The sequence below is a fragment of the Rhinolophus hipposideros genome (genome assembly GCF_964194185.1).
Source record: "Rhinolophus hipposideros genome assembly, chromosome: 3".
NCBI classification, from domain to species: domain Eukaryota; kingdom Metazoa; phylum Chordata; class Mammalia; order Chiroptera; family Rhinolophidae; genus Rhinolophus; species Rhinolophus hipposideros.
Window position 1 is genome coordinate 24,574,067 of NC_138049.1, and position 72,089 is coordinate 24,646,155.

At 40.2% G+C, this 72,089-nt stretch overlaps 1 protein-coding gene across 2 annotated transcripts; it reads right to left on the reverse strand.

The window, feature by feature from the left end:
* Positions 1-21,413: 21,413 nt before the first annotated feature.
* On the reverse strand, positions 21,414-36,939 carry TNFAIP3 (TNF alpha induced protein 3). 2 transcript variants are annotated; one of them, XM_081043060.1, is made up of 9 exons: positions 36,549-36,939; positions 33,163-33,472; positions 29,482-29,672; positions 28,680-28,827; positions 28,342-28,512; positions 27,317-27,497; positions 25,313-26,217; positions 24,210-24,391; positions 21,414-23,488 (listed from the first exon to the last, which is right to left on the reverse strand). In XM_081043060.1, the coding sequence occupies exons 2-9, from the start codon at positions 33,455-33,457 to the stop codon at positions 23,234-23,236; spliced, it is 2,328 nt and encodes a 775-aa protein (XP_080899186.1). In that variant the 5' UTR covers positions 33,458-33,472; positions 36,549-36,939; the 3' UTR covers positions 21,414-23,233. The 2 variants fall into 2 exon arrangements, with proteins under 2 accessions (XP_080899186.1, XP_080899187.1); XM_081043061.1 differs by having other exon boundaries at positions 25,664-26,217; positions 36,549-36,740.
* Positions 36,940-72,089: the final 35,150 nt, after the last annotated feature.

The following is a 72,089-nucleotide window of genomic DNA, read 5'->3' on the forward strand; positions in this document are numbered from 1 at the left end:
CATCCAAGACATCATCATCAAAGACATCATCATCAAAGACACTAGCTCTTTCTAGCTTTGAGTTCCATAATTTTTAGTGGGATGCCCTTTGGTCCTCATGCTTGTTGGCTCATGACAGATACATGGCCTGGTCAGCCACCACATCTACACTCTAGAAAGAGAGAAGGGAGAGAGTATGGCACTTGCCACGTTTATTCTTTTAATATTAGCAAAGGTGCAGAGGCCCTCATACAAACTTCCCTTTACAGCTCATTGACTAGGGCTATGTTAGTTGGCTATTCTTCTATGTTCCAGCTTCTACAGTGGAGGGATGACAATGGAGAAGGGGCCTGGGAAAGCGTTATGACTATATCCATTCAAAAGTTGTCTGTCTTAGGAACCTCATAAAGACATCATCTTATCTTAGCTCCGCCTCTTCCTGTATGTAAAACTTTCAGCATAGTGACTACTTAACCTCCCATCTCTAACTCTGGCTCTTCTGATCATTAAATACCTTTTTCTCGGGACTATATATGTTATAGTCCTGAGAGCACTTAGGAGGGCACTGGAACTGTCCACAGGACTCAAATAAAAAAGTTAGATTGGTGAAATGGGTACTGATACTTTGTAGAAAGAAGCCCTGCCACTTTGCTTCTCAAATTCTGGTATATTCACTTAGTCCAACAAATTCATAAGCACTGCATTGATGACACATCAAGAACAGAAAAGGGAAGATGGATCCAATTATGACATTAAATCTCAAATAAAGCTTTACATTTCTCTGTGGTCATCCTCATTACCCAATAAAGTGCACACACAAGAAATTCATTTCACAATTGTCTGACCTGATAGACACGCTTTCTGTATTCTAACAGGCAGTTCATAGCACTGTTTACGACATGTGTATCATCATATGAATTCACTAAGAATACAAGTGTCTTTACACTGAATGAGTGTCATTACAGGTAAGGATTGGTCTTTGACTAAATCAGGTTAAATCCATTTCAAGGCCATAACTTGCGTGTATGAATAGAATGGTGAGCACATTAGTGGGGGAATGATACTGCCAAGTAGAAGAATTTTGAAAAATTGCAGAACACAACACAGTCCATTTTTCCAAGAAGCCTATTTTCTAACTAGGGAGATTGCTCACTCACACTAAATAACGAGTTGAAGAGGGACACTGGGAATGTAAATGCCAAAAAGATACATTGCGAGGTGATCATAAAGTTGAGTTGGATTAATTAAATAAGTCTCTTAACAAGAAGCACATCTTCAATTATACTGACAAACACAAAACTTCTTTTGGATATAGTTCAATTTGATTTCAAAGAGTTCGATTAAGAAAGAATTCAAAATGATAGAGGACAGGATAGGCTGACAGAAAAAGGAAGCAATTTTGCTTGCTGGACAAGTTCGTTAGGCCTCCCTCAGGGCCTGCCCACGAAGAATCTCTAAATAGGAAACGAATTAAAATGAAAAGAATGGCCACCAAAGAAGAAGAACTTAAGGGGCAGGAGAGAGACAATTTGGCTCCAGGATTCTGTTGTTTTCCCTAACATATTCTCTGCCTGTCCTCCTGCCAATGGACCTGTTTTGTAGCATAAAGGTGTTTCCCCAGCACAAATGAGCTGTGAAGATGCCAAAAAGGAGTACAGCTTTAGCGATCAATCCTCACTTTCATTCATTTCCTAAATCTGCTTATTTTTCTCTTTGACTTGACGGGAGGGGAGTTTTTTGATGAAGAGAGACGGTGATGAGAGACTGTGGCTGACTGAACAGACAGAGGCACTGGGCATATCAGCTTCGACCAGCTGAAAGTCACATGGCCAGAGGGGGCATTTCAGATTCTTTCCCTTCATTTCAATGCAATCAGTATTTGTCCAGTATCTAAGCAGAGGACCCACTCTAATCTGGAGGTTATGCTGGGCTCAGGAGGTTATAAGGTGAATACAGCATGCTAGCACTGTGGGATTCATGACGGCATCTATAATACACATGACTGAGCAATGCAACCATGAGAAACGATGAGAACACAGTGAGGGCCCAGGGCCCAGTTTCCAACTTCAAAGCCTTCCAGCCCTTGGAGGGTCATGGACGACTTCTTAGTGGGCATTGTGTGCCCATAATGGGTATTCTTGAAGAATAAAAACAACTGAGCTTTTGTTTATTTATAGGAAAATAAAATAGGGATAGAAAAATTCCTTGTTGCTAAAAAGGATAAGATTGTTGGGGTGGATGGAGATTTTGAAGAAATTAGAGAGTTTGTGGATACATCGCTTAACTGATGAAAGCAACAAATAATCCTCAAATGACTTGTTCCTACCTGTTGCAAGAATAGCTACAGCCATGTTATACTTGAAGCCAGGGGTTTTAAAGGTGGGAGATGCCAAACAAGAAGCAAGGGACCTCAAAAATCTATTAGGTAAGAAATAACCCCAGGGAAACATAGTATGGGAATTATTTTAAAAATAATAATATTTGAAAAATACATATAGATGTGCTGAGCTTTATTTTAATCTGTGGAAATTCCATAGGCTTGTGTTTCTATAAAAGGAACATACTTTGTAAATTGTGCTTGAAGGTGTGAAGGAGGAAAGGAGCATAGAAAGGGTCCCTAGCCAAAAGAGGGATGACGGTATGGAAGTCCCTTTGGTTTGGCTTCTCCAAACCATGCTCAGCCCCCTTCTCCCGTCCTTCTTCCCAAATGGAAGTGGAACAGCCACAGTGTTTCTTTTCCACGCTCCTTTGGAACTGAGAGTAGCCATTTGACCCATTTCTGGTGAAGAAGTCATTAAGTAAATTTGCAGAGGGACTTTTGGAAAAGATATTTCACTTTCTGCTTAAAAGGACAGAAAATTTCCCTTGCCCCGATTCCTGTCTGAGATGCTGAACTGACGACAGTATCTTATAACAATGAAACAAAACCAGAAGGACAAAGAGAACACCTTGAGTTTGGCTAAGCAGAAAGACACATGGCTGGGAGCATAATGGTTATCGAGCCATCTAATGAAGAACTACGGAAATGCTTACTCCAGACTTCCTGTAAACAATATCATGGAAAACATGGGCTTTTCTGTATATGCTATTACAAGCATTTTTAATTCATGAGAAGCAAGATTTTCTCACCTCGAACCTGCCTTTAAACACACACTTTTTACCATTTGAATTAAGGTAGATGGAAGCTATATGAAAATTGCATAAATATATGTTAATGTTGTATAAAAGGAGATTGATAATTAATGTCTCGAATTTGTGAATGCATAAACATTATTAAAGGAGAAAAGAATTAAGGAACATTGAATGGTGAGATAAATAGATCACTGAAGAAACTTACACAATCTCTACCTACCTTTGATGCTTAAGTAATTGGTAGTCTTGTTTGAGAGTTGGGGGTTGAATTACCTTCTCTTTGAGACTCACTTGCACTGTAAGAGTAGGAGTATGTGAGCAAATGGGAAGGCTGTATTCTTGGTTTCCTACATTCGGGCTTATCTTTCAGTCTGTGATAAACCTCAGGCATTAGTGTTCCATGCGCTGCCTCTTCCCTCTCCTACCAGCATTTCTCCTCTTTGACCTCCTTCTTTCCCACCACTTTTTACTTGACAAGTGTTTACTGATCATCCCTGCCTCGCCCTCACCGGGGGTCTCCTCTCTGCCACTGACGTGCTATTCCTCTGTGTCCTTTCCTGCTCTCCTGCCGGATTTTACTCATACTTTCTCTCCTTCTCTCATTTGTACCCTTCCCATTTTGTTGTGTTCTCTCTCCTTTCCCTCCTACCTTGTCTCTATTTTTTCCTCATTCCCTCCTTTCTCTGAAGGGAAATGGAAAGTAACAAACTATAAAATTATACCTGTTGAAGCTACTCATGATTTATTAAGCAGATGACTGAGCTGTAATTGATGTACCAAACATGATGATGAAAGGATGAAATTCTTACACTATCTAATTTTCATAAACCAATGTGATTTAACCTTCTTCTCCTTTAAAATCTTGTTTTACCTACAAAAAGAGACTTTCACTCTTGCTTCCTGAGTATCCTCCCTCCTGCTCAGTTCCTTTCCCTTTTCTAGCTTCATTTTTTTGGAGAAGTCATTTGAATGGATCTAGTAGTGGAGGATAGAATCCAAATTAGAACACAAACGACTAACCTGACACCTCAGAAAAATTACACCAGAATCTCAGGATAGGGTTCAGATATGGACATATTAAAAACAAACAAACAAACAAACAAACAAACAAACAAAAAACCCAATTCTCTAAGTGATTTTAACGAGTAGCCAGAGAAGAGTACCAATATTCTAGAACAGTCATTCTCAATACAGTACTGCCTATCAAAATTGCGTAAGTTAAAGTTGGCCTGGGGATACAAGGAAACCCCCCATTGATTTGAGAATGGTAAAATAAAGCAGAAAAAAATCTCCTCATGAAGGTATCAGAACTTCCCAAAAAGGTAAGAGGAGGCTGAGATGACAACGTGTAGGCGCTGCCCACGTTCAGGGGTATGCCCGAGGTTAAAATTGTTTCCAAAAACCCCTGTGTAACCACAGACAGCACTGAGTTGTCATACTTATATTTAGAAACAAAGCAATTTGTACATGCAGGATTCCACCAGACATGATCAAAATAAAATTAAAAGCTTCTCTCTACCTTAGAAAGAAAAATTAAATTTTATACTCTAGTCATCCTGTTGAAAAGTGCCCTGAGAAAACGCTTTTTTTTTTCTTTTTAACTCAGTGGTAGAAAGCATAATAATTTCTAGGGTGGGTAATTTTGCAAAAAGTTTTCCCAGGTAGTTTTAGTGAAACTTTTAGGAAGTTTTTTGTTCCATTTAATGATTCAAGCTTAGACTCCTGGGGCATGTGTGTGTGTGTGTGTGTGTGTGTGAGAGAGAGAAAGAGAGAGAGAGAGAAAGAGAGAGAGAGAGAGATTACAGAATAGATCAGACACACAGTTGGTGGAAGTTTATATTAGAACAAAATCTCTGGAAGGCAATTTGGTAATACCATTTTTAAAAAAACTTAGAATTTTGCATTCCACTAACAGAAATTTTTCCTGAGGAAATCATCATGGAATGATAGAAAGTTATAACTATTTAAAGTAGCAAAAAATTGAACAGTCTGTATGCAACAAAATAATTAATTATAGTCCACATACATCTATAATTCCACAAACAATAGACAGTGCTGTGCATTTATCAAAAATAATGTTGCAGAAGAATTTTTTCAGTAATGTGAAAAAATGTTTGCATAAATTATTTATGAAAAATATCAAGTTACATAATTGCATGTATGATAATACCTCATTTGTATTAAAATATGTGTTTATTATTAGAAAAAAGACTGAATGAGCATAAGATCAAAAAGTTTACCACAGTTATTCACTAGAAAGCAAAATATTTTAAAATAGGGAATAAATAGCTGCATTTGGATACATAGTAAGTTATTAAATACATGTTGTTGAATTTTATTAAATTGTGTGATAAAATTATTGGTGATTTTGATTTTCTTGTTATGCCTATTTTTTAAGTTTCTTGCAACTAATAGTTATTACTTAAAAATAAGAAAACACACCAAAGTTTACATTATAGAAAATTTACATATGTGGACAAAGAATGAACTAAATATACCAAAATCAAATTAATTTTTGTTTAAGTGGTAAAATAACAGAATAATGGATACCTTTTTAGTCTTTAATGTATCTGTATACACTTGTGTATGCACACACACACATACCTTGAAAATCACACTTCTGATGATATAATTGCGTTCACAGAGAACCCAGAAGAATCTATAGATAATTTGTTAAAATACACAATTTATACTTATAAGTCAATTTTATTTTTATGTAAGAGCAAACAAGTTACAAATAAGTAACCAAATTAATGACAACAAAAAGACCATAGTCACACATACAATTAAGAAAACAAAAGGTGCATAGACATACCTTTTCCAGAAGAGGAGTAAGAATGTTGTGGAGAATGTTGTAACATTTTAATTCTCGAACCCAGGTGTTCTGACTTCAGACCACATGGCTTCCCTGAATTCATGGAAAAAAATAGGATCAAATTTCTCACTATTCTCTACCTTATCTCAAAATCAATTTCTGAAACATTAAATATTTAATCAAGGAAAACAAAACTTAAAAAAATGTTTAGATGAAAATATAGGATAACATTTTTATTATCTGTGGGAAGGAAAATATTTTTTTTAAATACGATTTCTGCTTATAAAGGGAAAAAATTAAATTTGAGAACACAAAAAAATCTATACATAAAAGTCAATTTTAAGTTAATGTTTAAAGTCAAAATTAAGACTTTCTGTTTGTGAAAATCCAGCCAAAAAGTTAGAGAAGGTATTTGCAACATACATGTCTAACGAAAAAAAAAAAGTATATAAAAGCAGCCTACAAATTAGTGAGAACATGGCAAACAGAACAATAGAAAAACAATGGGAAAATGAATAAAATATATGAGCAAACTTGTCACAGTAGAGCAAATTCAAATGATCAATAGTATGTGAAAAAATTTTCAAACTCTTTATAAACCAGAGAAACTTATACTGAATTCAGAATGAGATATACTTTCATACCAGATTGGCAAAAATCAATAGCTTTTTTAACAACATCAAGTGTTGGTGAGAAAGTTGGACAATGAAACATCTAAAATACTACTATAAATCTAAGTGAAAAACTTCTTTCAAAAGATTTAAAACAATGATTGGCATCATCATGTAAGATTGAACAGTCACATACCTTTTGACCTGTCAGTTTTACTTATGGATATATACCCAGGGTAAATTTCAGTATATGTATCCAGGAGACCTGGACAAAAATGTTAATTTCCTTTTGAACAGCAAAACCCAGAAACAACACAGATGCAGATAAATGAGGGAATGGATAAATAAATGTGGTATATTCGTACCACTAAATACTATATTGTAGTAAAAATGAAGAGCTACATTCTACACTCATCAGCTTTGAATGACAAGAGCTAGTCACAGAAGAATAATTATGCCAAGTTCAAACCCAAGCAGAATAAAGCAACACATCATTCAGGGATAAATATCTATGTGATAAAGCTAGGAAGAAAACAAAAGAATCATAAACCCATAACAAAAAAACACTATCCTTTTCTCAAGAAATCAACTTTCTAACCAAGGAGATCCTGCACACCCATGTACTAAATCACAGATCTTTGGAATGATGAAGAAGAATGGGGTTGGGGAATGGTACATGGGACTTCAAAATTGTTGCTAATATCTAATTTCTTAAACCCAGTTGCAGGTATACAAGTATGCGTTTATTTATTATTCTTTAGAATTTACACAGATGCTATTATTCTTTAGACATGATACAGACCTTATAAATATTCTTTTTTACATTAAATATTTATTTACAGCTTTTTGTTAAAGAATAAAAACATTGAAAATGAGAGAAAACATTATTAAAGACATTTTGAGCAATCTAAACATTCCTCTTAGATACTGTGGCATAGGCTTGAAGTATGGATAAGTGGCATTTTTAAACTTGGCTGTGTGACATTTCTGAGCCTCGGTTTTCTCATGTGTCAAATTGGGATAATAATTCATAATATACTGTTAGGATTAAATGGGAGTTTTGGTTTGTCTTTTTTTAAAAGCCAAGCTCATGTACTGCCATATAGTAAGTATGCAATATATGTGGTTTTCTTCTTATTATTAAAATATCGTACTAAAATAGTGAAGATTTCTTTAAAAATAAACATAACAGGAATTATAGTCTTCTGAAATGAGATATACCGAGGTTATATTAAATTAGTGCTACATGACTTATGATACTGCTCCCAAATTTAAGGAATATGTTTTAATAAAATACTCAAAATAATTGCTGCACGTCATCTAAACTTTCTCACAGCTCATTTTATAGGAGACATTTACATGTCACTTGCATTTTGTCCATCACATTAGGCTTGATTACTATGGGACTTCAGGCAGCAAGCACTGAAGATCAGTCATATTAATGTTTATTTTCCATCAAAAGAAGATAAAGGAGAAAACAGAGGTCAAGTTCAAAGGCGAGACTGTTAAGCGACAGGTCTGAGCAGAGTTGGCTGAAGCGCCGCCTTAAATTACACAAGGATTTAGAGGCAGGCAGGGACCTTTCTCCTCCGGAGGTTAAGGTTTTATGTGGGCACTCCATCTGGATGACATCATTTGATAAAATTTTATCAAAGAGAATTGGTTTAACAGCCCAAGAGAGGTGGACTTGGGGTAACTATCATTGACAGAAGTCAAACTACTTTAAAAAAAAATATGTCATTGCTGAAAATTCTGAACCAAAAGAAGACAGAATTTCCTCCAATCACAAGGAACCCAGACAAATATCACATTTCCTGGCTGCCCACTCAACTTACCACACCCCTCCCCCAGCTCCCCTTTAGCAATAGAGAAAGAAATCACAGTAGTGAATTAATAATTCTGTGAGGCAGACTTTCCTGTGTGATTCAGCCAGGCAGCCGGAGGAGGGGTAGGCAGTGAGTTCTTTAACTCTGCATGCTCTGGACTGGCTTTCAATATTAGACATTCGGAGTTTTTGAAAATTAACACTGGAACAAAAGTGACTATCATACTCCATGTCCCCTTCACCCGCCTTCAGTCAAAACTTTATTTCAGATTTCTTTGGGGCACTTAAAAAAAAAAAAAAAAGAATGGGAAACACTATCTAGAAATGTAGAAATCAAACCAATACTAAAAGTGTATTGTAGCAATTACCACCACCTATGATTGATTTTACTACAAACTGAAGGAAAAATGTGTTTTACCGTAAGTGACACGCCTTCGACTCTGTACTCAGCCCCTTCCTCTCTCTTTCCAGCATATCTACTTAATCATGCATGACTGCAGCGAGGTGATGCAACCATTTCAAGGTAACTACCTTATCTAAGCCTGGAATGAGAAACCTGTGTGACTGAGGAGCTGTAGACAGCACGCCCCTTGAGCATAAGAATAGCAGTGAGAGTTTTTCCACTGCGGTCTTGCAGGTGTCTGTATCACCTGAACCCCCTGGGAAGTGCCCCCCAATAATCCACAGACCATATGGGGACTTCAGGGCACTGTGCTGACTTTCCTGCTGTACACGTTTCTAAGATAAGGGTCTAATAATAAATTCAATTTCCAGTCCCCTGGTCTACTTCCTGGATTTTCAAAACCGGAAAGATTTACCTACAGCAAAATACACATCCAGAGGAAATCCTGTTCACCTGTAGTGGGATGGAGGACTCTGAGATGTCCTATTGACTCATTTTTCAGTGCTCCACTGACATTCTCAGGATAACATCCATTGGAGATATGTTTCCAGTAGGTGGACTTCCCATGAACAGGCGGTGTGAATTTTTCCAGACCATTAGAGTAAAATCAATACCTTACCTTAAAAACCTCACAGGACTCCCTAAACTGGGATGAGTGATTTATTGTACAGACAATGCAGCTGTATCAACAATTACATAAGATTGTTGTCTACCCAGGAAGAGAAAGAGAGAATCCCCAAAACGTGACTCTCTGAGATCACTCGAAATTCACCATTATTGTTCTCCAGCACATGATAGAGAACATTCTAGAAAGTGCCCAAAGGCTGCCCACTCACAATGAAATAAGGAACCCGAGATATGACTTTGGGCTGAAAGTTGTTTAGACAACTGCTCTTCTCTGAGGAGGAGCACTTGGACCTTGTTGCCCAGACCAGCAGTGGGAGGTCATCTCTCACTTGCTTCCTACCTCCTCTGGGAAACTTCCACCTTGGATTTTGACATCACAAATCAATATGATCCTATCCATTAAATGCATTTCACAGAAGCTACATGTAAAATACTTGAATGTAGACTCTGTTTTTCAGTTACAAGTATGTTCCCACTGTGAGAAAAAAAATCAACCTTTTTAACAATGCTAACATTTACCTGAAGAAGAAACTGAGATTTAACCTTTGTGCATTTGATTCTTTCCGCAGCCTTCCCCGAAACTGGGGTAGATGGACAAAAATTCCTATGAGTTAATACTGTATTGAAAAATAGTTATTCTACTGGACTTTGTTATTTATAACTTCAATGGATTTATGAAGGATGTATGGTGGTAGCAAGGTATGTTTATTTCGTTGAACATGATGATGGAGTCTGGGTTTAGGACTTTGGAAGAAAGAGCTGGAAGGGAGTGTAATTGTTTATTAAATTTATCAATCTTTGTTTTTCCTTTCGGATAGCATATTTGGTCTTGTTTAAGAAATTCTTTTCTATCCTCAAGTGAGAAAAATATTCAACCTTGTTTTCTTCTCAGAAATTCAAAGATTTGCTTCAGACACATGAAAACTTACTCTATCTAGAATTGATTTTTGTGTGTGGTGTGAACTAAGACACCAGCTTTAATTTGGTCCATAATTATATTCAACTTCATTTATTAAAGGTTCCTTCCTTTCCGTACTACTCAGCTATGTCACCCCCATTATGCAAATACATTTCCATGTATGCATGTGTCGTCTGATGTGATACTCAGCCTCACTGGTGATCAAGGAAATGCTGATCAAGACTATTGAGACGCCCTTTCGTACCCATTTAATTGGCCTCTCTATTCTATCCCACTGAAAATCTGTTTCTGTGCCAATACCAAACTGTTATTTACTATCAATTGTTCTTCTAGGATAAATCCAGCTAGCTCATGGTATATTATCTTTCTATACATAGTTAGATAGGGTTTTCTAACAGATTGTTTCACTTTTGTGTGTCTATATTGATGGCTGTATTGGGCCTCTAATTTTCCTTTCTTATTCTATTGTTGTCTAATTTTGGTAGCAATGTCATACTGAATTCATTGAATGGGCTCTGGAGTTTTTTTTCTCTGTGAAGTATAGGGCTAATGTGAGGGATAAGTGTTAAGAACACTATTTTATTTAAGATTACAAAAGGTATACGAGTTCTGACAATTAGGTTCACAAACTCATCCTAGAAAAAGTGCTACGTGCCTCATTGCTGAGTATCTCTACAGTCACCTTCGAAGTCCTCCCCTTGGGAAGCTGTGCATCAACACCAGCACCTAGTCCACACTTCAGAGCAATTTTGGAACTCTTTTCCTGGAATGGGCATCGGAGCTGTTGTAGAATTACCACCCTTGATGTCCTGAATGTCATGGAAATGTCTTCCTTTCAATATTTACTTTATCTTCGGGTAAAGAAAGAAGTCACTGGGGGCCAGATCAGGTGAGTAGGGAGGGTGTTCCGATACAGTGATTTGCTTACTGGCTAAAAACTCCCTCACAGACAGTGCCGTGTGAGCTGGGGCGTTGTCGTGATGCAAGAGCCATGAATTGTTGGCGAAAAGTTCACGTTGTCTAACTTTTTCACGGAGCCTTTTCAGCACTTCCAAATAATAAACTTGGTTCATTGTCCAGTTGGTACAAATTCATAATGAAGAATCCTTCTGATGTCAAAAAAGGTTAGCAACATTGTTCTAAGTTTAAGTTCGTTGCGAACTTAACTGTCCGTCCTCGTATACAGCCATTATCAGAAATTCTAAAACTAACCAAAATTATAATTTATAGCATTACTATCCAGGAACTACTATGTTGGTACTTCTAGAACTTTTTGTCACTTTCTGCAGGCTATGTTCAATTCACTCATCGATCTATTTGTATATCTATGGATAAACACATACATAGAATTATGATCGTAGCAGCACATATTATTTTATTTACTTCTTTCACTATTCATTGGCAATTCCCCCATGCCATTACTCTTCAAAAACAGGAATTTTAGTAGCTAAATGTTAAAGCTAATCATTAAAAGGAATCCATATTAACCTCCTTCTGGGTTCCTACGCAAAATTTTTTGTTTTTCAGGTGAGTAGTTAATGTTTAAAAACTCAGTACAATCAAATAGTAGTGTATTTCTTCACTTCCTGTTTAGCTTCAGGCACCTGCCACCTTCATTCTTAGCTTCATCCAAGTCCAGACCCGGCTGGCCTGCCCAAGCCTTGCTCTACGTGAGGTGCCCCAACCTTACTCATAGGTGCCAACTTGCATTTGTGTTGGAGCCAAGCCATTGTGCCTAGGGTGAGCTTCAATATCTTCAGCCCACTGAGACCCATCCTCTTTCTTACTTCCGGCCTGCAGTGAGCTTGCTCAGCCCGTGTCACTGGGCAGTTTATCCTGATTAACACCAAAATAGTCCATATGGGCCTGGATAAAGTTCAGGTCATGACTTTTACTCAGCTTTCCTGGGGCCTTGATAACATGCTGTCCTATTGCCGGATATTTCTTCATTTATTTTGTTAGTCAGTTGGTCAAGTCAACAAAAACGTATTGAAGGCCTACTCCGTGCCAAGCTACTATGTGGTGAATGCTACTGCCTGGACTTTGATCTGCTGCTGAGATATCATTGCAAAACAGACAGGCAACTCTGCCAAGTGTCGGATTCTGAAAATCACCTCTTCCTGGACAGTCCTGTTTTGCCCCAAATTGTACCTCTCAAATATTGATACCATATCAAGTGTACTATATCCCTTTGGACACTTATCTTGAAAATCTGGCCACCCATCTTAGGACCCACTTTTATAGCCTGGTTGTCCTCTGTCAATTCTGCCTTCCTCTCCTATCCTCATCTCCCCTTCGACAAGGTCCAAACAGACTTTCCAGGTGAGGTTTCTTGGGTTATCTTACAATATTTATAGTTTACCAAAATGACTTTCCCATTGCAGTTTTAAATCTTAAAATAATTCTGAGATAAGCAGGAAGGTTTCTTAAATTTTTATGTCACTAAAGGGGAAATTGGCTTTAACAAGTCAAGTGACTTATTTATATTTATATAGTTAATAATTGGCCTATTTAGGACTTGAACACAGACCTTTTGTCTCTTATTTCAGTGTTCTTTCCATTTGATGGGGGCTGGAGATGACTAATCTTCATTTTGAATTGACTAATTCATCTCAGGAGGCAGCCAACTTTCCAGCATAAAAGATTAATGTATTAGGCATCTCAGGATAACACATACTTCAAATAATTACTCAAAAGGTATAAATATCAGATAGTGTTACAGTTAGTGGCATAAAAACCAGTGGATGTGAAGGACCTTTGAGAAACATTCCTTAAATGTCTCCTCATCTGTTGTATACAGAGCCAACACTCATGTGAGAATATGGTTCCTACGAGGCACAGCTCTATCAGGGGGAAAGCTCTGTATAGCATGTTGGCAGATTGAAACTGACTTGGCTACTTCAGAGGGGAGAAGCTATCCTAGTTATACACAGTGATGGGCCACGTAATGTTTCAGTTAATGATGAACTGCATATGTGACAGTGGTCCCATATGATTATAATGGAGCTGAAAAATTCCTATCGCCTAGTGACATTGTAGCACAACACGTTTCTCAGAGAGGGCTGACCCTGGGCAAGACATGAAATTCTTATCCTAATAAATATGTTAGACCTCAAACATTGCCTCAACATTTGCTTCCAGAGAAAGTCCAAACTGTGTCAAACATTGGGTTAAGCATTTGGGACACAGTAAAAGAGTTTCTCTACTTGAAGAAATTGACATTGGTGGTAAACAAATGAACCAATAATTACAAAATAGTGACAGAAAGTGCCCAGAGCTTAATGGGAACACCTAAGAAAAGCAGCTAACTCAGACTGGAGAGTGTGAGACAGGAGTTGCTTGGATTAAGGGACTCTTGAGTTGAGTCCTGAAGGCTGCATAGGATTGGCTAGGGAATAATGGTGGTATAGATGGTGGGAATGGCAGAGGCAGGCTCTGGGCTGTGGCTCATGACATACCTGGATTCTACGTGGGTCTGCAAGTATGCAGAGAGCCACAGACCCCCATCACAAAGGGTCTTGTGGGCCATGCTAAGGAGCTTGGGCTCAGCTGAAAGTCCATGGAGAGCCATTAAATCCCAATCCTATGGTTCAGTGAAATTCTGCTCAGAGTTCAGGGACCCCAAGCTTCATTCAAGTCCTTGCTCCTGAAATCCTCCAGGTCTAGGGTTTTCCATGGGTTCCCAGGGGAGAATATGATTAGATGGTCTTTTTAAAAGATCCCACTGGCTGCAATGTAGAGGATGGTTTGCAGGGGTCATAATTAAGAACAAGAAGACCAGTGGTGGTCCAGGGGAGAAGCAATGTGGCTGATGAGCATGAGAGCCGAGAAGAGCTAGATTCCAAATGGATAGACTTTAATCATTCTTTTTTTTTAATGAAAGAAAACTTTGTTAAAAATTCTGGCTCATTTTATTTTATTTTGTATTAAACAATATTTTATAGTATAGTTCTTTATTTACCTGATAGTTTCTAACAGATACCTACTATATTATTTATAACATCTGTTAGCAAATTCTCTGACAATCAGGTATTTAATGTATTTTGGGGATGGAAGAGACATTAGTGTATTTACTCAGACATGGCATACCAAGTTGTCCTTTCCTCCAAAATACAAAATCCTACCTAGACAATAAGAGAAGCATAAAGTCAGTTTAAGTAACATGTTTCTAAATTCTGTGGTTAAATAATTGTGGTATATTTTCCACAGACCCACAAACTACTCTGCTGCCTCTAAGGGCTGTGTTTAGCCTATACTAGGCCAATGGGGCTGCTCCTTTGCAGATCCAGAAGCTTCTGTGTCAACAATTTCCTTTCCACTCTTCCAAACTACATTTTCTTTTCCACAGTGAAAAAGACCATTCTTTTTAAACGTCAATTTATTAAATGCATTTTCTGTTCATTTGTTTGTTTACCAGCAGTCATTTTTGCATACTTTCCTTTCCAGTCAGTTTATGGCTATTGAAAGGCTGGAGGTTTCAGGCTCAGATAAAAAAAAAAAAAAAAAAAAAAAAAGTCAGTCTCCTATTTTGAAAATATTCTCTATTTTGAATATGGTGTTTTAAATAAAAAGTAACTTCATACATGAGCTAATAAACACCATACTTTGACAACGGAGAAAAAGATAGCCAAGAATATGACAATTATTTTCAGTTCAAAGTGCCTTGCTTTAAAAACCACAAGCCTGATGATGTCTCTAAATCTTTCGAAGGCTTACAACAACCACCAGGCTTCTAGCTAGTCATTTAAAAATTTTTCTAAACATAAGTTTAAATCATTTTCAGTTTAAGTTTTCTAAAGATGATCATCCAAAGTGTGAAGGGTTAGTTATTTCCTGTTTTCTGACTCAATATTCTATTGGAAAATCTAACTATAAAACTGGAATTCATAGAAAAATATTCTATAATTATGAAACAAATTCAACATTTAACCAACATGTTAATTGGTTTCGCCTTTATAAAACTGTTGGTGTCAGGGGATGTGGGACCTGGACGATTTCAAGAGTAAGGATTTGAGTGAAGTCAGATCCCTAAAAGCTGAGCAGAATTTCATTGACTGATAGGATGAGAAGATGTTAGAATGCCCCGATAAATAGATGAGTATTGTTTTAAAGGCAGAGTGTGGGGTGGGGGAAGACTTATTCCACTTCTTTCCTTAGTCATATCAGGAATCCATGTTTCTTATATTAGGAAATTCATGCTTGTGCTTACTATGATTCCTCATGTTGTAAATAATGTTTTCTCTTAGTTTGATTCCTGTGTACTCTGACAGCTGCATGTCATTTTTAATATAATAAAGTATTATAGTAATATTTGAAAATATTACATTAAATTTCATTCTAAGAAACTCTAAGGATTTCCCAAATTACTATCTTTTAACTCAAGATTCTTGGGGAATTTGTAGCTTGGAAATAGGATTTTCCTCTGGGAGTTAAATAATAGACCAGCTCAGAAATGGACCAAGTTGCCAGAAGAGACAGTCTGTGGCCTAATTGAAGGGTTGACATGATTAGAGGAAAAGTGGGCCAGTCAGAAGGTGGGGATGGTGACACAAAGACCAGGCAGGTCTCAAAGGCAGACACGGTCCATCCAAGCACCACATCCAGCAGACAGCACCCTCCAGGGTGTGTACTCCTGCTGTACACAGAATGAAGACTCCACCTTTTGGAGCCTGAAATCGGCCTATCCCAATATGCAGAAGAACGCATCCACCACAAGAATCAGTCATTAGCTCCCTGAGATCTGCTTCTGAGCTCAGCAGGCATCCTGATAATAGGGATTCCCATGGAACAAGCCTCTGAGGAAGGTGGTGCACTGACCGAAGGGTGCAAGTGTTACTTGCACCTTACTACCTTTCGGGTAGTAAGTTGTTTTCACGTCAGTTATTGATACAGTAGAGTATATTTTATCTCGCTCAATATGTTGCCTGTGGAAGATGGAGCTTTTACGCTACTTTTACACCAAAAAAAAAGACTCACAATGACAATAAATGTCACCTATTGGGGGTGCAGATGAGAAACTAGTCACTTGCAGAAGGAACCACCTGAAAAGAAGGTACCTGCTTTCTTCAAATGCTCTAGGTGCATTTGTGTAATTGTGTTGCTTTTCCCTTTGTTGCTTCTGTGAAAATTGTACGTACTCTTTTGGTTACTAGTGATTCCAAACCCTGGCAGCATATTAGATTAATCACAACTTAAAAAAACAAAAATCAGTACCTGAGAACTCCATCCCAGGCCAATTAAAGGTGGAATTCGGATCATTGGCTGGGTTTAAAAGCCTTCTAGGTGATTCTAATATGTCCCCAGGGTTGAGAACCATTAATTTGGTTATTAATAGAAAAGAATATTTTCTGATAAGAGGAGGGGAAGAAGTTCCCTAATATATTTCTAAATTCATTTAATGAGCATTTTACAGATGAGGAAATTGAGACTCAGGCATGAGGCAACTTACTCAAGTCTGAATAACAAGCAATGGGGCCAGGGTTTGAACCTATCATTTATTTTACAAAATATCAAGTTCTTTTCATGATATCTGGAAGCATGCAGAATAGAAGGCAGGAATTCTGCCAGACTCTGGTGAAGGGAGAAAAAAGATGGGAGTGGAAGGCAGAAGGGGCATCCAGAAGACTTGCTGAGAAAAGGCAAAGAGGGAGAGAAATTTCCAGAACATTCTCCAGCAGCTGTCTCCCAAGTGTGCACAGAGGACTCACTGGGGCATGGCAGGAAAATGGTAGCATTTCTTTCATTTAGTTTTAATGTCTTAATTTTTTGCATGTTTGTGAAGCACAGCCTACATTGATATGGTAATATATGTATGCAATTTGTAAAGAAATAAACACATATATATATTGGGAGTGCTCAAAACTTTTTACTGGTAGGGACACATGGTCCAACAATCACAGAGCCCACTGTTTAGAGAAGATCTTCTCAGCCAGGGCGTGGTGTGGTGGAATCTACCCAGGCCTCTGACCGCCATCTTCACTGACACCCTGGCCAGACGCAGGGCATGGACACAGGTGTTCCTGAAACATTCTGCTGGTGTTACTGGTGTGGTGATGGGAACCCTGTGTGAGAAGCATTGTACTAAAGCAGAGGTTCTGAAAGTGTGGTTCTGGAGACCTTTGGGGGTCCTTGAGACCGTCAGGGACTCCATGAGGTCAAACAATATGCTCATAACAACACTGAGGGTGTTATTTGCCTTTCTTGCTCTCAGTCTCTCATGAATATACAGTGGAGTTTTCCAGCAGCTCCATTACATGGGGTGATGTCATCATTCTGGAAGCTAAGGAAATGTTTGCTTGTGTGTTCTGTGCTTTGAATTTTAGTTTTAATTTCTAAAATGATAAATAGATATAACACACGTAAATAAAAGCTTTCTGGGGTCCTTTATAATTTTTAAGAATGTGAAGGGGTCCTAAGACCAACAAGGTGTCCAGTTCTAGAGAACGCAGAAGAGTATAGAAGAGAGTCTAGGAGGCCATGAGATAGATACAACACAGCGGCAGGAGACGAGAATGAAGACTTAAGTTGGTTCGAATAGTAAAGAGCATTGCATCACATGTTAGAAATTGAACTCCAAAGGCTTTTGACCTCATACCACCTTTAAAAATATTTTTGAGCATGCATTCACAACATATGTATTATTTAAAATTAATTAAAATATAATCATATTATATAAAACAGAAATCACAAAATACAGGAATTTTAAAACACTGAGATAAAGATGAATTAAGCAATATTTTAAAGTAATTATTTTTATTAATGGTAAAAATACGTTTTGCTTTCAATAAGAAATAATAAAACTAGTAGGTATGCTTCATTATATAAAAAACTCATCTGTCACTTTGTGATAAAGCCATTTCAAAGTCTGATTCTAAGTTCACTTTGTGATCCTTGTGAAAGACTGTCAGAGCTAACACCTGGAGAAGACAGAAAAACAATAGAAGATGGATAGAAAAAAAATAGTTGTGCCTCCTTCATGATTAATTACATTTCATTTCCAGCTATCAAATTATTCAAAGGTTTTTGTTGAAACTCAGCTAGTAAATTCTAATCTTCTTGATGTCCATTAGTTGGGAAGATATAGATAATGTTGATATTTCCAATAAAAGGGTTCACAACCTCCTAAAACTCTTTATTTGGATAATTTTTAAACATTAGAACGTTTGGTTTCCAAGTTCAAGTGTACAAACATGAGAGTTTATAGGTGGCACAGCTACATAGGTTTTGGCAATGGAATCACATAATAAGGGATACATCAAATGTAATTTAAGTCAATATGCAGGAAGTGACTGAATGAAGGTGTCGCTGCTATTCCCCCTGAGCTGAGCAACTCAGTTACTCCAGGACTGCTCAGGAGACTATGACCCTCTGAGGCTGACAAAGGGAGAACACCAGCATAACTCATGTATCTAATATTAGCTAAATGAACTCAGAGGTTTCTTATTTTCTTTGTGCATCTCCTGGCTGCATGTACACAGCTTGGGAAGCAGTAGGAAGCCATCAGGGAGTTTTAATTAGAGGAGGAGAATCACCAGGTCTATGATTTACTGGCACATTTAACTAATAAAGGTACAGCAAAAGAGTGGGCTAGAAAGAAGAGACTAGAGGCAAAAAGACAGGAGGCCAAGCTAGAGCAGAAAGATAGAGGGGAAACAATGGATATGCGAGACAGTTTTTGCAATACACTTCATCGAAAAGTTTGGGTGTGGGATGAGGGAGAAAAAAATCTAGAGTAGAGGTAGCTAGGAAGATGATAATACCCTTTCCTGAGCATGGAAAGAAGAGGGATAATATGAGTTCAATTTTGGATGATATTGAGCTTCCACCCTGGTGTGGTAAGAAGGTGACATTCTGCAGCATTGGGAGTAAAGATTTAGACAAGTCGAAGAAAAGCCAGTTTTTTACTAAGTCTTATTTTTCAGTCCTCTTATGCCTACCGTGTTTCCCCGAAAAAAAGACCTAACCAGAAAATAAGCCCTAGCATGATTTTTCAGGATGACATCCCCTGAACATAAGCCCTAATGTGTCTTTTGGAGAAAAAATTCATATAAGACCCAGTCTTATTTTCGGGGAAACACAGTAGGTTCTTTGCCTTTTTGAAAAATCATCAATTTCTTTGCGATTCTGAAGAAAGCCACTGATTGGCTCCGCTTCTGAAAAACAATTTACATATCCCAATATAAAATTGTGTATATGATTTATAGGGTCCCCAAACCCCAGAAGTCCATCCAGGATTTCAGATTGGAGCCCTGCCCTAATTGGCTCCAATCCTGCCCTAGTTCCCTGTCTAGGAGTCATTCTTCTGAGTCAGAGATAATTTGCTAATTATAAATCACTTCCTATTTTAGAAATCCTGATGACTTATGGTCAAATGCTTATGTCCATCATGCTGATTGAAGAATTGTAATGTTTAATGCTAGGTTAAAGATGGAAGGAAGAATGGAGAAAAAGACGTCAATTCGCAGTTTTGTGAGTCCTCAGAGTAAGCATTCATACAGCACATACAGGACGGGATGCAGTGGGACACCTGCAAATGATGCTTGCCTCATTGAACTAGAATATAGTAAGAAGTGTAGAAAAACAAGATAAATGACACCATAAAAAAGCAATCAGCCAAATCCAGAATGTGGGCTATTCTACAGAACAGATGACCTGGTTGCCCTAACAAATTAATAGCATGAAAAATTAAAAGGCAATGCTACAGAATAAAAGAGCCTTAAGAAATGGTAGCAATCAAAAGCAATAGGACTCTGTTTGTATAGTGAATAATCTGAGACATTAGAACACATACTTAGTGTCATGCAGGGCGTCATATGGTGTCTCTGGTCCTGCTCCCCACATAAGAACACAGGACATGGTGATGGCAAAAAGGAACACCCATGGAGCTATAGATAGGGGAGTCATACCACTATAGTCTCGCTGGCGGCTGGGTTGGAGACACAGGAAGCAGGAGCCACAGGATCCGCAACCTGCCATCCACTTGTCTCTGCCAACCGACCTCACTTGCTACCTGCAATCCGCCGTGCTAACTGCAATCCGCACTTGCTAGCACAGCCACCATCTTCTTGCTAGCCCCCCTTTTCTGCTAGCGTAGCCACGGCAGTTATATTAGTGGCCAACGGCTCACTGGTTACAGCTGACGGCCAACTAGCCACAGCTGATGGCCATTTACTACCTGAGCCAGAACCTTTCCACGTGAGGGTGAGAGCCTGGAAACTGCACTCCTGGCTCTGTTCCCACACTTAGTATTGAATGATATTAAAATAATTTAGTGAAGCATAATAATGGTAGTACTATAAAAAGAATATATTCTTCAATTAGCTATGCACAATGATGTATTTGTGGGTGTGAGGACACAATATGTGGGATTTGCTTTGAAATAATCCGGAAAAAAATTAAGAGGTGAGACATGAAATAAATTTGGCAAAATTGTTGAAACTGGATGATGGATATATGGAGGTTCATGGTACTCTACTTTCTTATATTTTAAAATTTCCCACAAGTTGAAAAAAATTGTAAATCATTTTTTAAAAGTGTGGTTCTCAAATTTGGCTGATGATCAGACTCTCCTGGGGAAATTAATAAAAAAGAAAAAAAGATTCCAGAAACTTGACAGTCCTGAATCAATCCTCTGTGGGTACATTTGTATTGGGTAGGAAAATGTGTCATTTTGCAATTTCCCAGGACATAGGTCACCTCTTCTAAGGTCTGACCCGGGAAGTCTTACACCAGTCTATCTTCCTCCCCTCCTCTTTCTCTTTCTTTCCTTTCTCTCTGCTTCTGCCTATCGTTTTCTCCTTCGGTACTTTATGGAGGGTGAGGGCAGGAACCTTCGGAGGAGCATAGGGCCCTGGATCTCACGGGAACGGGCACGGGCAGCCTTTCCCACTCTGCTGCGGGCCTCGGTGTCCTCACTGGTAAACCGATGTCTTACCCTCCCGCAGTGATTGGTTTTACAGAGCCCTCTTCCTGCCCATGGGTAACAGACGTGGCCCCTGCCTGCCCAGCTGTACCTTGAAATAAAGTTGTTTGGGAAGCGCGGTCTTAGTAGTTGGGCTTTTCCTTTCATCATTCATAAATAGGCAACATCAAAATTTGTTCTTAAATAATTTATTTTTTACTATTGACTTTTGTGAAAAGCTATAATTACTGAGGAAAACTTGAAGAAATCCAACAGAGTAAACAGAAGACTACTAGAGACAACTAAATGTGCAAATTTCAAATGTTTTTTATAATAAGTATAAATAACTCCATGTTTTTCACATTAAAAATGAGAATATTGCTACACACAAACTATTACAATATCAACTTAAAAGAATTAGATTAAAACACTGAAGTTTATTTGAAATCTTTAGAAAAAAATTATAAAGATTTATGTCAAGGAAAAGACTTACGACGCCCCAAGTGGAAACCATGTCAAGTAAAGACCGTATAGAATTATAGGTTGCCAATATTTTCTGGTGGTACGTCCAGACCAAAAAATAAATAAAATGGTAGCCTTTACCTCTGGGGACAACGTATTTCCCCTCCTTTTTTTTTTCCTAGAACAAGTACGACAGTAACACACAGAGAAACTGCAGACCAAGGATAGAAGGATATATCCTCACGGTTATAGGGTTTTGCTGTCCCAATGCTAAGATGTCATGGGATGCGAGGCCACTGCCCAGCACCCGGGACACAGCATGGGCACAACAAATCAAACCATCATCACAGGCCACATCTTTACCTTCTCCAATCTCACCCCTGCTGCTTTCCAAGCTCATCTCTAAGGAGGTAGGATACTGAGAGGCAATTATGTATTGTGGCTGGGAGTGGCTCTGGCCAAAGTTTCATTAAGCAGCAGCATGAGATTTTAACACACTGACTAGTGACCCCATTCCTTCTCTCCTAGGGAAGGCAACGGAAGTGCGTCAGAGATGCCGACTCCCCCACTGCAGTCAGGAACTTGCCTGACTCCACAGGACCCAAAGCAAATACGTTATCTCAAGAAGACACTACAGTGTTCTCCAGGAGCAGGAAAAAAACATCTTCATTTAAATAACCTTTACATTTGTAATAAAATAAATAAAGTGAACTCGACAGACATGAGCTTTTAACAAAGCAGCAGGTTGAGTTCATGAAAGTTATGTGTACAGGTGGTGCCCTAACAACAACCAGAAAACAGGTTATTGATAATTAGTTTTCTTATATCTCTAGGGCAGCATTTCAACATTAAAGAAAACAAAAAAATCCCTCATACATAAGGGCACATATATGTACACATTTTGACGAACACCTCACTTGAAGCTAACCTCTTTAGAAGTGAAGATGGTGATAACCGAGAGTTATACATCTTCCCACTAAGATATTGTGATTTTTGCAAAGTGGTAAAGAGCAGCTGGTTTGCTTTTCAGTATGAACTTACTCAGTCTCAGCAGCCTCAGAATCACAGTCCATGGGAAAAGAACGAGTCAGGGAAAAACCACTAACTACTGAAAATATCTGTTTTCCCTGAGCCTCCTGAGCTTCTCGCGAGGGCCTGTGGGCCACGAGACTTCAGCTTCCCGTCTCTGAGCAAGGCCAGTGGAGGGCGGGTGGAGAGGCTCTGACTGTGTGTCTTTTCCCTCTTCTGGAAAGATGACGACGCAGTCCTGGCATGCATTCCAAGTCCATAAAGTTCCTGGCCTTCCCCTCGGAGAGAAGCAACGGCCTGGGGCTGAATCCGACACCATCTGCTGCCAGTCATGAGCTTTGCTCGAAGGCCACCTGGGAATGTCCCCTGGTTACCAAATTCAAGACCATGACCCAGAGCTTATCTTTCCTCTCCTGCTCAAAGACACCGCCCAGCCTACTGTTGCTGGGCCTGAGCCTCCAGTGGCATCCAGAGTGTTCTGAGTATAGCACCATGGTGGCGACCGGCTGCAGCTGGCTCACCTGTCTCCGGTTAGCCGTACATCTGCTTGAACTGAAAGCACTCATTGCAGTAGCCGTTGCACTTGGTGTTGCCAAAGTGATCGCAGGCGGGGGCCAGGCAGCGCTGCTTGGGGGGCTCTTCGGGAGCCTGCTCGGCCCGGTGCCGGCACTCCATGCAGAGCTCCTCACTGCGGCAGGCCAGGATGTTCTTGCAGGAGGCCCGGGCACATTTGGGCCTGGAGGCGCTCTGCGTGGTTCGAGGCACGTCTCTGCGCTGGCTCATTCTCTGAGGGAGGAGAGCAGAGAGAATTGTGGCTCACAGGTCTCAGGGGGAGCACACTGTCGATGCTCCAAAGAGCTCTGTGGGGCGAAGAGCAGCGGCCTGACCAGGGGAACCGCAATTGATGAACAGGAGTGTTCTGAGGACTTCCCTTCCAATCCCACAAAAGCAGACCCAGCCCCAGGGAGGCCAACGGAACCCCCAATTCTAACACGGAAGCTACCAATGCTGGCCCAGCTCGCTTCCCTTTGGACTCATAAGCAACCCTTATTTTTTTAGACAGATTCCATACTGTTCTGTAAACAACAGAAGAGGCGTCCATCAATCAGATGGCATTAAGTGGCAGCTCTGGACGCTCTGTCCCCTCCTCCTGTTTCCTCTTGATAAAGGATCAGTAAGAAAGTCTGCTGGCCACTGAGGTGTCTGTGCTACTACTACAAATCCAAGCAGTCTCTGGTCGCCGTCTGGCTTTGGGAGGCTTCTGAAGCAGTGTGACTCTACGGCTTATTTTATTGGCTTTTTAAAATGAATTCTAAAGTATACTTAGGCCATTTAAATCAATAGTAGTGGCTACACTTTCAACCCCAGCACCACAGGTGCTTTTTCCCCAGGTTCTTCCCTGGAACTCAGTAAGGAGGAAAGGCTGCTGATCAGTCGGTCGGAAGAAACCGCACCAGCAAGGAGGAGTGCCTCACAGGAGAGGGCAAAGTACCTCGAAATGTCTTACCAGTTGCTCTTCAGTCCTTTTTGCTTCATGAAATCTCTGATTTTGAGCTTCAATGAAACACTTCTGACAGTATCCTTCAAACACGGTGCTTCCCAGGGTGCCACATTCCCTTCCTAGGCAGGGGACCGCATTCTGGAACCTGGAGGCTGTGGGACTGGCTTTCCCCGAGGCAGCAACAAAATCTAAAAGAGAGATGATGCTAATCAGTACCACATATGGGTCACCTAGCAGAGAGGGACAATGACATGAGAGAAATACAGGTTCCAAATACAGATTAAGCCAGCCTTCTGTCTCTGTGTGTGTGTGTGTGTGTGTGTGTGTGTGTGTATACACACACACACACACACACACACAGGGTGTCAAAAAATGTATAAAAAAGTATACACATTTTAAGAAAGGAAAACTATTAAAATTGTAATATTTAATATATACTGATAACAAAAGATGAATACAAGTCTCATTTGACTTCTGCAATTACAAGAGGAGCTCAAAGTGGTTACCATCAGCATCCAGACACTTCTGATTATGGTCAACTACTGCTTGAGCAACGTTGACCAAAGTGTCCAATTGTATGTTTTTCTGGTACCCCCGGGGTTTGTGTGTGTGTGTGTGTGTGTGTCCTTTTATAATTTTCAATTGAAAATTGGAACATCTCTCACTTTTGAACATGGCACACTGGTCAGTCACAGGAACAGAACAGACACACATTAACTGCCTGTCCATCTTTCAGATTAGAGATTTCTAAAACCATAAATGTTTTCTTACAATGTCAGTGGAGACTTCCTCTCTCCAGCTGCTGCTCTTCAGATTTTGAGTTTTCTCTATTACACCAAAGTTTCAAAAGAGGTCTAAACTATATAAACGCAACAGCAAATGACTTATGGAAACAAATTCTATGAACTCTATCTACAGGGAACTTTCGGGATTTGGAACATGGTATCCTGTGCCTTTTGCTTCTATGTTCGGCTGGCAGAGCTGCTGTGACTGTCCCTCTGGTATTTTACCCCACTGCCCAGAGGGGCTCCTTTCTAGAAGTTCAAGGAAGAAAACCTGTTCTAGACCGGGGTTTTGAAACAGGTTAGGAAATCCATCATTTCACTCACATTTATTTTCTCTGTACTCGATGAAACACAGCGTGCAAAAGCCCTGGTTTTCTGGAGTCCCAAAATACATGCAGCCAGCTTTTCTGCACTTGCTTGTCCCTATCCTGTCCCCTGGAGTCCTTGCGGCCTGAGAGAGGCAGCCAGAGGGGACCTCACTCCCAGCTCTGTGACAAGAATGTGGGGAGAGACTCTGGAAGAGCTGCGACGGGTCCGACTTGGACCTCTGATGGCAGGAGGGAGGGATGCTGGAGCTGAGGTTCGAGGAGGACTCTGTCGTAGTCCTTTTGAAGCAAGTACTGCAGATCCCATTAAATGTCCTGGTGACATCCTGGAGGCAGGCTCGGCACTTACCAGGATCTAAATGCCTGTTGTCCGAGATGTGGCCCACATTCAGTTGCCGGGCATTGTGGCAACGCTCACAGAATCCATTGTGCTGCACGTTCAATGTGAAAGGGCAGCCAGGGCTCCTGCACTTCATAGCGGTGGTCTCGCTGAACAGGAAAAGGCTGGGGGCTGTTGGAGGGGCTGAATGAGGTCCCCCAGCAGGCTCCTCTGGGCCCCAGGCCATGGGCTCATAGGCCTCGCCTCTAGAGGCACCAAGCATCACATCAGGGCCCGGCTTGCAGTTCATCTTTGGGGATTTGTTTGGGTTCTTTTGCCGCCTCTCTGCGCATTCATGGCACCAAGGCTGGGTGTTCACGGACATGAAGAAAGGACAGTTGGGTGTTTCACATTTTACATCCATGAGAGAAAGCTGGGGAACAGAAGGTTCCAAAGGATTCTGAGCGTGCAGCTCTCTCCGCCCCTGCTCTTTGTTCTCCTGCCACTTCTTGTACTCGTGCTGGACAAGTTCAAAGTAATCATCTACCAGGTTGATTTCTTTTGGTAAGTTAGCTTCATCCAACCTGAAGAATAAAAGAAAAAATATGAGCTCACACACACACACACACACACACACACACACACACGCACAATTCCACATCAGTAGCTCACAGAGCAAACTTGCACAACGTGGATTCAGGCAATCACTTTATAACCAGTCATTGAAATGCAGGCCTATCACGAAGAGTTTGCACCTCCCACAAAACATGGTCTAGTATGTCATGATTTCAAAAATCCCAGTCTTCTCTAATCAACCTTGGTCCACCCAAAGTTATGGATAATTCTAAATAAAGGGCTACACTGGGGCTGCCTCTACACTTAATGACTCTATTCTGCTTTTAAAAAGTCATTTTTACTTTCTAACTTCTCAGAGATCAACCGTGTAGTTCTTTTGGGACTAGTCTACTCTATGGTACAAACTACTTTGGAACTTTTGTGTTTTAAACTGATGCCTGGTCTGTATTAGAGTTAATTGTCATGAGCAGTAACTAAGAAGCAGACACACACTCAGGCATTATTTATTTCTGACTCTGTAAGTTGTTACTCTCCAATTTGGGAAACTGATTCTCTTACGCCTTCATGGTCATCTCTTTGCGCATTTCAAGTTCTAAGACATAGGCATCTGTTTGACATAAAGCCAGTGTTTAAAATATGGACACCTGTGCACTCTGGGTGTCTCCTCCCCTTTCCTTGTGGTGACATCAAATGGCTACCACATAAACACCTTCTACAACCCAGTCTGTGTCTGGGGTGTCTGTCCTTATCAAGAAGCCAAGGAAAGTTGACTTTTGTTTCTAAGAAGTTTCACTTGCTAGTCCAGTACTAGGACAATTAAGAAAAACAACTATCCTTAACATAAAGACATTTTTAAAAGCCACAAGTCTGACTCTCAGCATCCAGATGTGCAAGAAAATCATTGTGGATAAATTACTTGCTTCCATTTGAAACCAAAGTTTGTGATCCTCTTTGAGTCATACACAAACCTCTGAATTTGTTTCACATTGGAAGAAACTGGCTTTAAATGACTTTATTGTTGAGCTTTGGAGTGGCAGCAGCTTACGTGACTGAATTAAAAACAGCTGAATTCAAGACAAAGGCTAGAGCTCAAATTAAAGTGCTTACTTTGCAGCATTAATCAAATGGGTGGTGCCGTGGTCCCAGCCTTGGACTGGGATTTCTATCACCATCAAGTACTCTTTCAAGAGCTTCTCCTTCATCTCATTTTCAGGATCTGTCAAAAAGTGAACTTTTAAGTCTTCAAATCTTCCTCGCTCTCTGTTAACAAGTGGAACAGCTCGGATTTCTGAGGGGAAAAAATAACACAGAAGCCAAATATGATTCTACGAAATGAGACTGTGTGTGAGGCAACATAGGTATATAATGATTAAAATTTGAATGTACAGAAAGGATACAATTAGAGTGGAAAAGTATTATCTAGCCACAAACTCAAATGCGGAAACAAACTGCACAAAACTCTAATATAAAATGCATTGTTTCCAGGAAGCTCGCAGAATATTAAGCAGCCTGGAGGCAGTGGATCTCATAGGTTAAATTCCCACACTTCAGAATCAGGCTGATCTGATTCGAACGCTGACTTTGCCACTTTCAAATCTGTGACATTAGGGAAGTTATTTAACCTCTCTGAGTTTCAAGGCTTTATCTGTAAAATAAGGCTACCAAGGCTTGCAGCCCCTACGCATGCTGTGAGGATGAAATAAAACAATGTACCTACAACACTTACAAAGTGCCTATTGCACATTAAGCTATGACAGTCAGAGCTAACCTGACAGACATCTACCTGCTTCGTTCCACACACTGTATTAAGGGCTCTGTGTGCCTTAATTTGTCATGTAGTAATACAAATGGTAATAGCAAGATGTATACATATATCTTCTATTTGCAACTAACATGCTGAAAGTACTTTCCAAGCCTTACACAAAAAGGTAGGCGGATATCATGATTACTTCTATTGCATTACTGTTGCTAACCAAGCAAATAACAGATTACTGTTTTTAAAGACAAATAATACACGTCAATGAGATAATTTCAATGAGGACCAAAAGAGCAAATAGTGACGTTCGGTGGGAACAGGGTGTGCCGCTATGTGCCAGCAGTTACAAATGTGAATTGATGCTCAGTATTCTCACCAGGCCCACTGTCCTTCAGGGTCACCAGGGGTACAAAGTGTTGGCTGTCATAGCCGAGAACGATGGGGTATCTGTAGCATTCCTGGGCAGGCCAATGGAGAGGCAAGTAAATTCCGCCCACCTTCAAAGGAGCGAAATTGGAACCCGATTCCAAACTTCTCAGCATTTTGTCTGTTGAAGGAAAGAGAAAGAAAAAAATAAGGCCCTCAGGTGACTTTCATCAAATCCCACTTAGCTACTGTTGCCTGTAACTTTGGCAGCATGGCTTTTTCCTACGAGCTGAAGCACGAAAGCTGAAAAGCACTTCAATACAAATAAGCGATCTGTGGGAATCTCACCTGAAATGACAACGATCGGCCTTCTGAGGATGTTGCAAAGGACAAATATGTGTATTTCTTCTAGTGAATTATACTGAAGGCCACTTCGGGCTCCTGGGGTGTCTGTGGATGCCATTTTGATAAGGTTGTCCCACTCATCAGTCCAATTCTAAAGGGGGAGGGGTAAAGAGGAATAAAACTCATGGAATGTACTTTGCATTAAAAAAAAATCATTCTGACGTCATTGTATAGTTATTCATTTATATAACTCAGCTTAATTTTCCCCTTCCTGGAAATTATCATTCAAATGATCACCCTTTTTCCCCCATTTTGGTTCTCTTCCTTTACTTTTTCCCACTACAAGGCCAAAGTGGGGGAGGATGGGGACAGCACCTGCTTTCAAAAAAATCCCTGATGAGGCATATCATTGAAGCCCCTCATCCAAATGTACACAAAAATCCCAAACTTGTGACTGAGAATGGTGAGGTCTGAATTTGACTGGCTGGCTCAGTACAGCATGCAAAGAATAATCAAACTGAAAAACGACCAACACGTCACAGGGAAAGCCATGAACAGAACGATCAAGCTAAAATAAAGACACACACAGCTGGGCATCTGCTACCCTAAAGCCTCCCAATAGGGATAAATGCCTCCAGGTCATCCTGCAGGAGGTTTCTGGTGTTTTCCATTGACTACGCTTTGCTTAGCCAAGTGCATGTGACTTAGTACATCATATGCTGCTGAGAGCAGGGGCTGGCCTAAGGTACCCTCCCCCCACCATCGTGCTGTGTCCATAGATGCTTAATGGGGGAACAAAACATACCCGAGTGTCATAGCAAAGCCCCGTTTCCACAAATTCCTGAGATTTAAGAGACTCCAGCTGCCAGCGGAATTTAAAGTTGCGTGTGTCCGTCTCCTTGAGAGTGCTGAAGAGCGCCTTCCTCAGGACCAGGTCTGTGTCCTGAACCCCCCACATGTACTGAGAAGCAGCGTGCATCAGGCAGTTTCCATCACCTGAGGACACAAGGGAAGCAAAGTCAAGCAATTCACATCCAAGGCCCAGCACAGGATCTCAGAATAAACGAGCCCTGTTGCTATCATGGGGGACCCAAGAAAGCTCGCAGCAATGCGAATGGTTGAATTTCTCAGTCAAAGGGCCCACTGATACCATTTCACAAGGTGATTGCAGCTTTAAGGGAAAAAAAAATCATTCTTGTCACTCTTATTTTTAGTGACTGAGACCAACAGAGCACAGGAGCCAGGGACAGACAATCATGGGACATTGGTTCCAGCTCGGCTCTGCCCTGACTCGTTTAGGTGACCTTGGGGGAAATTCCTTCACCTCTCTGATTATTTTTCCTCTTTGTGAAATGAGGGCATTGGATTATGATCTATGAAGTCTGTCCCTTTCCAACATGCCTTGATGCTCTGGCTAGGACTGACACCATTGCTCTCTGACTCGAAGAGAGAACACACAGGGAACATGCACAAACCAGGAAGCTGGCTTAGCTCCATTGCTAGACAAGGACGGTCTGGCTATGACTCAGTGGTAAATGACTTGACCATTCCACTGTAGCCTTTGAGGCCTGGGAGTTTCCTCTACTGGTTTGTAAGTGGGATTGAGAACACCGAATTACCACCTGCCTGCCCTCCCATCACTGCCCCGTCGCCCTCCCAGAAATGCTGTATGTGAGCCTGTTAGAAATCACAGAGTCCTTCTTAAAAGTTCAAGAGTGACTGGATGTCTATATTTGAAAATAACTCAGTGTTTATAGAGCTGACATTTAAGAATTTTGAGCATTTTGAACAAAACCTAGTTCTAATTTTATTCCATTCATTTGTTACTTTGATAGGTTAAAATCCACAATTTAAGGGACTGCACGTATTCCAACCTGCAAACAACTAATATTTTGGTGGAATGTTTAATATACCCAAAAAACTGAATTTCTTAATCTCTTTTGGCAAGTGCACAATTGTTATTTTTTTATTCATTTTTTTGATATTTCCATCTATTTTTATTATGGCAGGAGCTTGCACGATTGTTTCTAAAAAGAAAAGTTCAACTGTTTTCTTTCTTATAAGTAAGTCAACAAAGCTATTTGAAATTTTACCAAATATTAATTATAGTCAAACTGTAAAAAAAAACAAAACGACAAAATCCCTCAAGAACACATCCATAACCAGTATCCCTTCAATGTACACACTTACAAAAACTAGCTAAATAAGTACTCAAACAAATGAACGAAAAAGATCACCCAAGCAGTGTGTCTTGGCAGAAGTGTAGCAACGACTGCATTCTGTTGAAATTTCCCCTTTGCAAAATCTAGAGCAAAGATAAGGCTTTTTTTCTTCTTCTTGTGCTTACTTTCAGTTCTTTATTGAGATGCACCAGTATAAAATTCCCTAAGTAACATCTGGAATTCCCCAGTGCTAAGTTATTTGACTAGCAATTGAGCAACAGCTATTGTACTTTTTGTTCTGGTGTGCAGACATTTAAACTGCGAAGTGCACCCTGGACTTTCCAAGTGGGTGTGGCCAGGGTGAGCTGGAATAGGGCTACTCATTATACAAGTGAAATCGCTGCAGCCAATAGATGCTGGAATTTTTCACATGAAGTTTCAATTTTATGCCACCTACTCCCTTCCTCATTCACCGCAGTCTCATATCCTCAAATGCAAACTTGTGAATCACCCCCTCCCCAGACCACTGACTTGTAGAATCCTCCTATAGGTGGAAGGCTTAAAACGAAAAGGTGCCAATAAAAATCTGAGGAAAAGTCATTTGTTTCCCCCCACCCCGCCCCTAAATATCTTTCCTCCTTTTCCAGAATTTTAAGAAATTTTCTGGCAAGTGGGAAAGGAAAAGGATTCTGAGCCTAAATATCCCTATTTCCAGAAAATGTTATCAAAATGCACTGGCCTTTGTAGTTTTCTTTGTAGGGTGAACCCTTGTTGATTTAAATGACAAATCTTTGCAAAACAAGTGTTTACTCTTTATATTCCATTTGTTTCTTAAGGAAATAGAGCAAGTGAAACTTAAAATGTCAGTTAACGCTGTTCGGGATAGTAAGGTTTTCCCCCTTTCTACCACTTGTCTAATTTGGCAGAATCTCTTTGTTTCCAACTCTCCCAAAGTTGACTCCATCCCATTTTTGTAACAAAAAGGGAGAGAGTTAAAACCACAAGCTGTCAGGAATACAAACCCCTTGATGATGACTTCACATAATTACCGACTTCTATACATCTATGCGTCACTTAGTGCCAAGAACAATGGAAACACTAGCTATCCCCATTTCTGTTTTTCCCTACCTGCATCTAAGCATCAATACTTCAAAAAATACAAGCAAGATGTCGAGATGCTGCACAAGACCCCCATGGCCCAAAGCAAGAAAACACATCCCTCAAACACACCAAGTTACCCAAGTCAAAAATGGCCAAAGTTAATGCACCAATGAAGTTACTTCAGTTAATGTTCTTATCATGTCATTGTCAGGCAGGACTTTCTGCACCAGGATGTAGGTATAATTTCAATTGGCATGGTTTAGGATTGTCACGGATCTAAGGACCTGATATTTCTGCCCTTACCTAGACTCCAAGTATTCAACTGATCTTGAACAGTCTACTTGCTTCTCGTGATAATTAGCTATATCTGTAAAGCAGAATTTTGTATCTGCCTGAAACAGTATGCTTGGATGTTTCTGTGATGTGCATACTCTTGCTCAAAGGAAATAATTAAAAAACAAAACAGTAAAGCTTAGAACAGGAAACAACTACTAGTGGTAACGGGCCATTGGGCAGATAGGCACAGACAGCAGCAAGAAATTCAGTACTAACCCTAAAAATAACAAAGTAGAGGTCTAAAATCAGTGCTAAAAATCTCAAATATATTGCTAGTTCATATCATGGGACCATAAACAACAGAACCTAGATAAGGGAGGAGGAGACAACAGGAGCCCCTCTTTTTTTTCAACAGCCGTTCACTGGTTAACCCATAAAATGCCATCAATTTAAGAAGTGACCAAGGCCAAAAAAATAAATAAATAAGAAGTGACCAAGGCCATGGTCACAAGCATCTTCTAATGACAGTGGGAAACAACAGTAATGCCAGTTTTCACACCAGGCTTTCCTTTTGAAATTAAAGCCTTTTAGCATTTCCATTACTGGCCAGGGAAGGGTATTTTACAGACGATTAAACAGTCCCAAGAATTACTTACATAAATCACCTAACAGGGGCATGGTGTTTAGAAATGCATTCCCTAAGCCTTGATGCTCTCTGCTTTCTAATATATACAATTCAAAAATATCCTTAATGAGAATATTCACAAAACAAGCTTGCTTTCATCAAATGCCCCCAAAGATTTTCTATACTAAGATGTCTATGGCCTCAAGAGATTTGAGTTTGGGCGAGTTCTATTAAAATTAAATGAATGGGGACCCAGCAGTGTGGAAGCCACCCCACCCCAACCCACCCCCCCCCCAACCCCCTAGACAAAAGCTTGTCTTACCATTTGTTTTCAGGGCCACAAGCTTCCTGACTTCTCGACACCAGTTGAGCTTCTTCTGGCTTTCCAGGGAGGCCTGGATGTTTCTGTCAATGAGGGCTTTTTGGATGATCTCCCGAAATTGTGGACAAAACTGGCAAGTTCTGAACATTTCCAGTGTGTATCGGTGCATGGATTTAAAATGATAAATGATCCCATTGGTAGGTTTAAAAATATCTTCTGGAGTCCTCTCTCTGATCTTCACAGCTTTCCGCATATTGCTCAAATACAAAGCCAGAGGAAGAAGTTGTTCAGCCATCCTGCTCCACAACACCTGAAGAGAAGGGAAAAAAGCCATTCCGTTAGCTTGACTTTGATACTACTCCTATATACCTTCCTGCAGGAAACCCCAGTGTTTGATCTTCTCATTACCCTAATCTGTAGGCAAAAGATCTTAGTCACCTCTACTCCCAGGATACTAGCTGGCCCCAAAGATTAACTCACACTGGACTGTTTTAAGTTACATCACTCTTAAAGATTAGTCTAAACAAGAGAAGGAAGGCGGAGAGTGGGTATTGAGGAGGAGGGGAATAACCCTGTACTGGAAAGACAGTAAATATTTTGTGAAAAATCCTGCAATTTTATGCTGTCCCACAGGCATCTGATTAGAGTTTCCTCATTAGCCCCAAAGAGAAATATTTATAAAGTGTTTATTTATAAAATATATTATATTATTTATAAAGTTATAACTGAATGTTTTATAACCAATACAAAAGCCTATTTCCAGCAAGATGCTTTGCAATTTTAAGAGCAATCAGCAGTTTTCGAACCTCTCCACTGAATTTTACAACATCAGAATGAGAAACAGAATAATAACAGTAATAGAATAATTACTACACTTCCAAGAGCAGACATTGGAGCTCAATTACTTCAATGCAACTGCCAACCAAATTTTATCATGCTTGGTACCAATACTCAGATGTATTTCCCACCCTGTCTTCACCCTGAAATCTTCAAACATAATCAACTGGTAGAAGGAAATGAAAGTCTGGAAATAAAAGAGGAAAGAAATTTCAGCAAGGGACACATGAAAGAGGAGGGGGACAAAACCAGCATCCACAACCCATGCCAACAGTGTGGAATGATGTAAACGGACGTAACGTGGAATCTTTGCAGTGGGGAGCTGTGTGGAGAGCCAGCTCTCTCATTCACTGGTCATTAGTAGGTTGCTTTGCCATACATCCTAACTTCCAAGATAAAGACGGTTTCAGAGCATGAAGATACTCCCTAGAAGTTTCCTGCATCATGCTATTTGCCAGGGCCAAGCCTCTAGTTGAGAAAGAAGTTAAACCAATATAAATGAGAGAAGAAACCTACATATTAGGGAAGCCACTCCTGAGTGGGTCTAGTTTCTCTTAAAACCATTGATAAGGTGATCTGGATTCTTGTGGCCCACTCAATGGCGAGAGCTGGACTAGATGACCCCAAGAATGCTCCTGAGGAATTTTCTGGTAGTAGCTTTGGGTCAGGATCCCTAATCTGATTACCAGAGCAGGTCTGGAGAAGTCATACTCTGGGTAAGATATTAATCTCGCCTTTGATGTCAACCATTGCCTGCAGGTAGAATTAGGCCAAATTATAGCAGGACCACAAACACAATGAAGGGACAAAAATATCACGCATACTTCCCCTTTGTGGCATAGCAAAAGTCTCTCTTATGATGTCATCCATTTGTCCATCAGTCACTTAACAAGCACTGTCTGGCCATCTATTGAAGGTTGTGCTTGACCTGGGGGCTGAAAATCCAAGACAACCTTCCTTACTCCCCAACTTGAAATCACCCAAGCATCTTAGTCTGCAGCTCAGGTAACAGAAGTACAGGTCATGCTCCGGTCCCACACTCTCCAGGAGCAGAGCTTTGCCTTGAAGCCAGGTCTTCCAACACCTGCCCCTTGCTATTCTCACAGCACCATACCTGTGGTTGCAATGCCGGCTTTTCCAGATGGAAAAGGACGGGCCATAGGAAGATTTTAAACTAGCTAGGTGCAGGAGTTTTGCTTTTCTGACTCTTCTATTATTTTCTTCTGCACCTAAAGATCTTTCAAATAGCGAGAGCTGTAAACCATATGCAAGACATGTGATGGTCAATATTCAATAGCCCGGTCTCATCTCATTCACAGGTTTAGCCTCGCACTGCCTGCAGAATTGCCTCCTTAAAAGAAATCAAAACCCACTGTCCAAAGTACCCCTTACTTAGATTTCTCCACACTTAAGATTCAAGAATAAATTTGACTGACCTATGATTGCGATGTCCTTATAGGCAATGGCATACAAGATGGCCCTTCACTTTTAAGTTTCTGTTACCTCACTAACTTTTTATCAACAAATACCTCATGGAATTTTTGGAAAATATTCAAAAATTGTACAGAGAATTGCAAGCATGAAAGAAGCACCTTAGACAATGAGAATGGAGCCGTGACTGGATGCTCAATAACCTGGGCCATTGGGGCTGTGGTCCAGAAGACTCTTTAATGAACAAGGGTTCTCCCAAAATGCTGTCCTGAGACACTTGACCAGACCGGCTTTCCAAGGAAAGATCAGAGGCACGAACAACTGAAAACAAAGCCGTCTCCAAGAGAGCTGAGCTCCTTCCTTACTTAATACCACTGCTTTCCTGAGAGGCCAGGTGGCAGGATGTGGGACGACCCGGCTGACAAAGACAGTCTGCCTGTGAGGTAGGGGCTGGGGCAGGGGCGTGCAGACCGCTCTACACTGGAGCCCCCAAAAGGCAGGCCAACGACTCACTTCTCCATGCACAGGTCTGTTACACTGCTGCAACTGAAAACTATGAATCTCCTCCCGAGTCCCCAGCCTAGAACCCCTGCACAGAACTCTTTGGAGTGTCTGCAAGCTGTCCCTGGAAAGGTTAGCAGACTGAGCCCCCCAACCCCGCCGGGATTTGTTGCCCGAGACACACCGCCGTTGCACTGGTCGTGCACAACCTGGGAAGAAGCCACAGCATTCTGCAAGGTCTACGTGGCTATGAGCTTGCAGCCCTTGGTTCCCAAAAAGACACGAAAAGGAGCAGAACAGCAACGACCACCCGACCAAGCGGCCACGGGGGCGACTCTCCACCAGTCGGCTGCAGTGTAAATTCTCTGCATAATCTGAAAGGACTAGCCGGCTGGAGGAATCCAGGGCTGTCACCTGAACAGCTGGCGCGGCAACCTCAACTCCCAGCATTTCAAACCCCACACAATGAGCATGAACGGCCAACAAAGTGCCCTCCAGGACCGCTGCAACACCAATGCCCAGTCGACGGGTCCAGCCCGCACGTCGCTGCCCGAAGCGCGTCCGCAGCCCGTGCCCCGAGGAGCCCCGGGCCGACTGCCCCGGGATGCGGTGGTTACCTCTCCCGGCCGCCCGATCCTCTCTCCAAGTCCCCAGTTCCAGGTCAGCCCAGGCGAACGCCGCAGGCCGTGCTTGTGGTCGGCGTCGGAGCCGGCTGGAAGCGGCGCCCCATGGACGCGGGGGCTCCGGACTCGCGGGCGGGCTGCGCCGGCCGGGGGAGTGGATCGCGCCCGCCGCCGCCGCCGCCTCAGGTCTCCGGCGGCCTCTCGCCGCTCCGCCCCCTGCGGGCTCTGAGCACGCAGCGCTTGGCCCGCCGCGAAGGCTGGAGACTGCCAGTTCTCTTTTTTCCCTTTCTGTTTTACCGCCGCGGCCAGGCCAGCCGGGGATTTCCGAAACGCGGGGACTTTCCACTCGGCAGGTCACGTGCCCTGCAGTGTCGCGGGCCGGCTCGCCGCGGCGCAGGGAGGCCGCCGCCGAGGGGCGCCGCAGCCCCGCCCCGCCCGCCCCGCCCCGCCCCGCCCCGCTCGCCTCCAGAGAAACTCCTGCGCCCCGCCCCGGGGTGTCCCCGCGTGAGTCACCTGGGCATTTCGGAAGCTGAACCCAACGTCACATCCATGTGGAAATCGCTATTATGGGAACTGTAAACGAAGTCGGTTTTTTTCAGTCGTTCTGCAGAAAAGCAACTGTGGAGAACAAGGGAAAAAGAAAAAAAGAAAACCCTAAAAACCACCCCGGTGTCCGGGACCTCTGGCTTGAACAGCTTGGGCTGTGCACGTGATGAATTCGTAGGGGAGCCCCGGACTCTAGGCCCCCGCGGGGATTTCGAGAAAAAGAAGCAGTCACGGTCTTGCTCCCTTACTACCTGTGTCCCTGAAAGCCAGGGATCCCAGGCTGATGGGATGCAAGTCTCAGGTGACAGACCGCCTGGCCCTGCAGCCTTAAAATTCGCAGGAACCAGGCAGGACTTAGATAAAATTAGAAATCTGAACAACTGCCAACCAACCCCATCCCGCACTTGATTATTTTGCCTTGTCCATTTCTACACACCAGGTGTCCAGATGGCATCACGTTCAGGTAGCTTTTCACTTCTAGTCCATTACTGTCCCTGCTATGTCCCCCTAAAACCTTAGTAGGAGTCTTTTTAGATGTCCTGATAATCACTTCCAAGATGCCAGTGGGGTAATTACTCCCCCTCCCCTCCCTTATTAAATAGTGTGATAACCATTGTCTTAATCCAGAGCTGTCCTGTGGAGATAGGTGTGAGCCACCTGGGCAGTGGAAGTGCATGAGGGAGGGATATTAGGCCCTTTTACCACCCTGTTGGCCCATTTCCTAGAATGGCTACACTAGAACTAGATTCAAATATTCTGTACCATTGTCCCCTTGTAGACTTCAGCATACTTGACAGGCATGTTTCGTCCTATTCGAATTAGAAAAACCTGCTCCTTTCTCCAGTAAGGACCTGCAGAGACTGGGAATGAGGCTGGGTGGAGGGTGGCACTGTTTTGGCAAAGGGAGACTTAGAGCAGAGCCTCAGTAATGGTCAAAGTCCCAAATCTGGTGCTGGTCATTTGAAACTGATGGCTGGAATTTTTTTCAAATCCAAATCTTCTGGTATTTGCTCTCTTCTTGGTTCACAAATGCTTTTAGCTGCCAACACTCAAAACAATGGATTGTCAAGCTAGTATCATCATCATCATCATCATCATCATCATCATCATCATGTTTATCACATCCTTAGTATATGTCAATCTTTAGACTAGGCGTTTGAAAGACATTCTGCCATTTAAACCTCACAACAACTCCACTTTGTAGCCTTAGAAATTGACGTTAAAGAAGCTTGACCCAGTTGCCCAAAGTCTACACAATCAGTACGTGGCAGAGCCGCAACTGGCACTGGGCCTGTCTTACTCCAAAGTCCATACTGTTAAGTCTTAATTATTAAAGCATTACTGTCAGAAAGGATACTACAAGGTTGAGTCTCAGGGCCCCCATTTTTATCCTGGCCACCAACTTCCCAACACGAGGGTCACTTGTCACTTAGCCAAACGTGGACTTTGGGCAGCAGCAGAATGTAGGTTTGGAAGCCAGACAGGCCTTGATTCCTTCCTCAAGAAACTTTGCAGGGTTCCTTAAGGTGATAAAAGATGAGGTCATCCTTAATCCTCAGACTGCTCTCCTTTTGTCCTGTCTTTCATCTCTTGGCTCTGGTCTCTCACCTCCTCCTGTAGCCTCCCTTTTTTGGTTGCCGTCTGCTCCCTGACTTGATGAATTAGGAATGCAATAGCGAGAGTACCGAGCCTGAAAGACCATGCCCATATCTGCCGCTCTCTGTTGTCCTGAGGTAGAGGCTACACCACTTTGCCTATCAGGATTCATGACAAAGTAATAGCAGTCAGATGGAGGAGTAGTCTATAGCCCTCAATTTTGCTCTACCCCAATTTCCCGTAATTCTACTATTGGAGTGATGGTCTCTCTGAGGAGGCATACTTCGTTCTGTTCTTCTCTAGTTTTTACTGTCCTTTCCACCTTCTAAATCAGGACGCAGGCCCTACACTTTTCCTTTTCTAGTACTTAACACGTGGGCAAGACCAATAAGAATTTTCTTAGTGGTGAATCAGAAGGAAAGAGTGTAGAAGAGACTCCTTAAGAGAAAACAGATACAACATTTGGGGAGATTTGTGGATTCAATTGAAGCCAAAGAGATACAGAGTACCCAAAAGCCTATAAGGGAATTTAATTTCTGTAATAGATCTTATCAAAATGAACAGAACTCTGCAAAGAGGAAGGAATATTCATTAACACCTAGCAGACAAATGGGAGAAAAAAAATGTGTCTCATTAGAGGGAAGAGGAAATCTGGTTGTGTGGAGTATTTTGGAGCTTTTTTGAGATGTGTGCCATTTTCACCATGGTGACAGCATTCGCATATCGTGAACTGCATAGAGTGAGCATACGTGACCTCTTAGAATTAGTCTGTGGGCCTGTGCCTGAGCCTGTATGCTTATACCACGTAATGAAGAAAATGGGCACCCCCACAAAGTGGGAGGCAGGAGAAATCGGGTTGAAAAGAGACAGATATGGCAATTAGAAAGGTGATCCAAATCTAGCTCAGCTCAAACCACAGTTCATGAGCCTTGAAATCAAGAAATAGCCATAGGTATTTCTGAGAGTGTATGGAATTTCAGGGCATGGCAGTCATAGGTCAAACTAAAATCGAACATTTTGTGTCCATTGGACAAGTGTTCCCCTTTCCCAGCATTGTGCTCTGTTGAAAAGGAAGATCCTTGTTAAGCATATTTTGAAACAGCCCTTATGTAAGTGTGACAGTTTAGTTATTACATGGTCCTTCAGATCCTGCTTCAAATTTGAATAACCTTTGGCTGAGCTTTGATATTACTAAAGAGCAATGTTTGCACTTTGAAGGCTTCTATAAGAGCTAGCTCTGAGAAGACAGTAGAAGTACACACAGTAGTCTTTGTGCGCTATAACTACCAGGAGAACTGGGATAAGGTTGTTGTAGATTTTATCATCATAGGAATGCCAAAGTCTCCTAAAATGCTGTTTATCTAGGGACCTCAGATTATTTACAGGTATTACCTGGGATGAATGGAGAAAACAAGACCCACCTCGGGTAAAGGATTGAACTGAAGTAACCCAATGAGTCACTAGTAACAGGAACAAAGACCCTCCACTGGAAGGGAGGAAGTGGGTTTAACACCAAGTACAGCTCCTATTATCCCACTCGGCCTGAGAGCATGGGATGCTGAAATCTAAAACTTGTCAGAAAATTCATTCCCCCAAGAATTCTGCCTTAATTTTCTGTCAACACTTGGCTGAAACACTTGGCAAAGTAATTTTATTTTACGTCATGAATATAAATATTCAATTCTTAGTTTCATTTCTCTTTCTGTGGAGTCTGCTATTAATGACCAAACATGAACAATGATGAAAGATCTGAAATGGGTGTTATTAGGAACCAATTGGTGTGCGGTGTTGGGTTTAACAGTAAACTGGGTGTTCACAGGAATAAATTAGTTCCTGTTAGCTGGAATATTGCAGGCCATTGTGAAAATTTGCCTTTGATGCACACTCCCTTTCTCTTCATTTGTCCTTCAATTCCCTCAGTCCAGTTTGGGGTGCCCATAATCCTGCCTCCTCGGCCTCTTTCCCTCCCATCTCCACAAAAAAGGATTTTAGCTTTCATTCTCTCAGAAGCCTGTTTTCTGGGACTGGCTAATCTAATAAGGAGATTTATATTCATTTTCAAAAACAGACTGCAATGTATTATTGTGTTAACATTTCTTGAGAAACATTTCTATTGAAACCAGAACTTCCTAGAGTTTAAAGGTAGAAATTCCAAGCACATTAGCAGGCTGGAGAAAAAGCTGCTATAATTCCATGAATCTGAGAATACATGGTTATGAGCATAGCATGGATTTAATAACAATGTGGCAGGTGGAGAAAACAATCTCATTATATTATATGTACCACACGCTCCTTCTTTGGCTCACTGTCAATTGCCTACATTTTTTGATGTACGTAATTACATTCCTCTTTCATCTCTGTGTAGGGGAGGAAAGACTTTCCCTCTACCCTCCTAGATTCAATAGCTAGGTCTTCAAAACAGACTCACATCAGGCAGATTAACAGGAGAAAAAGTATACAAATGTATTCATTTTTAATATTCCCTGATTGGGGGCACAACAGGAAAAAAGTGAACAATCAAAAAATTGGTAATATTTGACAGTTTCCTAGTATATATTGTCCTAATAGAGGAAAAGGAGGAGGGATTAGGCAATTTATCGGGGAGTAAATGATTTTTAGGAAAGATGAAGGAGCCCTTGGAAGAATAGGTGAAAGGCATGATAGTTTGTGACAAACTTCTAGTCTCTTCAGTGATAAGAGTTAATCTTCCCTGGTGGATGAAACTTCAGGGTAGGGGACTCATGACAAGTGAGCTCCTTTCGGAGGATCTGTCTTGAGACAGATAAAGGTGAGAGAAAACCTCTCTTTTTATTCAGCATTCTGTTTTCTGCTCTAATGTCATTTAATCAGAGAGCAGCCTCTCTGACTACCCCGTTTTCTGTTTTTTCTGTCTTATTTCCTTGATTGATTATTTCCAGCATTGATTACAATTGGAAATTCTTTATTTATTGGTCAAATTATCTTTTTCCCCATTTGAATGAAACTTCCCGAGAGTAGGATGGTTGCCTGTCATTGTTCACCTCAGTATCCTTTGTGCCCCAGAAGTGTTCCTGGCAGAAATAGGCACTCAATAAGTAAGACTTTATCAGATGCATGAAACAATTGTATGAATGAAGAGAGAACTTTTCTAACTAAATTCTAAGCTCCCAAAGTCACAGGCAATGACAACTGTATAACTGCACTCCCGGCATTCAAGTCTTTTTACATGATTTTTTAAACTAATCACCATGTCGGAAGTTCTTAAATGTTACAAACAATAGTGTGTCATAAAATTAAGGAAATACAGTATTTGGGGAGTATAAACATATCTATATTCAGTTTACAGAGCCTGCTCTTTCAATTTGGTTCCACTTTTTCCGTTCAATTTACTGAGTCTGTTGCATTAATCCTATTAAATGATTTATCTTTTTGTGTAGGTTAGGAAATAAAGACCAGGAAAGAAGAGGTGCCCCTTTTTAATCTTAAGTCCCCAAATATACTGCTAAGTCTCTCTAACTCACTAAAGAAGAAAACAAACAGCCTGGCTCTAAAAAAGAGTGTGTGTCTCTGAGAGGACCAGCCAGTCATTTTTGTCTTTCTTATTTGAACAAATAAACATCAGCTGGGCAGAGAACCACTGACCCTCTGCCAGGTGTATATATTAGGTATGTTTATGCACGACTGTTCATCTCTTGATTACACTGAGGCTGACTATTTTCCCATGTCAATGTTTAGAAGCTTAAAAATGTTTATGTACTTTAGTTTTTAAAAATTCATTTGTAAATGAGCTTATCATATGCAAAAATATTATTATTTTTTCTTTCTGTTACTGAAAAAAGCTCTTATTTTCTGAACTGGTTCTGTTCTCATAAAATCCTAAGGCTTTAGCCTTGTTCATTCTAGTTTTCATTAGAGAGCTTTTAGAAACTGAGAAACAAGTTTTGCGATTGTGTTATTTGAAATATATGCTTTGGGGGGCTGCCTGGGGGTTTTTCATACTTGAAATAAATCTGCCGAATCTGTCTTGAAACATGTTCAGCTCTAGAGAAAGCAACTAAATAGGTATCATGCTTCATCTCTAGAATGAAATACAGTTTTCTCCTGAAATAATTTCTCCTGAAACACCATTTCTTCGTGGTACCGTAAGAAATACCCTGCTAACTCAACTTGTTACATTTCGGCTCTGAAATAAACCCTTAAGAAATGCCTTGATTCTTGAGGCTTTTATAGTTGGTTCTTGGCTTCTCTGGTTGACCCAAACAATCATCCTTTGGTTGGTTCTCAAACATGATATCAAACATTCAAACTTGGGCAAATGTAGGATTTCAGATTTAAAAAAAAAAAATTAAATAAAAGAACTTAATTCATATATACATTCCTGGCTTTGAACTTCAGGAAAATTATTGTACTGCTTGGGTGGCTGAAAAATTTTTGGCCCTGGGCATTTCAACTATAATCACTCAGAAACGTACAACCGGTTATGTCTTATTCTCCAACTAGAGTAGTTTTCTTTATAATAACTGAACTATCTATGCAGAACTCTGGATGCTGCCATGTTTTCACAGTGTCTTTCTAGAGTTAAGTCAGATGATTTGAATGGAAAACTCACCACAAGAAAATGTAAATAAGCTATTATAATCATCATTTGCTCTAAGCCTTTAAAGCGTCTGTCTGATGTTTTCTGAGTTAATACTTATTTTAGTGTTTGTTTAATGTAATTCTTTAAATTGCACATTTTGATAGAAATCATTTCAAGAAACTTTAGGAAAATGGTAGAACATCAGCTGAGCCAAAAGATTATTATTTTTCCTTCTGAAATTGGTCTCACTTACAAATTGAAAAATTTGGATACACTGGTCCCTAAGAGTCATTCCATCTTCAACATTTTACCCTTCTATTGTTCCATTAAGAAAATTGTACATGAGGGTTATTCCAGTGGGTTACATTTAACTCAGAAATCTGAGTAGAGGACCTGGACCACACTACTGAGTTCAAAGCTCAGCTCTGCCACTTACTAGTTAAACAACTTTGGGCAAGTTACTTCACTTCTCTGCCTTTAGTTTCACATCTGAAAAGTGGATATAATAGGACCCACGTTTATTAGGAAGATTAAATAAACTAAAACATGTGATGTGTTGAGAGCAATGACTGGCATATAGTAATACTAGTTATTATTATTTGTTCATTTTAGTGACAAGACAAATCTTTTTATTCCAAGGTTTGCTTGGAATTAATCACATTAAAAGGTAAAACAAGGCTTTTCGTGGTTGTTTTACATATTATTGGGGAAGAATACTACCTTGATTTTGCAAGGGAATTCTAGAGTTTATTCACTTACTTATTTATTTGTTTTTTACAAATATAGAATTATAGAGCTACCAAATGTTAGCTTGTGATGGTACTTTAGAAACCATCAAGACTGATGATATTGTTTTCTTTTTCTTCTTTTTGAGAATGGTTTAGTTTTTGTAGTAAACATTTTCCTCCAGCTCTATTGAGGTATAATTGGCAAAAATTGTATATACCTAAGGTATACATGATTATTTGATATATGTATACATTGTGAAATGATTACCACACCAAGCTAATTAACACATACATTATCTCACATAGCTGTTTTTTTTTGTATGTGTGGTGAGAATACTTAAGATATACTCTCTTAAATATCCAATACAGTACTATTATTTTTCAATAAGACATTTTAGTTTTTGATTCATTTAAAAAAATAGCACACTAATCCAATTTTATAAACCAAGAGTAAATATACTTATTCTTAATTCACGGAATGTATTTTTATCAGGATCAATTATTTTTCAGTAAATGACTTGATTTCTTGTCCACATTACAATTTACTGTTTTAAAAGGTAAAAAAATTGTATGTATTTAAGGTGTGCAACATGAGGTTTATACATATGCGTAGGGAAATGATTACCACAGTCAAGCTAATTAACATACCTATCTCCTCACATTTTGTGTATGTTTATGTGGTGAGAGCATGTGAAATTCACTCTTTTAACAAATTTCCAGCACACAGTATAGTATTATTAGCTATAGTCATCATGATGTACGCTAGATCTCTAGATGTATTTATCTTATATAACTGCAACTTTGTACCCTTAATCGAGATCTCCTTATTTTCCCCACCTCCCCATCTCAGTATAATTACCATGCTGTACATTAGATCCCCAGAACTTATTCATCTTACAACTGAAAGTTTGTATTCCTTTTATCAATACCTCCCCCTACACAGGCATTCTAGGGTCCGTTGGAGATGATGTGAAGCTCATTCTCAAGGCTGTGCCGGATGGCTTAGGAAGGATAAGACACTATGGTCTCTTGTCTCATTTCACCAAAATGGCTTTGCGTCCCTCTGTTTTATATATTGATTGCATTTCTTGATAAGAATTTAACACAAATTTTCTCATTTTGCAGATGAAGAATCTGAGCCCTAGTGAGGTGATTTGATATGCTCAGGGACACATAGCAGGTGAATAGCAGACCAGAAATAAAACTCAGGTTTCCTGATGACCCAATAGACCACATTCTATACCATGCTACCATGGAAACTTTCAAACTGATGAAAATAAAAACAAACTCACAAACAACAACAGCCAAAAAACCCCATAGTATCTCTAGGAAATACCAATGCATTGTTATGTCAAGCCCAGTTTCTTCCCCTTGATAAAAGCAGTAAAGATTGAGCCAAAGGAATTAGATTAGAAGTTAAATAAGATAACCGGAGATCGGGCCTTTAGATTGCTTTGTAAAATCTTCAGAACCTTAATCAAATTTAACTTCCCTATCTATAGAAAAATGAATAATTGCTTTTTTAAGGAAGCAACTCAAGGGCCAAATAATTCACATGTGTCAAGTACCATGGGATTCGGGGTTGAAAAATTCCCTGCGGCTCTACAACAAGCACTATAATTTGAGGTTTCCTGACAGTTTTTTGCCAGAAAAGAAATACTAACCTTTCTTTTCTGGGCCAAATGCCAAGTTAGGTAATTACCCTTTGCCCACTTTCTTTTCCCAAGCTGTTTTAATTAGATAAGAACTCTGCCTTCATTTCCTTTTGTGAACTGAATTGTGATGTTGCCACATGCCTATCAGCAACTGTTAAAGCCCTCGTTTGCTGAATGTCTTTCCCTTCAGAAGGGAAAAGGTTTTGCCCTAAGAACTTGGCTTTTTTCAGGGTACAAAATGCTTTCCAAGGAGCAGAGGGGGCAAATTTTCATGTCTCCCAACACTAGATCTCTCAGCTTCATGTCGGCACAGAGAATCAGCAAGCCATACCTTCCCTGCTAGTCCCAGAAATGTCTGACAGATGTTAAGGGGAAAGCTTTAATAAAATGCTCAAGAAACAACTGAGTAGATCAAAGTCTTGTAGTCAATCCTCTACCCTGTCCCTGAACTCCTTGAAAAACTGCCCAAAGAAACAATGGTTCCATAAAGTCAGGGAAGACATGCAATCCATCGACCTTCCCCATCTCATCAGCAACGTGACTTCCACAGCAGCCACCACGACAGTGCCCAGTGCCCATTGGAGCAGAGCTTTGTACTCAGACAGAGCTGAGTTCTACTAACAACTACTCTACTTAACAGCAACATTATTTTAAGCAAGTTCCTCAACGTTTTGAAGCCTCTTTTCTCAGGCTTACATAGTTTTTACACTTAAATGATCTTCGATCCCTTCAGTATCAGCACAAGTGATCTACTTTATTATTATTATTTTTTATGGCTACACAGCATTCTATGATAGAGCTGTACCATTATTTAACTATCGAGGGTCATTTAGGCCTGCTTATGGGAGACAATGCTGCAGTTGAGACATTGCACACGTGGGAATAAGTCTGCGAGATACACTCATATAAGTGGAATTGCTGGGTAAAAAGATCTTTGTATTTGAAAATTGGATAGAATAGTGTCAAATTGTTCTCCATGGTGGTTGTCCTTTTATACTCTCACCCTCGAGTGCTGTTTCCTCCTGGAAATCTGTTAAACCGTTCAGTGCAAATAACATCTCATTGACGTTTAACGTGAATCGCTCTGATCCCTGCTAAAGGTGAGCATCATTTCGTATTTTAAAGACCTGTTTTTATTTCCCTTTCTGTAACTGCTCAAGTTTTTTGTGCCTTTTCTTTTAGGTGTTGGAATTCTTATCAAAGTGGAAGAACTCTTTATGTACATGGAAATTAGTCCCCATCGTCTGTATGATTGGCAAATCGCAAACACACACACACACACACACACACACACACACACACACACACACACACATTTCTATCTTTTAACTTGGTTTAGTTTCCCAAGCAGAAGTGTTAAACAATTTTTATGGCTTCTGGGTTTTTATCATATTTAGAAAAGTTTTTCTCACTCTGAAATTAAAAAGATAAAACCTTCCAATTTTCTTCTGAATATTTTGTGACTTCATTTTTCACATTTACATATTTGAGCAATCTGAACTTTATTTTATTTATTTTAAGCTGTGAAGTAAGGATCTAATTTTATTTTATTTTTCCAGAGGGCCACCTGCTTGTTCCAAAGCCATTTATTGAATAATACATTAATCTCCAACTAAGTTTATCATATCCTAAATTTCTGTACATATTTTAATATACTGTTGAACTTTGTACATTATTCTGTTGATTTTTTTGGTCTGTTCTTATGCGAAGAAAACGTTGTTCTAATAATTATAATGTTATAATGTACTTTAACATCTAACAGAGTATCTATCTTTTAATTTTTTCAAGAATTTTCCTGACTAATCTTGCTTGTCTACTTTTTCATATGACAAATCCACTTATCTAGTCCCCCCCTTCAAAATATTTAATTAATTTTTGGGGGAGAAGAGTGCATTAAACTTATACTTTTTTTTAGGAAGACTATATATTTATAATATTGAACATTTTTATTTAAGAATATGATATGTCTTTCCATGTCACTACTTTTGTGTCCCTTAGTAGAAGTTTGTACATATAGATATTATTAAGTGGAAATTATATGAAGAAGGATAATAACGGTACCTACCTCAAAGAGTTACTGTAAGGATTAAATAAAGATAATATACTGTTCCTGGCCCTTAACCATGCTCAAATAATATAATGTATGAGAAATGCACACTTTATTACCATATCCTGAAGTATGTGTGACTAATCCAAAAAGGTAAATCATTCTCTCAATAATCTGAAATTTCCATGACTATGACTCATTCTTGGCTCTACCCTTTTCAAATACCATTTGAAATAGAAACTATTTTCTTACCTTTACCATTCTACTCTATGTCCTACTCACCTCTGTGACAGGTGTAGCAAAGTGACCAGAAGTCCCACGGAAGGCATCTGTGGCATGCTTGTTGGACATAAGCATTAAAAAGTTATGGCTGCCCTGCCTATCCACAGGAAGTATCAGCACCCAAGAAGAGGTGAATGGATAGGACTCACATTTCACACCTCTTGTGGCAGCTGTGGACAGAATGAAGAAAATATTGCCAGATACATCACAGATTTCAAATCTATTTTATTTCTGTTTTGAAGGTAGAGTTGCCCTCCATAGGATAGTAAAGGGGTTGATTAAGATTGCCTAGCTGGCAATCAAATGGAGTCTGGGTTATCGTTTCCTGACACTCAGTACTCCGTATCTATATATTTTACACATCCTTTATGGCAATTTACTGTATGGTCAGTATTGAGCTTCATGTTTCATTTGCTTTATCATATTTAGTCTTCGCAAATAGGTATCATTATCCCATTTTACAGAGAAAATAACAGAGGGTCAAAGTCACAGATCTAGAGACTGACAAAACTGCTACTAGGGATTTGCTTGTCTCTGAAGTTTGTCTCATCAACCATAATGCTTAATTTAGCAGATTTTAAACAAATTAAACAAAACCAACTGGAAAAAAGAAAAATACTGTTTGACTGCATTCAGTGCGTGCTCCTTTCTCTGGAATGGTAGCATTGCTGTGCCAGGCATTATTAATGTGAGTATTCTTTTTGTTAATAAAATAACACCTTGACTCAGGCTACAGTTCCCAGTCCTTCTTGAAAATCAGCGTGAAAAAGTCCTGGAGAAATTAACTATCTTTTCAGCTGCATGTGCTTTCAGGAAACAAAATTTACATTTTCATGTGATCTGAACTTGCCATAGTAACAATATCAGAAGAGGACTCTATTCAATTATTTGTCTTAATTTTTTAATGACTTTATTTGATAGAAAACTTTTGTGTGCCCCACCTCCTTTTGGCCTCCCAGATAATCTATCCAACCTCTCAGGAATATTTCACCAAATATGAAAGGTGATACAGCAAATTAATTACTCCCCAAGGGAAAAAGCATGTGGCCAGTGAATCAGGGGAAACTGACTGTCCAGGAAAGAGCACACTCAAAGCATTTCAGCATTAGTCACAGAACATAAGGACTATCTCATGATCAAGAAAGGTGAATGAACAGAGCTAGAGTTCCTTTTATAGTTTCCATTGATGTGATCAGCTGGCGTTTATTTTCACACAGGCTGATGGTGAGGCTTATTGTTACAAGGAATGAGGGATTATCATTAAAACACCCAAAGGGGTGCTCTATCAGAGAGGAGGCTCCAACCAGGTGTGAGGGGCATGGGGCCTGGGAACCATCACTGGGTAAGTGGGGCACACAGTTGGAAGGTAAGCATCGATGAGGTCCAACAGGGGGAAAGGCCTAGAGTCCGGGAGCAGAGTTATGTGGAGACCCACAGTTATAGCACTGGCTGGAGATGCTGGCTGGAATAGGTGTCAGGATACCTCACTTTTAGAAGAACTGGGAAGAGCAAGTCTGGGACTTAGTTTTGGAGGAAGTGGAGTATTTGACATTTTAGCAAGACAGATGGATACTAAGGGAAAGGACCAACTCACTGGGGTATAAGGGGAAGGCTGGTTTCTAGGAACTATTTGTCTGTCTTATCACTGCCGTATTGCCTTCACGGGGCCCTCTGTTTAGCACAAAGGGCTAAATTAATTATTTGTCGAGTGAATCTATGAGGCATAAGGCAGGCATCCAGTTTCTCAGTATAGGACACATGGTACGAGCAGGTTTCTGAGTGGTGTTGACTTGATGTTGAGTCACCTGAACACTGACTAAGGACATGGGTATCCCAGAGCCTAGGGTGGAGCTGAACATGCAGGTCATGGTCAAGGGCCTGGGGAAGAATTTAGGAGGATGAAGAATATGAAGGCAGTTCCTTACTCATTCTTTGATAGCTTTACATTATTGGTAGGTCCTCATTTTTCAATCGAACACACTGTCTTAACCAATTCAGTCTGCTTTTATTGAAAGACCAAAGACTGATGTCTTATAAACAACAGAAATTTATTTCTTACAGTTCTGGAGGCTGGGAAGTGCAAGATAAAGCTGCCGGTGGATTCAATGTCTGGTGAGAACATGCTTCCTAGTTCATAGATGGCCATCTTTTTGCTGTGTCCTCATATGGTGGAAGGGACAAGGCAGCTCTTTTTTAAGGCACTAATCCCATTCATGAAGGCTCCACTCTCATGACCTAATCACCTCCTAAAATTCCTACCTCCAAATAGCAACACATTGGGAATTAGGTTTCAACATATGAATTTGGTGAGGACACAAACATTCAGTGTATGGTACACACTGAAGTGATCTTCACTTTTGATCAAACACACTGAAAATTTTGCCAGTTCCTTCTGTTTCCATGGAGCCAAGGTGGTAGACTTTTATTAGGGAAGTCACATGCCCCAAATATCTAGGGTCCACAATCTTTGGAGCTACCATTGTTTCAATTTATTAAATGCATGCTGTGGGGACAGAGTCCCAGATTGCAGTTTCTAGGCTCTTGGCCTCACGTGGAAAGGTGCTGGCTCGGTTATTAGATGGCCATCAGCTGTAATCAGATGGCCATCCACTGTGGCTGGGTGGTCATCAGCTGTTACCGGTTAGACATTAGCCACTGATATAACTGCTGTGGCTACGCTAGGGGGTGGGTGGGTTGGTTGGTAGGTAGGCAGGTAGGCAGGCAGGCAGGCAGAGAAGTGGACAGCAGATTGTGGATCGTGTGGCTCCTGCTTCCTGTGCCAGCAGAGAATATAGTGGTATGACTCCCCTATCTATGGCTCCATGGGTGTTCCTTTTTGGCTTCACCATATTCTGTGTCCACCCACTGGGAACAGGAGCTGACACTCTGCATGACAAGCTATGCGGCTGTCACTGTGATGGGTCCACTACAGATAGCATCTCTATTCTTCCAAGTAATCCTTAAAGGTAGATGTTATTGGATCTACTTTACAGATGAGAAACCTGAGGATCAAGTTCAGGGTTACACCCAAGGCTACATAGATAGGAAGTGTTGGAGCAAGAGTATCAGGTCCAGAATGCATCTTTCTCCAAAGCTCTGTGACATGACCCTCTCTCTGGACCAGGGCTGTTCAAACATTAATGGGTCACCTTGTTACAATGCAGATTCTGGTTCTGATTCTGAAATAGCTCCTGAGGCTCCCTTTTCTAATGAACTCCCAGGTGACGCTGAAGCTGTTGGTCTCTTAACCAGACAGTGAGTAGCAAGAGTCTAGAGCAGGGTTGGCCAGATAATAAATATTTTCAACTCTGTGGGCCAGATGGTCTCTGTCATATCTACTTAACTCTGCCATTATAGTGTGAAAGCAGTCATAGATAATATGTAAATAAACGAGTGTGGCTACGTCCAATAAAATTTATTTATAAACACTGAAACTTGAATTTCATCTAATTTTCAAGTGTCACAAAGTATTATTTTTCTTTTGATTCTTTTCTACCCCTTTAAAAATGCAAAAACCATTATCAGCTCACGGGCCAAAATTTCCTGACACCAGTAAGCCGAAACCTTAAGTGGCCTTGAGATTGAGGGGTTGAAGAATTTTAGAAAAAGGCTAACCCAGGGTGAGACCACTACGAACCAGGACAGTTAGCAGACAGGTGTCTGAGATGGGAGAACACAGGCCTGGGAATCAGATCCGCCTCTGTGACTGGCCCTGTCGCTTTCAGCAAGATGACGTAGGAAAGCCTTTTTATCTCTTCATGTCTTAGTTTCTTAAAGTGTAAAATTGGGACTAAAAAGAGTACCTACCTCATAGGGTTATTGTGAAGACAAAAAGAAACCTTTGTGACACCAGGCAGAGGTGAATTATAATGTTAGAACTCTGTGTACATCTTGGATGTGTACTATGTGTACATCTGACTGAAACAGGATGTGAGGACAAAAGCCCACCTCAAAGATTCCTTTAGAGAGAATTTGCTGATTCCCACACTGTGGACGTAAACGACCATCCAACTTTGAGGAAAACACTTTGAGGAAGTGAGAACTCTGTGCAGCTATATAAAGTGGGGACGAGGTCAGTGCAGAGCACTGACCTCGTGGAGATGTCTATTTGGGGCAGCAAAGGAACGCCTCTACAGAACTGTTGGCATGGTTGGTATTAATTTAATAATAACAATGAACAGCTGACACAGCCCTTACCACCTGCTTGGTAATGTTCTAGTGTTTTATAAGTAGTAATCTATTTAATTCTCACAATCACTTTATATAGTATGCACTGTTGTTACCCCCATTTGGCAGATAAGGAAACTGTGACAAGGGAGGGTAAATAACATGCCCAAGGCCACCCATTCTTTAAGTGGCAGCGTAGTCTTGCTCCAGGGAACTTGTTACTCCAGGGTAAATTAGTTTGGCATGGCATGGGGACCATATGGTGGGGAGTCTTCTCCCAGGGAGCTAATGGGACCCCGGGATTTTTCAATTCTTTTATGCCACTTGGTGATGACAGATGGCAAATCTGATTCATATGGAAATGGATATTGGTTTTTTTTGGTCTTTGTATTTCACATTCACTAATCACTCAAATCAGAATCCTGCTCTAGTCATACAGCACACAGTGCAAGTTCAGACTCTGCTCTGTATCTTGATGTAGATTCATTTTCAGAAGCAGGTGGGGGTGGCACACATATTTTTTTCTCCTTTCTGTGAGGGAGATGACCCTGGCCTCATATATGGACTGTGCACAGGCAACGTGAAACAGAAAGATGCCCATTATGGATCAGAAGGAAATGCCACTTGAACCAGGGCTCCCGAAATTAGTGCCTCTGATGACTTGGAGCCTATGAGTCTATGGAAAACTTTGCGTGATTTCCCACATCATGACGATTGTTTCCCATCAGTTATATTCTAACAATTTATCAGATCTTTTCAAATTGAATTTAGAAAAGGAATTTCTAATAAGGGAATTCACAACTCTATAGACCTCAGAGAATTTGTGCTGGAAAACTATGTCACTATGTGTATCTGTATTTATTTGACAGCTTCCTCATTAATGAGATCAGATTTCCTGGATATTCCAGAATTGCCTTTATCACATTTTTTTTATTTGTAAGAGAAACACTGAACCTAGAAATGTTATGTTCCTTTTTCTCAAAAGATAAAGAATAGTATATGAACCTCATATCTTTATGGCATATAAAAAACTGTATTCATAAGCTTTGATCATGATCCAGCGTCAGCTTTCACAGTTTAAAGCAAAAACAATCTCAAATTCTCTACAGAATTCTTTCAGCTGATTAGTGACTGTGTGCTTCTGCATTATTTCCAAAAGAATGATAGATATATCTTGAATTTGGGCCCTGCACAAATTTTATAAATTTAATATAATATTATGATAATATTATGATAATATTTTTGTTAACATAATGATAGTCATTAATATAATGACTTCAGACAGACACATAACTAACTGCATTTGTGAATGTAGATGTCCTTTCAGTTTTCTCTTTTAACTGATATAATACTCAGAGATTTCTTTGAATGGAATCTATTTGTTTTGTAAGAAACATGGCTTAGTGGCTCAAAAGGAGGGCTTGCCTAATTTCTAGGGAATACACAGCCATGGAATCATCGGAAAGAGTTGTTTAGTTAAATGGGGGTCATAGAAAAAGTCCTGAATTACTTTAAACATACTTTGTAGCAATTTCTTAACATGTTATGAGAGTCTGTGCAATCAATTAGAAAAATACAGGGAATAAAGGAATTTCTATCCCCAGTCCAGCTTCATTCATAAATTCTATATGAACTGTAGTAAGTGATTGGGGACAGATCCCTATGGAAGTATTGATTTTGTGTTCTAGAAAGAGATTGTTCATAATTCAACCCTCAAATACTCTGTTAACTAATATCTGCTTACACAAGACTAGGAAATAAACAAAACAGAAAAAGGATTGCTAAAATACATTTTCTTCAAAATTTAAAATTTGATAAAAAAAATTCTTGAGGCACAATGATTTTTATAGGTGTTTCAACATTTAGTAAATAATTAATCTAACCGTCATAGTCTGGGGGAATACAAAGGTGATATAGGTTATTTTTACCTTTGATTCTCTTTGGGTAGGTGAGAAATTTATGATCTATTAGGAAATACTGAGATATGTGTAACTCCTAAGAAAGAATACTATTTTGTGGTTCAGATTATCAAATACTATAGGAATTCAAAGGAGGATAAATCAACAAGGCAAGAAACGGCCAGAGCTTGAAAGTCCATGAAGGGACCGAGAGTGGAGCCAGGTCTCAAATGACAGGGATAATGGAGAAATGACAGGGGTCTGGAGAAAGGTGAGGGCATTCCAGGAGAGGAAAGTTAAGAGGGCCAAGTCACTGAGGTGGGAAATGAGCCTGACTGGAGTCGGAAAATAGACTGGGCTTGGTCACATCTCAGAGGCCACTGGGAAGTCACCAAAGGACTTGAGGTTTGTTGGGGAAGGGGAAAAGGAGGCTCCCACTTTAAGCAGGAAAGTGTTATGATGAAAATGGTGTTTAAAGGAGATTGATTTGGCAGTAGGGTACCCAGGGAGAGACTGAAAAGTCGTTGTTTGGGTGGAAGCTTCTTATGATTTTACATACTATATTTTCTTAAGGTGGGGATTAGTTTTTTTATTAACCAATGAACCATTAACCTTTACATTCACTTAGACATTTTATCTATTTTCAATTGATTTAATGCAATATTGTTTTGATATTTTATTGAAATACTTCATACAATTGCATTGGGCCACTTTCAGTCCTTTAGACCAAGAGCAGGTAAAAATACTCAAATGGGTACTTTAATGGGGATAGAGTTGTATTGGTAAACAAGGCAGATATGGTGTTTGCCCTCATAAAGCTTATCCATTGAGAGAGATTGGCGGTAAGCAAATCATTACAGAAATAATTAGTTACCATTGTGGTAAGAGCTAAGAAGTACTAGGTAATATGGGGAAGTCTAACAGAGTTTTAACGCAGACTTGTGGCCTGAGGATTTGGGGAAAGTGTCTCTGGGGAAGTGACATTCAAAAGGAGATCTGATTGGAGTGGAGGAAAGGACAGCAGAAGCTGAAGGGTGTTAGAAATTCTAAGAAGAGGAAATTACACTTGTGAGGGCCCTGAGGTGAAACAGAGTCCAGAGCATTCAAGGAACTGAAAGAAGGCCAGCTGGGCTGGCATGGCGGGGTGGGGTGCAGCCTGAGCAGTGTGGAGGGAGACTGGGGGAGGCAGATGGCACAGCGCCTTGTAAGCCACAATAAGGCTTTCATGACACTTTCCCATCTTCCTCAAAGTGTGCCCTCCCCTTTCCGCTGCCAAGAGTGACAGCAACTTCTCCACACACACTTAACAACAAATCCTCATACTAAATACAAATCCTTCAGTATAAATAAGCTTCCGCTGAGTTTGGCCATGCCTTAGAATGTAGTCAAGTGAAAGAAAGTGTGCCATCTATTTTATCCTAAATGCTGAAATTCTCCATGTGACCAAAGACACTTGCGCCTCCATCTCCCACTGAACTGCCCTTTGACCTCAGAGCCTGCCTGCCCCTTACACTGTTTCTGACCTCTTAAGCTACTCACTAAGCTCTTCTCTGACTTTCATGCGATACCCCAGCACCGAGCTCAAGTTCTTTTAACTAAACCCTTATGTGTATCTGACAGCTCTTTCTGCTTGGACTGTTACCATTGTCACATTCCCATACTTCACTACTGAGTAGTGATGAGACTGTTTTTTCTGCTCCTCTCTTAAACTTTGGTGGGAAATTCAGTTCACTTCCAGGTGACTTTACTACTGATGCATGCTGTGAACTTCTACTTGACCCACATACCACTTGATAACCATTTTTTTTTTTTACTTGATAACCATTTTTGTTTGATGGCTTATTTAATTTTTTCTAACTGATTTTAAACTTTATCGCCCTAACCTTCAAGCCTACTCTTCCGCCATGTTTGCTTCCTGTCTCAGGGATTGGCACCCCACCCATGAGTTACCCATGCCAGGGATGCAGAAGTCCTCTGAACTCCTTTCTCAGTCTCACATTCAGACAGTGGACAAATCCCATTAATTGTGCTAACTCAGCCTTTCTTTTCCATTTCCTTCTCTCTATCCCAATAGCGGTTTCCCAAATTCAAACTCTTACTTTCCTTGCCTTAACTGGTGTCCTTGCCTCTCACCTAGTATTCTTCCAATCATTCTTCTACATGGCCTCAGATGTGAAATCTAACTTTGTCATTGCGTTTTTAAATAGCACTCCAATGGCTCCCATTGCCTATAGGAGGAAAGTCCAACCTCCTTATATACAGAGCAGAGCCCTCTGTGGCCTGGCTTCTGCCCAGCTCTCTGACTTTTCTGTTTAGGTGTGTCACCTCCTTCTCCTGCCCCATTCCATGCTCGAACCTGATATTTATTCTGTATATTGAAACTTGCCCTTCTTTCTCTAACCCACCATGCTGCTGCAGGCCTCTGCTGCTGATGCTCCTCTTTCCAGAGTCTTTCCCCACTCAGGTTACTTCTCAGATACTTGATATCTTTTTAGATTCAGATGACAAGTTTATAGGAAGCCTTTTCTAAACCCCTTTCTCTCCTCCAGTAGACACTTCACCTAGTGTATCTTTCTACGAAAGCACTTATACTTCTACGAAAGCACTTATTATACTTAGTTGTAATGATTTGTTTTCAGATCTCTGTTCTTCAAAATGGTTACAGGCATGCCTTTTAGATATTGCGGGCTCAGTTCCAGACCATCCCAGTAAATAGCATATTGCAATAAAGTGACTCACACAAATTTTTTGATTTCCTAGTGCATATAAAAGTTATGTTTACACTATACTGTAGTCTGCGAAGTGTGCAATAGCATTATGTCAAAAAATATATACGTACCTTAAGTGAAAAATACTTTATTACTAAAAATGCTAATCACCTTCAGCCTTCACGGAGTGGTCGTCTTTTTGCTGGTGGAGGGTCTTGCTTCAATGTTCATGGCTGCTGACTCATTAGTATGGTGGTTGCCAAAGATTGGGGTGGCTGCGGCAGTTTCTTAAAATAAGACCACAATGAAGTTTGCTGCCATTGATTAACTCTTCCTTTCACAAATGCTTTCTCTGTAGCATGCAATGCTGTTTGATAGCATTTTACCCACAGTAGAACTTCTTTCAAAATTGGAGTCAATCCTCTCAGGCCCTGCCACTGCTTTATCAACGATGTAATAGTTTAAATCTTTTGCTGTCATTCCAATAATCTTCACAGCACCTTCACCAAGAAAAATGGTGATGGTAGATTTGTTTGACACAGGGTTGCCACAAACCTTCAATTTGTAAAAAGCATAATCTCAGTGACGTACGATAAAAGGAGGTGTGCCTGCAGAAGGTTTTAGGAAGACAGGAACTACGGATTACTTGACTTTGCAAGTTTGAGGGCCAGCACCGTTCCTGACCTGCAATGGCAACTCAGAAGAAGTCACCACATCAAAGAACAATCTCTCTGTCTTGGCAAATGACCTTACGGTCTACCTTACTGAGATGAACTTCTCACATGGGACCCTCAGTGCCTTCCTCTTCCTTCTTTCCGGAGAAAAATCTTTATGCCCCCTCACTTTCCTCCATTCTGTTTGGAGGAAAATATATTCCTCATCCTTTCCAACGTTCATTTCAACTCCAGTGCCCTGGATCTAACATGATTTCATTTCTCCTGTACTTTGCTCTATAAATGATTGCTTCTCTGTTTTCCATTTGTAGTTTCTTTTTCAGCTTTGACTTTTCCTTACAGCCTCCAAATGGACTCTGTCTCTCCAATTAAAACAAAACAAACCCACCTCTCTCAACCCTTCCCTGATCATCCTGTCTATGGTAGTTTTTCCCTCCATACCCACCCCTGACTTCACTCTCTTATACTTAATTATTTTCTTAGTTACATCTATCAAACTAGTATTGTTTTATTTTTTGATTAACTCTCTTTTTGTATTCACTAGAATGTAAGCTGCATGAAGGGTGAGCTCTATCCTCAGTGTTTATAGCACAGTGCCTCGTGCAGACGCAAAATTTATTTAATTTATCAATTGGATAAATTAATGCATGAGTGAATAAGTAAATTAATAAGTGAATAAATGAAACTGCTGTCTTCACTGCCAAAGCCCTTTGAATTCTGTCCTTCTTACGTCTTTTCAACCCATGATGGTTTATAGCCCACTGATCTGTTGAAATTGCTCTTTCAAAGAGGTCTGCCAGTGACCCCTTTATTACCAAACCCAATCGGCTTGATATTTCTGTGGCATTTGAAAATAAATTTTTTTGAAATTCTCTCTATTATTGGTTTCTGGAAGAGTGCACTAACCTGGTTTTCCCCCTGTATCTCTGGTCACTCAATTTCTATCTCTTTCTCTGACTCCTCTTACTTCACTCAACTTATTTGTTTGCTGGGAAGTAGTTTCTTTGGCTGCTACGCAACCCACCCAGAGATATCAACTGTAATCTCTAGATGAATGAGTTGCAAATGTATATCCATATCCTCAGCTTCTTCCTGAGCTCTTGGTTAGCCTGCTTTGTTTCCAAATGAGGATTTTACTGGTAACCCCAAATTCACCATGATACAACAACAAATCTATAAACTTTCCTCTTCCTGGGTTCTATATTTCAGCCAATGAGAGCATGGTCCCCCCAATAACATAGACTTACATCTTAAGAATCAGCTCTGTTCACTCTCTGTGGCATGTCCCACTAATTCTTCACCAAGTCCTGTCAATTTTTCTATTGCAAGATCTCTGCCTTTAATCTCCATCTTTTCTTTTCCTTTGTAACCCAGCCTTTAAATTACCTCTAAGTCAATCTTCCTGATAGACCAGCTGTGATCAGCGCAAGCCTTTGCTCAAAAAAACTATGATTGTATAGAAAATTTTTCAAAGAGTTAAGAAGAACGTGTACTACTTGAGTTTTGTGCTATAACTAAGTATGATGATTTTATGAAAGCGTAATTCGAAATTCCTTTTCTTGCCTATCAAATCAATTTATAAGCTTCTCTACTAAACCTTGGGTCCATCCATAATACAATTCCAACCTAACTTTTCACCTGTATTCTTCACTTACTTTATGTTCTAGCCAATGGGATTATTCATTATATATCTCATGTATATATATATTTTTTGATTCACGATTGAACTGGCTTTCAGATCTCTGTTCTTCAAAATGGTAAGTAGAAAATTTGTGGAATAAAGAGATGCCTTTTAATTTAATTATCTTAAAGCTTTGGTCTTCAGTGAAGTTTATTTACACATATGTAGCTCATGAAAATAAACCCAAAGTACACATCTATAGATATAAACTGTATTGGAAACATCAAATTTTAAACTGTCCCACAGCACAACTGTCCCATAGCACAACTTAAGTTTCTTAAGATACATATATATATATATATATATATATATTATATATAAGATATATCTTATCTTATATCTTATCTTATATATATTATATATGATATATATACTTAACTCTGAGATGGGAAGATTGGCAGCCCCTCAGGGCCTCCATGCATGCCATTCTTCAGATGCCTGGGAGCAGCCACAGCAATGATGCTTCCTATCCAGCCAATTTGCTGCTGGGCTTATTTTCAAAAATCATTAGATTCCACGGTCTGGGATCCAGGATCCAGAGTATGAGGGATGCCTTGCAGTCAGTCATTCTAAATTTTTTTGTTATATGTGCCAAGTCTCAGGCAGGCAGAGCACATAACACTTTGTACCAGCCAACCATCTGGAATGTGGACCTGATCACTTGCTTTGCTTTTTCTCTTCCCACTCTGCTATACCCATGCCCTACTTTTTCAGGATGCTAGTTTTCCCAGTTAGCCAGAGGCCAACCTTGATCCATTTGCCCTTATCACAGAGAGAGCATTCATCTACAAATTAGAAAAACAATCTGTGTTCCTTCTCTTTTCCTATGGCTCTGGGTTTCAGCTGATTATACCCTCTAACTATGATGTTATCAACAGACACAGAGCTGCCCATCCCATTAGCATCTGGTTGACATCTCTCCCTTCCTCGGCCATGGGCTATCACATTCCCACCACAAGGATGAGCATTTAGAATGCATGTTTAAAATATCTTAAAACAATTTTATTATTTTCTTTATTACTAGAGAAATTTATTAGGAAAACATTATTTTTTCTAACTACTACACAGTTATTCTATCACTGTACAACTGTAATAGTATAACAATAGAGTGTTGTGTATTAAATAGACGATTCTGGGAAAGCAAACAACCTTTAATAATTTTGTTTTTATAGGAAAACATATTTCAAGTTTCAAACAGCCAAATGTATGCAAACTTTTAGAACACACAATTATTATAGATGTTATGATTTCAACTTACTATATATATTCTAATATGTGTATATTATGCACACATAAATATATTTTTACTTACATATTAAATATTCTAATAAATATGTATACATAAATATATATAAATATATATTTACATATTGAAAAGGCTGGATGGGAACATAGGAAAAGGAAAAGTGTTCATGGGCAAAGTGGAAAAAAAAATGTTCTCCTTAATAACATTATATTATTTACACAATTAAAAATAGCCTTAGCAATAAAAAAACTGCAAAAAAAGAAAAAGATCTCTCTAACCGTGACCTCTACCCATACTCACAATATATTTCTTATTTTATCATAGCATTTGACATACATACCTTAATATAGTGGTCATATTGTAGCATAATTAATTGCTTATATGTCTATTTTTCTAATTAACTGTGAGTTAGTTAAAGGTGAAGATTACCTCTTACTAGTTTTTGTATACTAACTCAAAGAATAGCACGTGGCAGAGTAGGCCTTTGCATTTTGTAAATTATTGAATGAATGAATAAGTAAATTTCTTCATGTGGTCCCCTCATGGTGGAAGTAACACATTCATATATCTAATATGTCTAGCCAGTTATGATCAGAATACATGAATATCATCGACAACATCTGAAAACTTTGGTCAAAGCAGAAACTAACATCCTTTCAAGTAGGAATGTGTCAATATTTTATAAGTGAGTCTAGAGGAAGTGTGAACAAGAGATTTGGGGGGTTGTTCCTTTGGTATATTCCCTGACTACAGGCCTCAGACATTTTCAGTTCCTCAAGGTTTTTATTTTTTTCCCAAATTTTCTTGAAGTCTATTATGATGATAAAATGGTTTCCTCTTGCCAAGGTTTTAACTGTTGTTGAAATGAAGACATATTACTATAACCATTAGCATTCTAATGGGACTATTATCAATGAGGACTGCTTAAGTGGCAATGGACTAAAGATTGAGGCTAGGGCTAGAGACTGGAACAGGGCTGCATGGCCATCATTTAAGGGAATGGATGTAGGGAAGCAGGAGTGGGGCTAAAGAAAGGACCATTGGGAATGCTCACCATAATAACCAAACCAAACCAAAAAACCCTCAATTACACAAATGAAATACTATAGACAGAGCAGTGTGAATTAATTAGTTCAGTATGTCCCACGCCTGCTTGATAACAAGAATCACTAGGAGCTACCTGTTAACAATAGATATTTCTAGCCTTCTCTCAAATCAGAATCTCCAGGACAGAGTACCTTTAACACATGGTCCCTGGAAATTTTTATAAGCCAGGCAAGTTTGGAAAGCATTGAACTGGTTCATTGGAATTTCCTGATGGGGAATTTAGAAGGTAAAATTCACAAATCCTCATATCCATATAACCACACATACATCTGTGCCTATAGAGGCAATTATTTATTTATTTATTTATTTATTTATTTATTTATTTATTTATTTATTTATTCATTCATTCATTCATTCATTCATTCATTCGTTCCTTCGTTCATTCGTTCATTCATTCTTTTTTTCTTTCATTGAAAAACCACCTTAACTAAATGTGAATGAATGTGATGGGAATAAGCCTTTGCTCGTCTCTGTGGGGGTAAAGGAAATGGAAAATTCAGTATCAAACTCTGCATGCCAATACTTGGTATAATTTACAAATTTACAAACTTTTGTGGGTTTTTTGAGTATATTCCTTAGCTACACATTCAGGCAGGTTTCGAGTGTGCGTGTGTGTTTTGTTTTGTTTTGTTTGTTTGCTTTTTAAACACTCATTGAAAGAATTCAGGTAGTCAAACTGAGTCATTTAGTCCCTTAAAAAAGTCCCTAATACCCTTCTCTTGGCAATTTTGAATCTGAAAAGTTTGAGTATTTTATGTATGATATACGCTTTCTAAAAAAACTATTTGCACAAACCCCTACAATCTATGCCTTCAATGTATTGACAACTGGGAAAATCTTCCGCTTGAATTAACTAACTTTGGCCCTCTGATGATTTTCTGACCAGCACCTTTTAACTTTTAAATACTCGTAGGGTCCTTTTTTATCCCAATCTGTCTTTTACTCTTTGAGAGTTAAGTTCCTAGGTTGAAAGTATGTTGTATTTTCCAGGACGCACACATTCTATTTATAGTAGTATTAATAAATGAATAGGTCTCCATCTGAAATGGATTAACAAAAATAAGTATAAAATCACAAATGGAAGTCTACGAGCCAGGAAGTACCTTGAACTTGGATTGTGTGATGCCTTCACAGGTCACTGGGTCCTCTCATTTATTTATTCTGAGGACAGGGCAAAGTGCTTAGCAGGTAGTAGTACCTTATAATTCCGATAATAAGTATTAAAAAGTTTGTGAGTATAGTATGAACTCCTGAACTGTATAGTAAGCTTCTTGAAGGAAAGACTTTGCGTTACTAATTCCCCAATACCTCTTAACACAAGGTAGCACATAGTAAATATTTGTAAATGTTGATAAGACTTGACATTGATTAAGGAATTCCTAGTGGTGTGATTGCTTTCTCTTGTGTTTGATCCAAAAAAACGGGGTAATCAGTTCTTATGTAGGTTATAACTGAATCCTCTCTTTCTTCCTCTCCATTATATTTTATTGGTAAAAAGGAGTAAGGATTTTCTTTGGTTAATAAACTTTTCATAAAATTAATCCAGTGTATTTCCTATGTAGCTTTTGTCTATCTCCCTTGCAACTTTTCCTAATATGGTAAATAGCGGGTTTCAGAGAGAGTTTTCTTGACTTGGTTTTACTATTAGTTACTACTTCTAAAATGTCCCATTTTCACTACCAGAAGTTGCTCATTTCTTGTTGGGAACCGTGGTTATTGAGGAAGGGGAGTTCCTTTCAGGGGAGTAACACTTTGGAATCCCCAGGGATGGTCCATGACAAAAGCGATTAGAATTCTAAAGAGATACCATTCAAACCACAACTAGTCAGTCTATCATCTGAGTCATAATCATCAGCCAGGTCAGCCTGAACACAAGAAGGGAAAAAAAGGATGAAATCCTCATAAAAGTACAGTGTGCCCAGTAGAAAATTATTCAGTCATGCTTTAGAATTTTGAGATGCAACCCATCAAAATATTTTCAAAGCTAAAATTCCAAAGAGGCTGCGATATCAAGTGTCTGCCATAAGTCTTCCTACACTATATTAAGTATTATAGTTTCTGCATATTTTGTGGAACACATATTCTTTACATTGGCTTATAATATCTTCTTTAGTGTTTTTCTTTGAGAGAAGTTTTTTGCCAACATCCTAAGCTTCAAATTAATTAAGGTACTTTTTAAAGACGTCTACATGTCCATTGTAATACAAAGAATTGAATTTATTTGAAAAACATAAACCGTCGAATCATTTGTCAGAGGCTGTGTGAGTGACAGGTCTGAGTGAACATAGAGGCACTACCATGAACCTTAGTTATTGAAGAGTTTCTAGGAGGGGATCTCATGTTATCATAGAGCAATAAAAACTAAGGGATAGTTGAATTCAGTAATTTTCCTTTCATAAATAACTTAGGAATTAGTGTTTATGAAAATAGCTGAGTACTTCTGGCCATTACTGAGGAGGACCTTCTCTTCATCTTCACTGTGGCCGTCTTGGCATAAACAAGTTGCCTAACCAAGGTGTGTCCATTTTTGGTTGTTGTCACTGTCACCTATGTTAAACTTAGCTTTTTTTTTTTTGTATTATCTTTTGCTTTCACAAGCAAAAGTCCTTAACACATAAGGAATATAGCATAATACATAGAATGCCGGTTTTGTAGGCCTAGATTTATATGCCAACTCTTAGCACCCTCGCAGTGGGATTGGAGGCAATTAGCTAACAGGCTCCCTCCTTCCCGAACCCCTCTTCACAAGGTCATCCTCATCTCTAAAATGCAGGTAATAAGACTTACCTTCTGGAGTTGTAAACGGTAGGTGATAAAACATTACTAAGTTCCCAGCAAAATGTTGTCACATAGTAAACTAACAAATGTTAATACCCTAGGAGTGGGGAGAGGGCTCTAAAGACCCAACCTGAAGTCTTGGCTCCAGAATTTACTAGCTGCCCAACTTGGGATTTCTCCTAACCAACTTCCTCTCCCACACTGTCTCTCTCAGCCTCAGTTTTCTCATTTGTAAAAATGGGCAGAATATTTCTTAAACTTCCTTTACTGAGTTAAAGAAGTGGCTTAAAGGAAGTAATTTTTGTAGTTACTTCATAAAAACTGTAAGATATTCAAGTGTCATTAATATGATTACAAAGTTTTTGGGAGTTAGCTTTCTTCCTGTTGGGAATAGGTTTTTTTTCACCTGGAACTCAGTGGTTTTCTCTGCTGAAGGTTGGGGCACTTTTTTCCCCCAGTCAATTAATCATGTGGCGTTTATGAGCTATATTGCAGAGGCTGAGGGAACAATCCTCTCAGGGGCAAAGCACCGAGGGTGGGAAGGGCCAGGGCTGAGGAGTGGAACAGACTTGGTCTTCTGTGACAGAGGACAGAAACACAAGAACCTTGATGACATGGAGAAATTCTGAAAGGTTTCCACTGACTTGCCCTGATCTTAGTAAGGAAGAAAAAAGCCATGAGATGAGGGAAAGCGAGAGGGTAGAAGCTGGGATCTTCAGAGGGTAGATATCAAAGGGTTGTGTAAATTCAAAGCATTCCACACATCATTCTCCCTGTGTGATAAACAAAGTCTATGTCTTATTGATTTTTAAAAGTCCCAGTTCCTGTCACAATAGCTGGCATATAGTTGGCACTAAAAAAACGTTTCTTGACTCTGAAATGAGTAGAAAATAATACAATTATATTTTATTTTATTATCTTACATAATAATAACAACATATATAACATAATATAATAATAATAATTTATTTGGTACTTACAATATCATGTATTTAGAACCTTATGTCGCATTGTTTCATTTAATATTCAGAATGACCTTATAGGTAGCTGCTATGATTCTCCCCAAATTAGAGTGAGAAAATTGAAGTTTTGGAAGGAGCTTTGAGACACTGTTGTGAGGCTTAGGGTAGTGAGTTAAGTGAAGAAAAATAAAATAATTATAGGGGAGAGTTGAGGTCCAGCTGAGGGTGGACCATGTGAGCTTGAGATGAAACTCTCAGTATAATTGTTGTGTTTGCCTTAGCCACGCTCTGCAGCCAGAGCAGTTGGTTGAGTTTACCACATCTTAGAATCCAGTGGTTATGCGGACTTTATCCCCTTTATGCTTCCTTGGGCTAAATGGTTGTGAGTCACCTAATAAAGAGGGAACAAGTTAATGAAGATAGGAACAACGAAGATGTGTTCATCAGCTCAGTGGTGACGAGTAATTATCATTGTCTCTTAACAATTTGAGGGCGAGCTTCATCCCACCCTCTTCGGAAATATCTTTGGTTCCTGGCCTATGTGAACTTAACTTCATTCAGGAAATACTGGTTAAGAGAATTCAGGAGGGGCCACTGGAGGCTGGTGAACTCCACAACCTATGCAGCCTGCGTTTGGCACAGCTCAGTTAGTTACTTGCTGACTAATAGATCCAGGGGGTAGAGGAAGAGAGAGGAATCCCCACCAAATAAAAAACTGGGTCATTTGGGTGGAGTTGTTTAGATCTTTACTTAAAAACCATCACATCATCAACATCTCATAAAACCAGGGCAGGGCAAATGCTCTAGCTGTGAAGGGAAAGGTTGCTCCCTTTTACCAAAGCCCGGTTTGCTTAGAGAAAGGTAGGAGGGTTTCCTGTACAGGGTAAGGGGAACCTGGTGGGTAGGACTTAGATACCTTTTATTTTAATTACTTTGGGCAAAGAAGAATTTGATATTATATCAATTTAGCATTTACAGGGATTTTTGCATTCTGTTTGTAAAAACAACTTATATACATTGTACTATTATGACTTAAGTTTGGATTCAGACAAAGGAGCATTCTAAAAAGAAAGCAGAGATGATGGTGAGAAGGTTCAAAATGGCGTCAACTAAGGATCAGGTAGAAGAGGTGGCCACATGTATCGGGACAGGGGCAGTTCTGGCACAGATACTCACTTTCAGCCTAGGTTGCACATTGTATCCATCTGCGACACTTTAAAAATTCCATCTACCTGGTCCCACTCAAAGAGATACCAAATTATTGATTCGAAATACAATTTGGATATCTGGAGTGTTAAAAGCTCCTCAGGTGATTCTAATACACAGTCTAGCTGAGAACCACTGCTTAGGGTACAGTGGGCCTGACGGTAAAATGAGAAGAGACTTTTAATGGGAAAGGGACCAGGTCTCCTCTCTTTAGTACTGTCATGCAGGGTGTCATGCGGGGTCTCAGCTCCCAGTCTCCACATAAGAACGCAGGATATGGTGAGGCCAAAAAGGAACACCCACGGAGCCATAGGTAGGGGAGTCATACGACTATAGTCTCGCTGGCGTCTGGGTTGGAGACACAGGAAGCAGGAGCCATACTATCTGCAACCTGCCATCCACTTCTCTCTGCTACCCAACCTCACTTGCTAGCTGCAATCCACCGTGCTAACTGCAATCCGCGCTTGCTAGCTCAGCCACCATCTTCTTGCTAGCCCCCTTTTGCTGCTAGCGTAGCCATGGCAGTTATATTAGTGGCCAGTGACTCACTGGTTACAGCTGACGGCCAACTAACCACAGCTCATGGCCATCCAATCACAGTTGATGGCCATTTACTACCTGAGCCAGCACCTTTCCACGTGAGGGTGAGAGCCTGGAAACTGCACTCCTGGCTCTGTCCCCACAGTACGAAGAAAATAACTAGCAATAAGGAGTGATAGGGAGGCACATTTGGGCTCAAAGGAAAGAAGAATGCTGGAAATCTTTGAGCTGAACTGAAAATGGAAGTGGCTTAGTGGTAAAGAAGCTTTGATCGCTGGAGGTAATGAAGGAGAAGGTGGACAACCATTGACTAGGATTGCTGAGCCAGGCCAGTGACGGTCCAGCTGTGCCAGAAGGATCCTCAAGCCCCTTTACCCTTCACTCAGAGCAGCTCTGATTTCTCGTTTTCTATATTGGGTTTCCCCATAACATTTCCTTTGAAGAAAGAGATCTGCTAAAAAAAAAATAAAAATAAAAAAAAGGTTTTAAAACCACTTAACTAGTTGACCTTTACAGCTGCTACCAACTCTGAAATTCTATAGTATTAAATGCTGTTTGATGTTTTCTAAGAAATCAGGCTACTGATTGATCCATTCTTCCGAAGTCTGAGGGGAAAGGAAGGAGAGCATGAGGGGCACGGAAAGTGTGAGTAGAAGAGATAGTACTTCTCTTAGGTAGGGGCCAACTCTGTCTAGGCTTGGAATTACCTGGGAGCTTTTTAACAAAACCTCCCCTAAATCAGTTAAATTGGAGTAGTATCTGGTGACAGGTATTCATTCATAAAATGTGGCGAGGCTGAGAGCCACTGCTTTGTGGTTGAGTAATGAGAGATGGTATTTTTGTATATATTGAGACCAAATGTGTTAGACAACCTCTGGCACAGTAGTTCTTAAACATCAGGTGCTTCAGAAAAACTTGTTCAAACACAAACTACTGGGCCCCATCCCCAGAATTTCTGATTAAGTAGGTCTATTATCAGGTGCCAAATGTTCCAGGTGATGCTGATACTGCTGATCTGGGGACCCCACTTTGAGAACCATTGCTCTAACAAAAGGGACTTACTGTAGACATGAGAAAGAACCTCTAACAGCGGTAGTTCAATTCACAGTATGCACCCTGGATATGCTGTGATAGTGGCACTTTACCTCTGTGCTCTTCCCTGTAAAAGTACATTAACCTAGTCTAATTGTGAGAGATACATCAGACAAATACCAGTTAAGGGACATTCTACAACATATCTGCGGGGACAGAGCCAGGAGTGCAGTTTCCAGGCTCTCGGCCTCACATGGAAAGGTGCTCACTTGGGTAGTAGATGGCCACCAACTGTGATTGGATGACCATCAGCTGTGGCTAGTTGGCCGTCAGCTGTAACCAGTTAGCCAATTAGCCCCTGATATAACAGCTGCGGCTGCGCTGGTTGGTGAGTAGGGAGTCAAGTCGAGATCGAGTCTGTCGGTTGGCAGGCAGAAAAGCGGACAGCAGGTTGCAGCCTCCAGTGGAGTCGTGTGACTCCAGCCTCCAGTGAGACTATAGTGGTATGACTCCCCTACCTATGGCTCCGTGGGTGTTCCTTTTTGGCCTCGACATATCCTGCGTTCTTATGTGGGAAGCGGGACTAGAGGCCCCGCAGGCTGCCCTGCACAACAATATCTGACTAGTAATCCTTAAAACTGTCAAGGTCATCATAAACAAAAAGAGTCTGGTGTGGGGACAGAGTCCCAGAGAGCAGTTTTCAGGCTCTTGACCTCATGTGGAAAGGTGCTGGCTCGGGTAGTAGATGGCTATCAGCTGTGACTAGTTGGCCAACAGCTATAACCAGTTAGCCATTAGCCACTAATATAACTGCTGTGGCTGAGCTAGCAAGCTCAGATTGCAGCTAGAGAGTGGGGTTGGTTGGTTGGCAGAGAAGCAGATGGCGGATTGTGCATTGTGTGGAGCCTGCTTCCTGTGTCTCCAACCCAGCCTCCAGAGAGACTATAGTGGTATGAACCCCCTATCCATGGCTCCATTGGTGTTCCTTTTTGGCCTCACTATAGTCTCTCTGGACAGTATTTGGGGAGCAGAACCAGAGACCCCACATGACACTGGGAAAATGTCGCAACCAAGTGGAGACTAAGTAAGTAGACATGAAAATGTAATGTGGTATCCTGGATGGATACCACCAGAGGGACAGAAAAAAGACAGCAAAGGAAAATTGAGAAAATAACATATACTTATGAAATACGACAATTATAGGGGAAACTGGATGTGGTATAAATGGGAATTCTCTATATTATTACTGTGTTAATTATAATAACTCTGTAATCTAAAATTGTTCTAAGATAGACAGAGTTTTTCGAGAGAGAGAGAGAGAGAGAAACTGAGAGAACTTCCTGTCTGTTATAATACAAACCATTCCTGATGGCAGTTGTGGAATTGTTGTCTTTGAAGAGCATCAAGGAAAAACAATCAAATAATTGAATTTTCAGTTTGAATGAAGCCTTGTTTTGGATAAATTATGTAACATTTTTAATCCCTTCTATTTACATAATTGTGTGACTTTAAAATGATTTCAGGGCTGTATTTTAAATATATTTGTATATACATGTATAAATACACACATATATCTCAGCATTGTATATACATGTATAAATACACACGATAGCTGATATGAAAGACAAGGTAGCTGACTCCTCTTACTTTATTATATGCAGTCATGCAGTGGGAATACAATTCTAGATAAGAAAGGCACTTGTTTTAATGACTTTTAATTCAAAGCAGAAATTTTCAACCTTTGAATACACTTTTTGAGGATCCATCACAGTGGTTCTCCCTCTCTCTCTCTCTCTCTCTCTCTCTCTCTCTCTCTCTCTGTCTGTCTCTCTCTCTCTCTCCCTTCTTTATATTGCTATTTCAAAAGAATTTGCTCAGGTAGTGTAGATGAGAGAGAGTCAGGGTCCTTTACCTAGGCAATGTTTTGCTGCTGGTTTGTAGTTACAGATTACATTATTTCAATGGCTTCAAGAATGAACTTTATCAAATTCCCCATATATTCATTTAAATGTTAATGTATCCTTGGAATACTGTGGGCTCACAGTGTGTGTGTGTGTGTGTACATGCACATGCACCCAGGGTGGGGGACAATACAACCACTCTTTGGACATGTACTCGTATGTATATTAATCACCCAACATTCATATTGTTTTCACAGCTTGGCTTTAAGTCCTCTCAGCTTTTTGAGTGTTGGTTGCTTATGGTCCTGCCATAGTACCTGGCAACAGGTCAAGATAATAAGTAGCAATCACACCTGGAAAGGAGATAATGCTTCAAGGGCAAACTAAATGCCCGAGGTACACCTACAGTGGACTGGTTTGGGCCATTGATCTTTTCTTTTCAAGTGTCTTACCTATACATTTGTAGGGGTTAAGTGAGGAAATCAGAAGCATTCCCAGTGATTGGCAGTGGTCTAAATAACACCTTTAAGGGAAAAGCTGAGGTACTTGATTCATCTTCTATCCAGGCTGGGACTCCTAAAGAATAAGACTGAAAGTTAAATGTGAAACATAATTTGAGGCAAAAGGCTATTATCACTTTTCCTCTTTTCTCTTCCTAAATTGAGCAGCAATACTGGAAATAGTGACAACTAAACTTTAAAGAGCTCTGCTGGGGCACTAGGAATCATTCAAATGAACTCATTTCATCCTCACTGAGGCACAGAGAAGGTAAACAACTTGCCCACACTCACACGGCTTGGAGTGAAGCCCAGATTAGAATCTGGACACCAGAGCCCATACTCTGAACAATTAGGCTCTCCTGCCTTTCTGGGAGAGGATACCAGGAGGAGTCCCTGTCTTGACAAGCCTGGCTAGGGGGTCTCCTCCAGGATCTGAACTGGAATTTTCCAGAGACCTCCACAACTGTCTAATGCCTAGGAAGAGAATGTCCCATCACTTAGCTGTACTTCTATTCACCCTGCTTTCCACAGCGCTACCATCACCACCAGCAACTGGTAAATATTGTTTGAGCTCCTGTTCTATGCCAGGTACTATGGATATGAAGATGAAAAAGACACTGTAATCCTGCCCTTGGGAACTACACAGGAGATAGACATCTAAGTAAACAAACCAACAAAATCCCCAATAGTGTCTAGTAAAAGCCAAAAAAAAAAAAAGAAAAATGCAGCCCTTGGAGCCCACAGGGGCAGGGACCCACCTTGCCTTAGGGGAGGATTCAGAATGCAACGCCTCTCTTCCCCTCTCATTTGGTTTTCCAGCTTTTACTTCCCTTATTTCCTCTACTTACAAGCCTAAACAGCTGAGATTTGAAGTTCTCCCTCCACAGCTGGGATGTTCAGAAGGGAGGTATTCTGTTCAGCCAATAAAGAGAATATAGATACATAGAGGCACCAACTCAGCATGTGCTTATCTGCCTTCTTCCCCAAAGCAGCAGAGAACATTCATGTCTACATGTTCCTTCTTCCAGGGCAGGACACTTCTGTTCATTTGCAAGCTATCCTGGTTGCCTTGCCCTCTCTTTGTCTCCTTGTCTACAGCAGTAACAAACAGCTGTTGCTGAGGCGTTGCTGTTGACGTGTTACCTTTCAAAACACCCTCCTGTCATAGGATGAGCCTCATCCTGAATGATGGATCTTCGTTATCTGGCCTGACTAGTGGCCCTGTTGCCATGGAGAGCTGATGGCATCAGGTGTGTTTTTCGCCTGCATCACTCCTGCCTGGGGTGCAACAAGGACGCTTCTGTACGTCATGTGTGGCCTGCCTGTGGCAGGCTGCAGCCAAGCTTTTCCTGTGGGTAAAACCTAATCAACTAATCAGCTGCAGATAATATCAAGACTTGTGTTTGATACGTTAACAGTGACCCACGGGCTTCCACAATTAATAACATGGTGACCTCTGACAACGAAGTTGTTTTGGGGGAAGAAAACCTCTAGTCACCAGACTGGGGAGGAGAGGGCTTGTGTTCACATAAACATAATCTCACGTCACTGCTTGTCGCCGCAAACGGTTTTGTTCTCGAAGAGTGTCTTTGAGCTCATCCTCTGATCTTGATTTCCTACATAACAACTTTCTTGGTTATGTGCCCTTTGGCAAATGCAGCAAGTACTGCTTCCTGTTTCTAAACTTTCAGACAACCATCCATACATCTCGCAGCTGTCAGTT

Coding starts and splice junctions, on each gene's coding strand:
- TNFAIP3 (XM_081043060.1), bottom strand. CDS start 33,457: ATGGCTGAACAACTTCTTCCTCTGGCTTTGTATTTGAGCAATATGCGG. Junction 27,498..28,341: donor CCTGAAGGACAGTGGGCCTG/GTGAGAATACTG, acceptor TTTTCCCCTCAG/AAATCCGAGCTGTTCCACTT. Junction 26,218..27,316: donor CATTTGATTAATGCTGCAAA/GTAAGCACTTTA, acceptor TTTATTCTTCAG/GTTGGATGAAGCTAACTTAC.